The sequence below is a fragment of the Schistocerca piceifrons genome, chromosome 5 (assembly GCF_021461385.2).
Source record: "Schistocerca piceifrons isolate TAMUIC-IGC-003096 chromosome 5, iqSchPice1.1, whole genome shotgun sequence".
Classification (NCBI taxonomy): Eukaryota; Metazoa; Arthropoda; class Insecta; order Orthoptera; family Acrididae; genus Schistocerca; species Schistocerca piceifrons.
The window spans coordinates 449,932,141-450,004,229 of NC_060142.1; positions in this window are offsets into that span (position 1 = coordinate 449,932,141).

A 72,089-nucleotide genomic window follows, 5' to 3' on the forward strand; every position below is an offset into this window, starting at 1 on the left:
TCTCTCTGTCCGTATCGTCTCCTCTCTCTGTCTATCCATGACGTCTCTCTGTCAATCTTTTCCTCCACCTCTGCCCATCCCCTCCTCCTCCCTGTGTGTGTTCGCCTCCTTCTACCCTTCTCACTGCTCAGGTGTGTAGTCCGCATGTATACATCTTCAAACTTATTCTGATGTTATGTGCACAACTCATTTCAAGCAGGGCACACTACATGTCACCCCAACCCCTACCTAACAGACAGAGAACATGGTTATCCAGTTCTGCACAAATTTTAAAATTTCAGTTCTCTAGCTTACATCTAGTTCTCACTCTAGTTCAGAAACCAACTGAAATATTTGTACTGAGCAGACAGACAAACAAGAAAGCGACCAAAAGATAACATGTTAAAATAGCACATGTTGACAGACACGCAGTGTTCAGAAACAAAACTGAGTGACTTGGCGTGAAGTATAGTCAAACATTGCCAACGTCAGTAAGGCAATGAGGTATCCCCAGATCTGACCATTAGCTAATGAGACTCGTTAACGATTACATGTCGTTCCTTTCTCTTCTCCTTGTACACGTCTTTCTCCTCCCTCTTTCGGGCTATCTTCTGATCGGATGGGGATAGTGATGAGGCCCAGAAAGTAAATGTTTTATTATATTAATAGCAATAATTGAAAAGTGTGGCGAATGGTAATGAATAGTGACAGATGCGACACTGATGCCAGGATTTAAAAGTGGGTCTGAATTTAAGCTAGAAGACTGTAAGAAGCGACATTTATTCACACGGATGTTGGCTGTTAATATGTACCTTTTAGCTACGTCTCTACGATTACTTTTAGTGTAATATATTGATGAGCCAAAACATTGTAGCTGATTAACAGAATGTTGGTCCACTTTCGAAACGCAATACAGCAAGGATTTTGAGTGGCATACATTCGGCAGGTTGGTTAGTAGAGGCGTGTGGCACTAGATATACACCCACAGGACACACATTTTTCGTGAATTATGGGCTGGAGGATTGCAGAAGTCAGCTCATATCAGACATGCAAGCCAGAGAACTGATTTCATACAATAATTAATCAGATCTCATCCACCACTACCAATATAGTAGCTCCAGTTCAGGAAACAACATATTAAATTTCAAATTATTTAGACAATTTTTAAGTAAATGTACGCCGTAAAATCCTTGAAAATTCATAGACACTGAGAGAGTGCTGTGTGACCTCCAGGGCAAAGGAAAAAAAAATACCGACCGGAGAGGGGAGAGGGTACACAAGACAGACAGGTGCATGGAAGATTGTGAAAATGTGTAACAGCACGGTAAGGTGCCTGGCTTGGAGATAGAGGAAAGGATATCGAGTGGTGGGATTGAGTTTCCGATTAGTGTACTGGACCCGATGATGATCTAGAAAGAGAATTGTGTAAGGTGGTGTATGTCAGTTGGAGGAGGTAGACAGAGCCGAAAGGTCAAGCCGAGTGCATGTGTCTCGAAAATTTCAGGAGATTTGTATATGTTGTGGGTGGCTCCTATGGAGACAGTCGAGGTACATATAAGAGCACAAACAAGTTGTACTTCCAACAACACGGTGGAAATGTGAATATATCTCTTAATTTATCTCCGGTCAGCTATACTCTTCGAGAGTAACAGAAATTACATTAATTACTTCACAAAGAGAAAAAGTGGGGATGGCTCAACACAGCGTTCACAAGCTAAACACAAAGCAGGAAGCTGAAATGAATATGATACATTCTCTCACACATCGCTTCAGTAAACGCATTCCATACACGTCTGCTCACACACACAAGAATTTGTATGGGCATTACAGTGAAACAGAATATCGATTTACACAAATATCGCTCACTTATCAATTGTGGTACCAAGTAGCAGGGGTAATTAAAATCAAACAGTTTCAAAATATGTGCAAGTGCAATGTAGCAAATGCAAATGGAACTGAAATATGATAATTTTTTCATACTACTAAACAGAACTGAAACCATATTTATTATTGGCCATTGTTGAGTAACTGACTCAGCAATGAGTAAATGAAATGTAACTTGAGCAGTTAAGTACTATAAACCTACAGTTATACCTGAAATGAATCTTTAAGTCGACGGTAGAAGCAGCGCGGGGTAGCCGCGTGGTCTAGGGTCGCCTTGTCACGATCCGCGTGGCTCACCCCGTTGGAGGTTCGAGTCCTCCCTCGGGCATGGGTATGTGTGTGTGTTGTCCTTAGCGAAAGTTAGTTTAAGTTAGTTTACGTAGTGCGTAAGCTTAGAGATGGGTGACCTCAGCAGTTTGGTCCCATAAGATCTTACCACAAATTTCCAAAAAAATTCCACGGTGGAGTGTGTGCTGTTGTGAAACTACCAGACAGATTAAATGTGTGGACTGGCTGGAGACTCAAGCCAGGACCGATGCTTTTTCCGAGCAGTTTCTCACTAAATGATAGACATTTTCCTACATACGGTACCTAGCTGAATTAGCAAACTTGGATGACACTTTGAATGTTTTCCGCATGTAGTCTCAGGAATTATAGTCCATCAACGTAAGCAGGGGAAATTGCTCGATGTTTGGAGCGAGGGAAAGAAGATTAGAGTTTAACAAGGAAACTCCAGATTCTTTATCTTCTGCTTGCGGCGTCGGCACCTGTACCTAAACTATTGCTGTCGATTCTGCTGAGACAAAACTTATCATTGAACTGTTCACAGTAACTTACTCTCCACCCTACTTTCCTATTCTTAACGAATCCCACACCCGTTATACCATTTTCTGCTACTGTGCTACTATTGATATTATCCTATACACATCTAACCAGAAGTCTTTGTCTTCTTTCCGTTTAATTTCACTGACCCCAACTATATCTCTATCGAACCTTAGCATTCCCCTTTTCAGATATCCTAGCTTGCCCTAACACATTCAAACTACTGACATTCCACGCTCCATTTTGTAGCAAATTACCCTTGCATTGGTTATTCACCCTTTCCCTCCTGGTAGCCTTTACTTTGGCAGTGCCGCGCCGGATGTCCGAATGGGGACTATTCCGGAATCTCTTACCAATGGAGAGAACATCCTGATACTTTTTCAGTTACTTGTTGTATGTCCTGTGGTCTCTAATACCTCCCACAAGGTGCGGCAGCAGAGTTCCAGGACACAAAGGAACACAGCAGAGGAAAGAAAATACAGTTCTGACTACAGTAGATGCCGAAAGTGATCACCATTCATCTCTTGACATTTTTCGACCTTGATCTGCTAGTTGCACAAGAAAATTATTTTTGGAAATTTGTGGTAAGTTCTATGGGACCAAACTGCTGAGATCATCGGTCCCTTTGCACAAGGCTGAGCCGAGCTGGACTGCTGGAACTGCTGCAGTCTCATCCGAAATGTTGTACTGCAGTTCTTGAAGACTATGGGGGTTGTCGCTATAACCTTAGACTTGATGGCTCCTCACACAAAGTAACTGCATCAGACAGATCAGGAGATCTGGGTGACCAGCTAGGGCCGCGGCCAGACTGACCTCTGCTGACAAATTTGACAGGCGTGAAGACTGTGAATGTGCTCCATGTTTCTGCCGGACGTATGGGGAGTGCTCCATCCTGTTGGAGGTAAATGTAGCCACAGACGCTTTCAGAATTATTCAATGTATCGCGGCGAAGTCAGCGTCTGATGAAAGAAGATGGGACCAATAATGTGGCGTGCAAGGATTGCACATCAAACCCCAACCTTTTGATAATGCTATAGTGTTTCGTGGATTCTCTGTTGCCCACAACATGTGATTCTGTTGTAATTACGTAGGCTTTCCCGGCGTAATAAGTCTTGAAAGTCTCTTCAGGTTTGCTGCCGGATGGTCGCCATCTTCAGGAAATGCTACTTCCGCTGATGAGTCCCGCTGAGAAATAACGCCAGGCTGCAAATCGACGTCCTATATAGGCCACCGTTCAGTACACGGCGCATGCGCCGCCCATCACGGTTGCTGCCCTCCAGGACAGGGCACCCTTAGTGGAACACTGCTGGCAACGATATATCGCACTCACGGCCGCACCGAAGAACATTCAATTTTGATGCGAGATAATACAGGATTTCACGTCTTACTAACAGGAAACCCATTGTCTCTGTTGATTAAATTATCAGCCAACCTAATTTCGATCGTCTCTTTATAGACACTGTTCCAAAAACCGGAAATGTGGGCAACTACCACAGTTTCATCAAATTTCATACTGTGTCACTCATTTAAGCAGTGTTCTGCTACTGCCGATTTTTCCAACTGTTGTAGCCTCGTATGACGGCGATGTTCCACACACCTGTCATTCACTGTGCGAATCGAACGGCCAATGTAAGCTTTCCCAAATTGACACTGAATTTTGTACACCCCGGGTTTTCTAAGCCCCAAATCATCTTTCACAGAGCCGAGCAGTGCCCTAATCTTAGAAGGTGGACGGAACACACTCTTAATGTTAAAATTCCTTAAAATTCGTCCAATCTTAAACGATAAGCCTCCAGCATAAGGAAGAAAGGCCACCGATCTATGTTCCTCTTCATACACCTCCGGAGATGGTGCAGACTCCATAGCCTGACGAATCTGCTTCTCGGAGTATCCATTTTCCTTAAAAACAGTCATCAAATGCACAAGTTCTTAGGTTAAACTGTCCGCGTCGGAAATGCCATATGCTCTCCGTACCAATGTCCTAAGGACGCCACTGCGTTGATGTGGTGGATGACAACTCTTAGGATGCAGATACCAATCTGTGTGCGTTGGCTTTCGGTGAACACTGTGTCCCAAAGTACCATCTGGTTTTTTATACACCATAACGTCTAAAAATGGAAGCATCCCATCATTTTCAACCTCCATAGTAAATTTGATACAGAGATGAAGACAGTTGAAGTGGTACAAAAATCTATTAAGAGCATCAAGTCCATGCGGCCAGACGAAGAAGGTACCATCCACATACCTCCAGAAGCACGTTGGTTGCAAAGCTGAAGTCCTCAGTGACATATCCTCGAAGTCCCCCATAAATAAATTGGCGACTATGGGTGATAAAGCACTACCCATAGCCACTCCGTCATTCTGTTCAAAAATGTTACCGTTAAATAAAAAATACGTGGACGTCAGCACATGACAACAAAGCTTCAGCAGCTTTTCATCCAGTTTTTTCACTGATCAAACTAAGGGACTCTTCCAGAGGAACTCGTGTAAAAAGGGATACCACATCGAAACTCACTAACAGATCTGAAGGACCCAACTTCAAAGAACCCAATCATCGAATAAAATGAACCGAATTGGGGATATGATGTTCACATTTTCCAACAAATGGACTGAGAACAGTTGATAAATGCTTTGGCAGGTTATAAGTGGTAGCACCCAAATTACTAACAATAGGGCGTAAGGAACCGCTTCGTTATGCAACTTAGGCAGACCATACAACCTAGGTGGAACGGCAACACCAGGATGAAGTTTCTAACTTACATCTTCCGACAACGAACTCTTTTTCAACAGTGAAAGTGTCTTACGCTTGATCCTTTCTGTGGGGTCACTAGACAGTCTTCTGTACGCCGGGTCGTTGAGTGGTAAATCTATGAGATTCTGTTAGCAGACGTTACCACTCAGGCGAAACCAGGCTTCGTCAGGCATCAAGAACAGATCAATGCCCAAGCCATTCATAGTTCTCTCAGTGAACCGCGACTCACAAAACCGGGGGCGATGAGGAGCACACGCTGGTTTTAATGCATTAACGTCACACGGTAGGGATGCATATGCAGGTTCAGTTGAAGTATTAGTCCGCATTACACAAAACGATTAAATTCTCTCAAAATAAGATCAGTTGGTTTACTTTGCGGATGAAATTTTGATATCAAATCGTGTGTGATGTTACAATACAGTAGGAAATCTTTCCATTGGTTGTGTAAAGTTTGAAGCCTTATCTGTTCGGAATGTGACAGGCTTACCTAATGTCAGTATGTAGATCCTAGGAATTCTTCTGGTGATGGCAGGCACTGTTGTCGTCTTTATAACATATTTCGAATAAAGGTCATAAAAGCTTACAATGCACTTAGCTGCACCTTGGGCAGACGGCACTGGACTGTCAATGTTAACAGATACAACTTGCTCATGTTGAGTTCGTAATATAGTATCTAGCTCTGTGTAGAAGTGTTTGTTCATTGGTTTTGTTCTCTGACGAACCAGATTTGGAAAATAACGATAAAGATTTAGCATTATTGGACATTTTGATCCACCGTAGTGTCCCCAAACGTAAGTTGGAAGCCAAGGTAAAGTATTTCTATAAGTGTTACGTACACACACACACACACACATACGCGCGCGCGCGCGCGCGCGCATGCATACACGCACACCACTTATTATTCTGAGGGTTAAGCCTGTCAAACAAACACACGCACATACACACCATAATTATTATTCTGAGTGTTATGACAGTAAAAGAAACGCACACACACACACACACACACACACACATCAGCTATTATTTTGAGTGTTATAACCATAAAAGAAACGCACACACACATACACACATACACACTCTCTCTCTCTCTCACACACACACACATATACACACACACACACACACACACACATACATACATACATACATACGCGCATGCAGGCCACATACACCATTTATTATTCTGAGTGTTAGTCCTGTAAAACAAAACGTTATTCTGAATTTTGTAGTTGTATGAGTTTTGTCGAATGGACTCTGTGTGGTTTACTTTGTGAGATCTAGAATCTACATCTTGCTGTGTGGCCACGCTAGTATTGATATCTAAACAGTATTGCCTGTAAAGTAAGTGATTCATTATGAGAGTTCGGTAATCAGTAACTTGTTCAGATAAGCCGGCAAGATCAGTCAGACCTAGCGGAAGACACAAGGTGTCCACCACTAAAAACTCCCTTACTTGTCTTATTCCAAAATTAAATTCTTAAAGAAGGGCAGTGCATCTTGCGATCCGAGCATGACGTAGCTTGCAGTCTTGGTTACCGAAAAATATATTAACCTTTCTGCCGCAAATGTAGTAGTTACACTTTCTTAATGGCCGTACTACAGCCTGCCGTAATAATATGTAACTTACATTATGCAATGCACTCGCTCAAGGCCGGCAACAAAATACAAAAATTAAAAAAAATTAATTATGAATACTTTGTAGTAAATAGTGTCAGTCAGCTCAGTAAAGGACGAAGAAGGAGGAAAGCTGGGTTAACGACGCAACACAAACATTTTTCGACGTTACGGTACATCGATAGCACACTGATGATATGTTGACCGAGCGAGGGCGAATACGAGTAGTATTCCCCTGAGTGAGGGTTAGAAACTCTACATTTGCAGTCACCGTCCAGCTCTGCTCTGTATTATTCAATAGCACCTTACGGTGGGATTTATTGGGACACGATGGGCGCTCCATAACGAAGATTATAATGATCTGGACGAGGACTGGGATGGGGGTCACAGGCACCGTGCAGGTAAACTCAGGTTTTGATGCCCACTCCCTCATGCATATTAAGCAGACCCAGTAATGATATAATAAGGGAATAATATCGAGGAGCAGTCTGGCGTTATTGGCTATTAATAAGCTTATGTGCCTCAAATTTGTTTCCAGCACTGTAATTGATCCAGCGCCCCGCAGAAGGTAACCTGAAAACGCAGCTACCAATTACAGAAAGGCGCCTGTACTTGCTGATTCGCGTTATGGCAATTGCTTTTAGTAAGGACATTAGTTTCACAAAATGAGAATGGGTCATGTCGACACTATCTCAATTTGTCTGTGGCGTTCGATTAGCATAATTGTGGATGCATAAGTGTGGCTACCTGTTAGAAAAGGGCACTTTCGTTAATGCTTCTTCTTCTTCTCCTCTGTGTGATGCTTAGGTTCTGCCTTTTCCAGTCCGTTCTTAAAAATCCTCTGAAAGTTTGTATGTCCTCTTCCACACTGTCTATCTACTTCTTCGTCATCCTCCACTATATCCTCTTCCAGTTGACCTCCAGTTCTCCTCGTTGTTCTAACATTCACCATAATTACACGTTTTAGTCAAGTTATTATAAGACAATCCAGCTCAACAGTGGTTACAGATCTCCATATATCGTTATTACCTCTTTTGTACAACACCCTTCATTCGGATATTCTGAACTGCTGCTCATCAGAACGCTTTAACGCCCAGGTTTCACATTCGCATGCTACGAATGGCCATATCATGTCTTTGTATATTCGAACTTTAATCTGTCTGTTAATATCCTAGAGGCTATTAACATCCTAAATGATTAGAACTATCACACAGAGAAATATATTTCTAATTCGGAAGTAGACTAGCGATGGTTGCAGACACCCAGGTAAGTGCAGGAAGTATATCTCAAAATAAAAATTTATTTCTGAATCCGTTACCCTCGATCTGCATTCGAATATTAGAGGAAGAGGCAGGACGAGGTAATAGTCCAGTTGGGTAGCAATGGAGCCTATACAAAGAGAAACTTTTCTGATCTACACTACGAAACAGAGATGAATGATCGCTTTTTAGAAATCCTGTACTTATCTTCCATGGTGATGAAGAAGTTTGAAAGCTGGTTCGAAGGTGCCTACAACCTTCTTCTGTAATGGTGCAAAAGCATGGCGCATTGCGACCTCACACTCAAACTCGACGACGCTGTAAACAGCAAGGTGTCGACTTATGAGGAAAAAAAGCCAGAGCTCAGAAGCTCTTGTGATGTGCAATCCTTCCCAACGTCACCGTGGTCATGTAACACGATGGGAACGTCGCTACGCCCCCTCTTGCTCACATTTCACCCGTTCTTTTGACTCCCCTGCGAGCTATGTCAGCCTTGAAATTACACGATTTTCTTATGGACGTCAGAGGAACAGTTTTCAGAGATATCGAGAATCGACACGAGAAGGCTTCAGAAGGCGGAATTACAAACATTTCGCGGCTGAAAACGACAGTTCTCTGTGCGATGAGAGTACAGAACTACGTTCTTGACAGCCTCTGGAGCTACTGACACGCCCGGATTTTGCAGCCGCTCTCTAAAGACGTTGTGGAGCTGCATCCATGCTAAACACGACTGCACCCCTATGGAGTTCATCGCGACCGCTATTTTTGCTTTCGTGTACAGGTCGGAACCATTAGATACCGTTCAAAGACGTTCGATGAATGTTAAGAACTGCATTATGCAACACGCAGGTGTAGCTGTATATTTTATTTGAGACGATCGATTTCAGTCTAGGATCAGACCATCATCGGTTCCAAAGACGATCTCAGCTACGCATTCGACGAAATTAGAACGTGATGCGAAGCAGCAAAGGGTCTTCATGCCTTTTGAGCCCTCGTTTCTCAAGCCCTCCTGTGGCGTGATCATGGGAGGGTGCGACATAGACACATGCATGAATAAAACGGAGAAGGGTGCCTGTAAGACCTCCCTCAGTTCGGCAGTAGCCTCAAAGCCATCCGCCCACACTTATTAAAAATTTAAAGAACGTGGCTTTGTAGAGCAAGCCTGCGAAATAGTTCTAGGTGCCTGCAGGCAAACAACTGTCATCGGTGGACGGGAGTCAAGAGATTGCTGCCTGCAGGCGTCTAGGACTACTTTGTAGATTTTCTCTGTAAATGCACGTTTTTGAAATTCTCAGTGATGTGGGCAGGCGCCATTGACGGTTTATCCGAAAGGGGGGTGGGGGGCTGTCTTGGAGGGGCCATTGTATTCGCGCACGCGTGAATGTCGCACCCCTCCGTCATCACACCACAGCATCGCGTCAAACTGGAGGGCTGAAAAAGCATACGCGCTCTTTGCTGCTTCGGATCACTTCCAAATTTCGTCGATTGGTTTTGATTCCAACCTACAAACGAAAGCAAAATATGTATTCGGGCTTCACTCCAGAAAGGTGCCTTCACATTCAATGACGATGGAGTCCCACATTGTCACTGAGAGGTGTTGAAACCTTCTGTGTGTCAGCAGCATCAAAGGTTGTCAAAATCGTTGCCTGTTGCTCACTGAAATGAGAACTGTAGTTTTAGACGGCGAAAAATGCGGGAATCAACGCCCCAAGAAAGAAGTCGTTTCATTGATGTCGTTTAGGTCACCCTCCGAGGCCTTTTCACGTCGATTGTGAGTGGCAATATATCTGAAATCTTTCCTGTCACAAACCATAAGAAAATATTATGTTTTCAATGCTGGGTGTCGCCGTTCTGACCTCCCATGGAGAAAGCTCAAAAGAAGGTGTAAAATATGAGTGCAGGTGTACGACATTCCCAACATGTGACACATATACGGTGTCGTTGGGCAGAATTATGGAGCAATCTGGTGATAATGTGACATCATTAGGCTACCTTGCAGATCAGATCAGCAGAGCTGTGCCCTTTTTTTCACAGGTGTCGATATCCTTGCTGACTGGAGGGTCCATAAGCACAAGGTTGACGTTTCAAGGAGCCCATCTTTGCACCATTGCAGGAGAAACTTTTAGACACTTCTGAGTCAAATTTCAAATTTATGCGCAATGGGAAACAGTTACTGGGTTTCGAAAAAGTGATCCTTTAATTCTGTTTCTCAGTGTATGTTGTCAAAGAAATCGCATGTTTTTAAACGGGATTAATTGACTGGATAGACATTGTCAGATGCAGTAATCTCGTTGGGCTTACGTTCTATGCCCTTTAACATATTTGAGTATTTTCTTGACTGGTTTTCGTACATGGCATTTGGATGTCAAACACTTCGCACTGTCACCGGGTAATTATTATAATTATAGGGCTATGTGGCGATATTAAAGCGTTCATTGTGATGCCTTTACTCTGATATAAACAGAGAGCAACAAGAATTCAAATGTCGATTCCTGAGCTCCTACTAAGCGACATCATGCTTCTTTGCAGGCGGATTAAGTAACAGTAGGAAATTACTTTGTCAGTACATTGCATCGTAGGTTGGAGTAAACACTTGATTTTTATGTCGTCACCTGCTGAAGGTGATAAGCCAGCTCAGGGAATGGTTAACTGAGGAGTATACGTAGCAGTTGAAGTATTCCTAGAAGGACAACAACATTCGAAATACAATCTTATTCACTGTTGCGGCGACCTTCATGGTGTTACTGCTGCCTACATCTGCTTTACGGTATGTGGCGGAGGGTGTTTTGTGTAACAGTGTCTCTTCCCCTTTTCCTGTTCCTATGGCTGACGGCTTGGGGGAAGAACTGTTGCTATGCTCTGTGTGGGCTCTAATCTTTCTTTTCCCGAGATACTCGTGGGAGGAAACAATATATTGGCTGACTCTTCAAGGAACGTACGTCCTCCGACCTTTAACTGTAAACCATACCAAAACGCAAAACGCCTCTCTTGCAGCGTCCACCACTGGAGACAGATGAGGAATTCCATGATATTTTCGGTCCTACTGAATGAACCTGTGACGAAGCTTACTGCTCAGCTTTCAATCTTCTCTATTTACTTTATTAATCCCATTTGGTTCGGATCTTATGGATATGATGGAGTGCCTAGCAGAATATCAAAGTACTGTGCTGCACACTTTAGCCCTGTATTTAGCCATATTTGTAATTTTTCCTTTAGGAATGGTCAGTTTCCTGAATGATTAAAGTACTCAGTAGTAAAGCCGCTTTATAAAAATGGAGGAAGGGATAATGTAGACAGTTTTAGACCTGTTTCTGTGCCATCAGTGTTTGCTAAAGTTATTGAAAAGGCTGTGTATGTAGGGATAGTTGATCATTTTATATCACACGATTTGCTACCAAATGTACAGTTCGGCTTTAGAAGTCGTTTAACAACAGAAAATGCTATATTCTCTTTCCTCTGTGAGATACTGGATGGTTTAAACAAAAGATTTCGAACCCTCGGCATATTTTTTATGATTTAACAAAGGCGTTTGATTGTGTTGATCACAAACTTTTGAACCAGAAGTTGGACCATTACGGAATACGGGGGCAGCTCAAAATTGGTTCACCTCTTATTTTAGCAACAGCCAGCAGAAGATTATTATTCACACTGATGAGAATGGCTGTGATGTGCGGTCTGAGTATGGTCAAGTGGGGGGGGGGGGGGTGCCCCAGGGATCAGTGTTGGGCCACTCCTGTTCCTTATTTAAATAAATGATATGATCCCTATTATTACGGGTAACTCTAAAATATTTCTGTTTGCTGATGACACTGCCATGGTAATAAACGTAGTTGTGTTCAAAATCGGATCGGTTTCAAATAGTGCAGTTCGCGACGTAAGTTCTTGACTAGTAGAAAATAAACTAACGCTAAATCACAGCAAGACTAAGTATTTCCAGTTTCTAACACAAAATTCAACAAAATCTGACGTTCTAATTTCACAGAATGGGTATATGGTTGGTGAAACTGAGCAGTTCAAATTTCTAGGTGTTCAGATTGATAGTGAACTGTTGTGGAAGTCCCACGTTGAGGATCTTGTTCAAAGACAGGTCCGGCGGAAACAAATCGGTACTTATTTGGCCTTGCAGTGCGTGATGCAGTGCTTCTTGCAGATTCCTTATTACTCCCTGCCCATCCCACGCACTGTCAGCTACTCCTTGAAAAAGGCTGGTGAACACCACCCTGCTATCTAGCACTTCTAGATGCCCCTGTAGGGTTCCCAGGTTACGATTTATTACGTCTTCCGACGCTTTAACATATTTCACTGCCTGCCCTGCTAATGCGCGGAGCAACTGTGTGTTATTCAGGATTTCCCCTTCCAATGTCCCTATCTGAGTTGCATGCCAAGCTTCCGTTGCCGTACTCTCCTCTGCAAGTTGCTCACCGCTTCCACCATGTTGTTCAGTTCTTTTATATCGCTTTCGTCTGCGGCTCCAAAAACTGCCCTTAAAATTTTTTCTCCTGCGTTCAGCCATCCTCTTTTCCGTCTTCCCCGTAGCACCGCTTCCCCCATCCGTCCTACCTGCTTCCGTAACAATCGTGTCAACGGCTGTGCTAAATCTGCAAAACCCTTCACGAACTTTCGTGCAAATTCCGATGAATGACTGCACTTCCTCAACTATTTTCGGTTCCCGAAAACCCTTACAGCCTGTACCAACCTCGGATCTATTCGCACATCGTCCTTACTGATAATATGACCCAAATATTTTACTTATTGTAATGCAAAATGACACTTCTCCAGGCTCAACGTCAAACTAGCTGCTCTTAACCTCATAATGACTCCCCTTAACCGCTGTCTATGTTGCTCCATACTACCTGAAAACACTACAACGTCATCCAAATAGACAAGACACTGCCGCGGTTTCAAACCCCTCATGACACTGTCTAGCAAACTCTGAAACGTTGCCGGAGCGTTTCTCAAACCGAATGGCATTCTAATGTACTAGTAATGTCCTCCAGGAGTAGAGAAAGCAGTTTTTGGACGATCCTCTGGAGCCACCTCTAACTGATGATAGCCACTTACCAAGTTCATCGCAGAAACGTACTGGAACTGTCCTAAGTGATCCAAAGCCCCTGGTATGTTTGGAATGGCGTATGCGTCCGTTACTGTCTTATTATTGAGGTAGCGGTAGTCACAACAGAACCTGTGTTTCTTAGATCCATCCACAGATTGTTTTGGCACAACGACAATGCCCGCTCCCCAGCAACTATTAATATGCTCTATAATACCGTCCGCAAGCTGCTGATCAATAAAATCCTCCACAATCGGCTGCAAATATCTCGGCATTCTGTATGGTTTACAGTAAACAGGTGCTTCGTTCCCTGTTGGTATCCTATGTTGTAATAATGGAGTTGCTGATAACGGTCCTTGTGCAAAAAACAAATCCTTAAATTCCCACAATAATTCTTCCTTATGCTCTCTTTCTCCTCTTTCCTTCCTGTGACACGCCTGAATCACATCCGGGCAACCCTTAAATGGCCATAACCGTCCAATGTGTACTATCGTTGTTCTAGTTGGCAGCTGAAGTTAACATTAATGGGGGATGTGATTTCAACAACTTGGAATGGCGCTTGATACCTCGTGAGGAACTTCTTCGTTTTCCCTTTTTGCGTATAGGGGCTGGACTGCATTACCCATTGCCCCACTCTATACTGCTGTAAACTTCATTTCTGCTTTACTGCGTCTTCCCGCGCTTCCGAAGCCTTTGTATTCAACTTTTGCACCCGTTTCCAAACATCTCGAATTGTCCTTGCGAATTGACGTACAAATTCAGCGGTACTTCCTTTCTGTAGCCTCACCAAATCAAACGGTGACGGCATTTTTCACCCGTACATACCTCATACGGAAACAAACCGGTATTTGTATGCACTTTTGCACTGTATGCGCATACAATAAGCATCAAATAGTCGACACTGATTGTGATGAGAATCCACATAAAAACTCAGTATCTTCCCGATTGTTCTGTGTACCCTTTCTGTCCTTCCGTTCGCCTGAGGATGCAACGTGATCGTCCTCAATTTCTTTACATTCAACAATTTACACAGTTCCTTCATTAAATCTGACATGAAGTTGGTCCCTTAGTCAGTAATTATTGTCTCTGGCACACCAAACTTCAAAATCCAGTTATTTACTAACGCTTGCGCGACCATTGTTGCCTGTTGATTTGGCATAGCCACAATTTTCACATACCTCGAAAAATGGTCTATTATTGTCAGAACGAATCTGTTCCCCGATGGTGTTCACCTGAAAGGTCCTAAGACATCGATCCCCAGCATAGAGAATGGACATGTTGCTTCCGGTAATCGTTGCAGCTGTATCTGTTTCAGACTCAATTCTGCTCTCTGCGCACGTGACATACAATTCTTGACATCCTGATCCACATCTTCTTTCCTATCTCTCCACCAATACCTCTCGGCCACTCTCCTATTCGTCACTCTACACCCTCCATGACCAGATAACATGTGATCATGTGCTTCCTTCAAAACCTCATACCTCAACTTCACTGGCACTACTACCTTTGGCCCTAACTTCGTTTTCCTGCACAGAAGACCGTCGTATATATTAAATTGTGGCTGTGTCCAATAGAATTTACAATCTTTGTCCGTGTCCTGTAATTCTTGCAGTGATGGTAGGTCATAACCTATGACTTCTACTTTTGCCACCTTCCTACATAGTGCTTCCGCATTACTGTGCTTCACCCGTTAATCTAATCTTCGCTATATGTAGCAACTGCTCATCAGACCAACCATTCATCACTGCTGAAGTCTTCAAGTCCTCCACAGACGAACGTACATCCTCAGATCCCTTGCCAGAAAACGGAATAATCAAACTCGCGCAGCTGGATCAATCTCCGGCACCCTAGGCAACAACAATTGATCAGATGCGGTTTCCCGGTCACTTCTAGATGTTAATTCATTTCTTCATATCATTATATTTTCCGTGTCATTATGGAATGTAACGACTGATGTATTTCTCCATAAACTGGAACGCGTGATACAGGATTCAATTTTCACAAGGTCTATTTAAGATGTCTTATTACGAGTGATTTAATAAGTGATGAAAAGGCGTATGTTACCAGTAGTAGATTATCAGCTGAATAATACAGAAGAGAACTACAAATATACACTATGTGACCAAAAGTATCCGGACACCTGGCTGAAATTAGCTTACAAGTTCGTGGCACCCTCCGTCAGTAATGCTGGAATTCAATATGGTGTTGGCCCACCCTTAGCCTTGGTGACAGCTTCCACTCTCGCAGGCATATGTTCAATCAGGTGCTGGAAGGTTTCTTGGGAAATGGCAGCCCATTCTTCACGGAGTGCTGCGCTGAGGAGAGGTGTCGATGTCGGTCGGTATGGCCTGGCACGAAGTCGGCGTTCCAAAATATTCCAAAGATGTTCTATAGGATTCAGGTCTGGACTCTGTGCAGGTCAGTCTATTACATGTATGTTATTCTCGTGTAACCACTCCGCCACAGGCCGTGCATTATGAACAGGTGCTCGATCGTGTTGAAAGATGCAATAGCCATCCCCGAATTGCTCTTCAACATTGGGAAGCAAGGAGGAGCTTAAAACATCAATGTAGGCCTGCGCTGTGATAGTACCTTGCAGAACAACGAGGGGTGCAACCCCCTCCATGATAAACACGACCACACAATAACAACAACGCCTCCGAATTTTACTGTTGACACACGCTGGCAGAAGACATTCACCGGGCATTCGCCATACTCACAAATTGTCATCGGATCGCCACTTGTGTACCGTCATTCGTCACTCTACACAACGTTTTTCCACTGTTCAATCGTCCAATGTTTACGCTCCTTACACCAAGTGAGGCGTCGTTTGGCATTTACCGGCGGATGTGTGTGTTATGAGCATCCGCTTGGCCATGAAATGTTTTCTCACCTCGCGCCTGTCATAGTACTTGCAGTGGATCCTGATGCAGTTTGGATATCCTGTGTGATGGTCTGGACAGATGTCCGCATATTACACATTACGACACTCTTCAATCGTCGGCGGGCTCTGTCAGTCAACAGACGAGGTCAGCCTGTACGCTTTTGTGCTGTATGGTCCCTTCACGTTTCCACTTCACTATCACATTGGAAACAATGGACCAACAGATGTTCAGGAGTGTGCAAATCTCGCGTACAGACGCATGACACAAATGACACCCAATCACCTGATCACGTTCGAAGTCCGTGAGTTCCGCGGAGCGCCCCATTCTGCTCTCTCACGATGTCTAATGACTATTGAGGTCGCTGACATCGAATATATGGCAGTAGGTGGCAGCACAATGCACCTAATACGAAAAAAGTATGTTTCAGAGGGTGTCCAGATACTTTTGATCACATAGTGTACCTAAATTTTGAGAGCAGATGAAAGCGCTGAACTTGGTCACGAGGAATAACACAGCGACAGTGGACATTCTGCAGGAGAGGAGAAGTGTTGGAAAATGCATCTGGTCCTCTTGCCTCTGACTCACTGACGTCAGCGCCTCGTTCACTGACCATAAAGTTCGGGACGTCAGAATAGTCTTGACTCCTGAATTCCAGAACAGAACCTGAGGCTCTCGTTCGCTGTACGTTCAAGGACTAGAATTTTTTCGATGTACGACACTAACAGAGGGATAGAAGACAGTACGTCAGTAAGGCCTGAATCGCCTTGAAACAGAGAAGAAAGCAATCGTACCTGGTGAATTATTTTTCCAACACTAACATTATCATGTTTGTTTCTCTTTCTTTCTTCAACTGTTATAGGCAGCATCTTTTGATTACCTACTTCATGTACGTAACTAGGCAGTTTCTTCTCTTTCCCTCTATCTCAGTTAGTTTTATGCGATGTTGCGGTGCGTCTCTTCAATCTCTTCGAGGGGGAAATCTAAGATCAAAAGTTCTAGAGGACCTATTACAAAATCACATCTTATCATGTCCCGCAGTTTTCACATGGTTCACATGATTAGAAGCACCATGGGACTTAACATCTGAGGTCATCAGCCCCCTAGATTTAGAACTATTTAAACCTTACCAACCTAAGGACATCACACACATCCATGCCCGAGGCAGGATTCGAAACTGCGACCGTAGCAGCAGCGCGGTTCCGGAATGAAGCGCCTAGAACCGCTCGGCAACAGTGACCGACTTCCCGCAGTTTTGTAACAAATATGAATATATGAAAGATTTTGTTGTAAAGAGTTTAGATACCTCTATTTTCAATGCTATATACTTGAATGACGCTTCCTGATTTGCTCTTCCACTTATACGGATTATTTGAATTATTATTATTCTATTATTATATTCTCGGGTTTCATTCTCCTGCCGTGCTTATATAGCTGCGCCGCTGTCAGTGGCATCACTGGTGGCCAGTCCCACGCCATATATGGCAATATTTTGGTTGCGCGATCGCCGCTCCCTCTTCAGTTCCTCGACCACAGGGTCACAGGCCGTACTCTTCTGCAATCCACCATCTTTATTGAGCGTGTTGTCCGATATTTTGATCTCTATTGCAGTGTGTGTTGCGCTATCCCAGAAGCCGTTGGTCCGTTTAATAATTTAAGTTTAGTGGAATAGAATTCGGTGTCCGTTTTCCATCGCACGCTCCGCTACAGCTGGTTTTTTGGGATAGCGTAGGTGGAAGCATGTTTCTTGTTCTGTGAAACGCTGTCCAATAGCACGGACAGTCTGACCGACATGAAACGCCCCACATCCACAAGGTATTGTGTATATTGACGGTGTTCTGAGGTCTACATTCTCTTAAACATGCTGCATTAATTGCCGGATCTTTGCTAGGGGGCTGAAGACTGTACCGATTTTATGTTTCTTCAGGAGCCGGCTAATCGTCCGTGTTATTGAGCCACAAAATGACAAAAACACAGTTTTCTTCTCGTCTTCTTCGGAGGTCTTCTGCTCTCATGGCTTAGAAGAAACTGCTTGCAAAATATGTCTGTTGTTGTAACCGTTTTCCTCGAAAACTTTACGTAAGTGCCTCATTTCCTTCGGCAAGTTTTCGTCGTCTGAGTCGGTTTCAGCTCGATGTACCAAGGTCCTCAGAGGAGACCGTTTCTGTGTTGGGTGACGGTAGATGGATGTGTGCAGTACCAATCCCTGCGGGTGGGACTGAGGTAAACGCTGTGACCATGACATCCACTGGGGTTACGTCGGATAAGAACGTCCAGGAACGGCAAGGAACCGTCGTTCCTAATTCAATCGTTAATTCTATGTGGTCACAGAAGTTGTTGACGTGTTCCATGGACTCTTTGAGCTGTTCATGTCCATGAGGTCATGTGACGAACGTACCATCGACGTGTCCAAGGCGACCTCCTAAAAACGCTCTATAAAGAGGTTTGCTGGACTCCCCATCGCAACGCCTTTCGTCTGGTTGAAATATGCAAGAAATACGTAGAAGTCATCTGCTATTGACGCGGTCGCTTTCGGCTTTAGATTGGGACTAGGTCGACGTAGCAACTATGGCACAACTAACATCACCTAGGCAGAGAGCCACGGAGAGGCAGAAAGGGAAATTCAGTCGGCTCTCAATACGAGATGCAGCAGAACGAAAATCTGCGGAATGCAGCGTGATCAATATGACAGGAAGAAGCTTTGAGGCGGGTGCTATCTCAGCATCTAAGAAGGGACTAATCTCTGCTCCTTCACCCCAATATATCCCTTTCGCTGGCATATTAAATGGTGTTACGCAAGCATTTCGTAAATTTTCCAGTGAAACTACAGAAGAAATTCCCAGAGAAACGAACCGCTATTTTTTTTTTTTATCCAAGCTGCCAGCACCAGACTTAACTAGAACTGAAATCGATGACCTCCAAACTCACCGCAAAGATTCTGTCACCGTCGTACAAAAATGGTTGAATGGCTCTGAGCACTATGGAACTTAACTCTGAGGTCATCAGTCCCCTAGAACTTAGAACTACTTAATCCTAACTAACCTAAGGACATCACACACATCCCTGCCCGAGGCAGGATTCGAACCTGCGACCGTAGTGGTCACGCAGTTCCAGACTGTAGCGCCTAGAACCGCTGGGCCACCCCGGCCGACCTCACCGTCGTTCTGCCAGCTGACAAGAGCAATACTGCCCTCCTCATGGGACGAGCTGATTATGACTCGAAAATACGACGGATGCTGGACGAAGATACATACCAAAAAGTACCTCGGAAACCAACATACAGAATAATTAGGAAGACTTCCGAGCTTATCAAACGGTTGTCTCTGGAAGAGAGTGTTATTAAGAACCTCCTCCCTCAGGCACACAAATCAGAAACGTTCTATGGTCTGCCAAGGCGCACAGGAAGGATACATATTTAAGGCCTGCATGAGCACCATCAGATAGCTAACCTACAGACTTGCAGAGCATTTGGCCAGCCTCCTATCGACACACGCACCACATAAAGAATATTGCGGACTTAATCGATCGAATTAAGTTTGTGCCTTGGTGATGGGGATATTATGATTAGTTTTGATTTGGTTATCCCATAAATGTGTGTGCCCATCACGAACTGTGTAGACTTTCTGTCACAGCTTCATTCCCAGGCTACATATCATGGAACATCTCATACAGAAATCTCCGTGCGCCGTATCTGATATCCAACACATTCCGCCACGATACAACAGCCACCCTCCACCACTCCAAAGCTATAACTGGTTAAGGCTGTGACTCGACTCTCCTTTTACGAACTAGCTTGCCCACACTTTTCTTAATAATAAAATCTCTGGAAACCAGAGATGTGTGTCCCGAATAACACATAATTTTCATTACATTTGCTTTCTAAGATGCATCAAATGATAAGATACCAAAAAAACTTCGATTTACTAGAATTTCATTTAATGTATAGATCTTTCACAGCACAGTGGAGAATTTCGATAACAGGTGAGGAAAGAAAAACAGGATACGTAAAAATTAGCTCTAGATAAAGCAAGAATGATTTTAGTGAATGTAGTGTCATGTTATACATTTACTGTACTTGACCAATGTGAACACTAGTCTTAGATTGATCGTGTATTTCCATAACCCACATGAATTTGTCTCAGACGACAAAGAAGTCGGATAATTAAGTTGTATGTAACGTCTGTTTCCAACGAAGCTTGTTTCTCTTCAGTATCTAAATCGCAGAAACAATAGAATAATTCCAGATACTAATACTGCATGTTTCCTTGCAGCCAATATAATGGAGAAAAGTCATTATAGAAGTAGAACAGAAGACGGCAGTAATTAGTTGTTTCAGTTCAAACTGCCCTCAAATAACTCATTTATCCATTACTGATCGTGAAAGGGATTGTAAATGCACTTCCCAAAACAGTGAATAAATTTCTTCATTCACGTAAAAAAAACTCAGTTCAATAAACGTCATTCTCTGTTTAAAATATCATGTTGATACTTCTGCCTTCTCTGCTTGTAAAAATAAATCATTTGATGGATAATAATTTTCCTTGTCTCAGTAAATCGGTCCACTACGCTCAGGTAACATTTAACTTCACGTAAATGTTTACCACTCACTTCCAGGCAACATAAATTTATAAAACATATCTCTTTCAATCTGAAGTTAATTAGACGACGGTTCAACATTAACTAATTATTAAATGTATCCAGGGAAACAAAAAATTATGCACATTCGTTTTACGAGGCATAACGGAAAGTAAGGCCCGATTAGGCGCAAATGGAAACCTCTGTGAAAATCCGATGGAACTCTGCACAGATGTGTTGGGCAGTGTCTTTAGTGTCCTATTCGATTACTTCACGTCGCACGTTTCAATTCAGAGCGCAAAGTGATCATGTAGAAATGTGTAAAACAACAGTGTCTCTCGCCAAATATGTGGATGTAGTGAGAGATTTCGCTTTAAGCTAAGCTGCACACATAACATAAATGTCATGCGTTTTTTTCTTCAAAATAAATTTCAGCCCCAATCTGCAGGGGCAATGAAGACGCTAATGCAGCGTTTTCGATGGAGAGTGTTTGATCACCCACAATACAGTCCTTAATTGGCTTCCTCTCTGCTCACACGAACCGCTGGCTACGAAGACAGCATTTTGGCACAAACAACGAAAAGCAGATCTGCGTAGAGAACTGGCGGAAAGCACAGGCGGTTGCTTTCTTTGACGAGGGTACTGGAAAGTTGTTACAACGTCACGACAAATATCTAAGTCGACGCGGCGACTATTTAGAGAGGTAGCCGGAAGGTTTGGCCAACTGTTGCGAAAAAAAAATTTGATTTCCACTGTGATTTTTATTATGCTACCTTCGGAACTTACTTTCCGAACAGCTCTCGTAATAACATTTACTCTCATTCTTCGACATTGATATGAGCTTACAAGAAAATACGTGATCACTTCTCTGAGAAGCAATTGCCTTCGAAAAATATCAGCTGCTGACTAGGCAGCATGGCACGGTCTTCAGATGCTTTGCGTATTCTACCACTGATCAGCCGTAAAAACAGTTTCTGCTATTACACAGTAAACATGTATCTATTTCGACACACATTAAAAATTGTAAACTGCGTAATACGTACAACATGTCGACTGCAACAAGTACTGAGCGCCGGAGTTAAATTTTTGACACTATAAGAGGAACTACACTCCTGGAAATTGAAATAAGAACACCGTGAATTCATTGTCCCAGGAAGGGGAAACTTTATTGACACATTCCTGGGGTCAGGTACATCACATGATCACACTGACAGAACCACAGGCACATAGACACAGGCAACAGAGCATGCACAATGTCGGCACTAGTACAGTGTATATCCACCTTTCGCAGCAATGCAGGCTGCTATTCTCCCATGGAGACGATCGTAGAGATGCTGGATGTAGTCCTGTGGAACGGCTTGCCATGCCATTTCCACCTGGCGCCTCAGTTGGACCAGCGTTTGTGCTGGACGTGCAGACCGCGTGAGACGACGCTTCATCCAGTCCCAAACATGCTCAATGGGGGACAGATCCGGAGATCTTGCTGGCCAGGGTAGTTGACTTACACCTTCTAGAGCACGTTGGGTGGCACGGGATACATGCGGACGTGCATTGTCCTGTTGGAACAGCAAGTTCCCTTGCCGGTCTAGGAATGGTAGAACGATGGGTTCGATGACGGTTTGGATGTACCGTGCACTATTCAGTGTCCCCTCGACGATCACCAGTGGTGTACGGCCAGTGTAGGAGATCGCTCCCCACACCATGATGCCGGGTGTTGGCCCTGTGTGCCTCGGTCGTATGCAGTCCTGATTGTGGCGCTCACCTGCACGGCGCCAAACACACATACGACCATCATTGGCACCAAGGCAGAAGCGACTCTCATCGCTGAAGACGACACATCTCCATTCGTCCCTCCATTCACGCCTGTCGCGACACCACTGGAGGCGGGCTGCACGATGTTGGGGCGTGAGCGGAAGACGGCCTAACGGTGTGCGGGACCGTAGCCCAGCTTCATGGAGACGGTTGCGAATGGTCCTCGCCGATACCCCAGGAGCAACAGTGTCCCTAATTTGCTGGGAAGTGGCGGTGCGGTCCCCTACGGCACTGCGTAGGATCCTACGGTCTTGGCGTGCATCCGTGCGTCGCTGCGGTCCGGTCCCAGGTCGACGGGCACGTGCACCTTCCGCCGACCGCTGGCGACAACATCGATGTACTGTGGAGACCTCACGCCCCACGTGTTGAGCAATTCGGCGGTACGTCCACCCGGCCTCCCGCATGCCCACTATACGCCCTCGCTCAAAGTCCGTCAACTGCACATACGGTTCACGTCCACGCTGTCGCGGCATTCTACCAGTGTTAAAGACTGCGATGGAGCTCCGTATGCCACGGCAAACTGGCTGACACTGACGGCGGCGGTGCACAAATGCTGCGCAGCTAGCGCCATTCGACGGCCAACACCGCGGTTCCTGGTGTGTCCGCTGTGCCGTGCGTGTGATCATTGCTTGTACAGCCCTCTCGCAGTGTCCGGAGCAAGTATGGTGGGTCTGACACACCGGTGTCAATGTGTTCTTTTTTCCATTTCCAGGAGTGTATTTTGACAAGTATTTTTATCTCTTCGCATGAGGAAAAAGAGGGGATCCCGGAATAGCAAAAAAACTGTATTACCAATTAATTCGACTGACGAGACGACGAGACCATGCTAATGCATGGATCAACATACCCGTAAAGGAAATTTCAGAACGCTAGGAGATTCATTTCCAGAGTGGCACACTCACTGGAAGACTGCAGGAGACACGCTTTGCGGCTAGTCCAGTAAGGCACTTTGACTTCTTCTCAGAGGTCGCATGGTAATTCGTTTCTCAGCGCAGTGATGGTCAGGTAGACACAGACTGCTGACTTCTTAGTCCAGCTTTGACTGCTGCTACGCATCTCCTCATGTGAATAACACACATAGCTTTTATTCGCCAGTGGGAAGGCTTGGAATTAAATATACACTATGCGATGAAAAGTATTCGGATACCAGACTGAAAATTACTTACAATTTCGTGGAGTACGCCACTAAAATGTTGGAACTCAAGATAGTGATGGCCTACTCTTAGCCTTGGTGACAGCTTCCACTCTCGCAGGCATACGTTCAATCATGTGCTGGAAGGTTTCTTGGCAATGGCAGCCGATTCTTCACGGAGTGCTGCGCTGTCGAGAGGTATTGATGTCGGCAGGTTAGGCCTGGCACGAAGTCGGCGTTCTAAAACATCCCAGAAGTGTTCTGTAGGATTGAGATCAGGATTCTGTGCAAGCCAGTTCATTACAGGGATGTTGTGGTGGTGTAACTACTCCGCCACAGGCCGTGCATTATGAACAAGTGCTCGAACGTGTTGAAAGATGAAATCGCCATCCCCGAATTGCTCTTCAATAGTAGGAAGCAAGAAGGTGCTTAAAACAACAATGCATGCCTGTGCTGTGATAGTGCCACGCAAAGCAGCAATCGGTATTGTAATTGTCAACTGTCGAAGCTGCGTTGGTAAAGTACCAGAACTTCAAGCGCTGATAGAAAGCACCGAAGCTGAAATCGTTATAGGTACAGAAAGCTGGCTTAAGCCAGAGATAAATTCTGCCGAAATTTTTACAAAGGTATAGACGGTGTTTAGAAAGGATAGATTGCATGCAACCGGTGGTGGAGTGTTCGTCGCTGTTAGTGGTAGTTTATCCTGTAGTGAAGTAGAAGTGGATAGTTCCTGTGAATTATTATGGGTGGAGGTTACACTCAACAACCGAGCTAGGTTAATAATTGGCACGTTTTACCGACCTCCCGACTCAGCAGCATTAGTGGCAGAACAACTGAGAGAAAATTTGGAATACATTTCACATAAATTTTCTCAGCATGTTATAGTCTTAGGTGGAGATTTCAATTTACCAGATATAGACTGGGACACTCAGATGTTTAGGACGGGTGGTAGGGACAGAGCATCGAGTGACATTATACTGAGTGCACTATCCGAAAATTACCTCGAGCAATTAAACAGAGAACCGACTCGTGGAGATAACATCTTGGACCTACTGATAACAAACAGACCCGAACCTTTCGACTCTTTAAGTGCAGAACAGGGAATCAGTGATCATAAGGCCGTTGCAGCATCCCTGAATATGGAAGTTAATAGGAATATAAAAAAAAGGAAGGAAGGTTTATCTGTTTAGCAAGAGTAATAGAAGGCAGATTTCAGACTACCTAACAGATCAAAACGAAAATTTCTGTTCCGACACTGACAATGTTGAGTGTTTATGGAAAACGTTCAAGGCAATCGTAAAATGCGTTTTAGACAGGTACGTGCCGAGTAAAACTGTGAGGGACGGGAAAAACCCACCGTGGTACAACAACAAAGCTAGGAAACTACTGCGAAAGCAAAGAGAGCTTCACTCCAAGTTTAAACGCAGGCAAAACCTCTCAGACAAACAGAAGCTAAACGATGTCAAAGTTAGCGTAAGGAGGGCTATGCGTGAAGCGTTCAGTGAATTCGAAAGTAAAATTCTATGTACCGACTTGACAGAAAATCCTAGGAAGTTCTGGTCTTACGTTAAATCAGTAAGTGGCTCGAAACAGCATATCCAGACACTCCGGGATGATGATGGCATTGAAACAGAGGATGACACGCGTAAAACTGAAATACTAAACACCTTTTTCCAAAGCTGTTTCACAGAGGAAGACCGCACTGCAGTTCCTTCTCTAAATCCTCGCACAAACGAAAAAAATGGCTGACATCGAAATAAGTGTCCAAGGAATAGAAAAGCAACTGGAATCACTCAACAGAGGAAAGTCCACTGGACCTGACGGGATACCAATTCGATTCTACACAGAGTACGTGAAAGAACTTGCCCCCCTTCTAACAGCCGTGTACCGCAAGTCTCTAGAGGAACGGAGGGTTCCAAATGATTGGAAAAGAGCACAGGTAGTCCCAGTCTTCAAGAAGGGTCGTCGAGCAGATGCGCAAAACTATAGACCTATATCTATGACGTCGATCTGTTGTAGAATTTTAGAACATGTTTTTTGCTCGAGTATCATGTCGTTTTTGGAAACCCAGAATCTACTATGTAGGAGTCAACATGGATTCCGGAAACAGCGATCGTGTGAGACCCAACTCGCTTTATTTGTTCATGAGACCCAGAAAATATTAGATACAGGCTCCCAGGTAGATGCTATTTTTCTTGACTTCCGGAAGGCGTTCGATACAATTCCGCACTGTCGCCTGATAAACAAAGTAAGAGCCTACGGAATATCAGACCAGCTGTGTGACTGGATTGAAGAGTTTTTAACAAACAGAACACAGCATGTTGTTATCAATGGAGAGACGTCTACAGACGTTAAAGTAACCTCTGGCGTGACACAGGGGAGTGTTATGGGACCATTGCTTTCCACATTATATATAAATGACCTAGTAGATAGTATCGGAAGTTCCATGCGGCTTTTCGCGGATGATGTTGTAGTATACAGAGAAGTTGCAGCATTAGAAAATTGTAGCGAAATGCAGGAGGATCTGCAGCGGATAGGCACTTGGTGCAGGGAGTGGCAACTGTCCCTTAACATAGACAAATGTAATGTATTGCGAATACATAGAAAGAAGGATCCTTTATTGTATGATTATATGATAGCGGAACAAACACTGGTAGCAGTTACTTCTGTAAAATATCTGGAAGTATGCGTGCAGAACGATTTGAAGTGGAATGATCATATAAAATTAATTGTTGGTAAGGCGGGTACCAGGTTGAGATTCATTGGGAGAGTCCTTAGAAAATGTAGTCCATCAACAAAGGAGGTGGCTTACAAAACACTCGTTCGACCTATACTTGAGTATTGCTCATCAGTGTGGGATCCGTACCAGATCGGTTTGGCGGAGGAGATAGAGAAGATCCAAAGAAGAGCGGCGCGTTTCGTCACAGGGTTATTTGGTAACCGGGATAGCGTTACGGAGATGTTTAATAAACTCAAGTGGCAGATTCTGCAAGAGAGGCGCTCTGCATCGCGGTGTAGCTTGCTCGCCAGGTTTCGAGAGGGTGCGTTTCTGGATGAGGTATCGAATATATTTCTTCCCCCTACTTATACCTCCCGAGGAGATCACGAATGTAAAATTAGAGAGATTAGAGCGCGCACGGAGGCTTTCAGACAGTCGTTCTTCCCGCGAACCATACGCGACTGGAACAGGAAAGGGAGGTAATGACAGTGGTACGTAAAGTGCCCTCCGCCATACACCCTTGGGTGGCTTGCGGAGTATAAATGTAAATGTAGATGTAGAAAGCAACAAGCGGTGCATGCCCCCTCCATAAAAAACACGACTACATAATAACGCCACCGTCTCCGAATTTTACTGTTGGCAGTACACACACTGGCAGACGACATCCACCGGGCATTCGCTATAACGACACCCTGCCATCGGATTGCCACATTGTGTACTGTGATTCGTCACTCCACACAACGTTTTTCCAATGTTCAGTCATCCAAAGTTTACGCTTCTTACACCAAGAGAGGCGTCGTTTGGCATTTACCGGCGTGATGTGTGGCTTAAGAGCATCCGCTCGACCATAAATCCAAGTTTACTCACCTCCCGCCTGACTGTCATAGTGCTTGCTGAGGATCCTGATGCAGTATGGAATTCCAGTGTGATGGTCCGTATGGATGTCTGCCTATTACATATTACGACCCTCTTCAAGTGTTGGCGGTCTGTGTCCGTTAGCAGACGAGGTCGGCCTGTACGTGTCCCTTCACGTTCCCACTTCACTATCACATCGGAAACAGTGGACCTAGGAATGTTTAGAAGTGTGTAAATCTCGCGTAAAAACGTATGATACAAATTACACCCGATCACCTTACCACTTTCGAAATCCGTGAGTTCCGTGGAGCTCCCCATTCTGCTCTCCCACGATGTCTAATGACTGCTGAGGTCGCTTATATGGAGTACCTGGCAGTAGGTGGCAGTACATTGCAGCTAATATGAAAAACGTACGTTTCAGAGGGGGTCCGGATACTTTTGGTCACATATTGTAGTCCTACTATTCCTAGACAGTGCCTCTTCCGTCAGTTCATTTTAGTTATTAGAAAATTTCAATGTGAATGGTTGCCACGTATTTCGTAAATTTTTGTTAGTAACTTATGTCATTTTCAGCATGGCTGTCCCTCACTGAAAGGCTAAAAATGGGAATTACGTTGTTTAGTGTTTTATATAACAATTTTCTGCGTATGGGTGTACATCGAGTTACATGCTCTTACTTAATTTTTTTTTTTTTTGCCTTCAATGCTACTTCCTGAGATACATATAAATGATGCATGCCGTGTTTCTGTGCATGGTGGTGATATGCTCCTCGTCTTTTGTTAGTTTTCCGATTTGTAATGATGCAATCTTTATTTTCTGAGCGGAAAGTCTTTGTTTCAATAACATTTTGTTGTGTTCTGTAGGCAGTGCCTCATTGTGGTTCATCTAAAAGAGCAGACAATTTTTATGAATGGCTGCTGTGTATCCCGTATATCTTTTTACTGTTTTGCTATTAAGTTCCTTTATGATGTTTAAGTCAAGGCCATCTAGGAGCTTTCGTTCAAATTTTAGTATTAAATTTGAAACACGTATGTGTTCATTGGCAGCGATGGCGAGGCATGACAGAACCTTTGACCAGAGAGTTATTTATCATTGGCAGTCTGCGCTAGATCCGCGAGTGTTCAGTTGCATGTAGGGAGTCGCGAGGAGCAGTTGCGAGTTGTACTCAGTCGGAGTAGTGTGTGAGGAGTCGGCGGGCGTCGACATGGGTCTCTGGTCAAGGTTCAGGACGAGGTATATTGTTAAATAAGGTAATGAAGCAGCATTGCGCACATCTGATAATGTAACATATGTTAATTGTAATTAATTTGTTCAAGAATTACCCCAATAATAATTTTGTTTTCAAAGCAATCGTTTTTTTTTTTAAAAAAAAGGAATCATTCCAATTGAAACAATTTTTCCTATGCTTTTCCTCCCTGAATCAATTTATCAGATTAATTATTGCACAGGGCCTAAGGTCAGCGATGCTGCCCTTCAATTTATCAGATTAATTATTGCAAAGGGCCTAAGGTCAGCGATGCTGCCCTATTATTGTGGGTTTAATGATTAATCTTCATTTCTTAATGTTTTTTGTGTCGAGTGTACGTTTGGGTCATTATTATTCTATAATTTTTGTGGGGAGCAAACATTTGGCTCGTTTTCATTATCATAGACTTTTCTTTTATTTCTGCGGGGAGGTTACACTTTGGGTCTATGCCCATTAACATTTAATTATTGTCATAAAAATATTTGCGGGGAGGTTACAAATTCTCCTTTGGCGCCTCATATACTGCTGACCTGCTGCCATTTCGTTCTCTTATAGTGAAAACACATTGACAATACTGTAATTTTATTAACCTGTTGCATGTTTATGCTCATTGATACTATGTTTGCAAGTGGAATTGATATATTGCCGTTTCTCTTTCGATTTTCGACGTGTATTAAGTGAAGTGCTGATTTACGTACTTCACACTACAGATCTGAACTAATGGTTTTGAAATGCTTCGTAAACATGGAACTAAAACGATTTAACCATTTACTATCACGACAGTCATACAGGTCACTGAATACCACATGGACTGCATGCCGCCTACACTCAGCTGCCGTCCAGCACTTAGTGTCAGCAGCGGTTAGCTGATGTTGACTTACAGGTAGCTTATTGCCTGTTACTGACGAGTGCTAAAGTTCTCAAGTAAAATATCGGCATCTCGATGCTCTTTTTACCTCAGCATATAACTTTAACATACATAAAAAACCCTTGAGATTTTCATTGCAATAATAGCCATTCTAGTGTTTTATTACTTTAATGTTTTCTTGCTTTAATCATAGCGATGAAGAGAAAATCTTTTTGTACCAACTAATTGTGGTCTAAAAATAAAATAATTTCTAAAAATAAAACAATTGTAATATATTCTATTCTCACTCGTGCACATAATCGTATCACGAAGATGCTATTATTTTGTAATTAATAAATATTATCAACATTAATTAACTTCATACACAGCTCCAGGTGATTTAGCTTACTAGATTAAGGTCTTAAGTAAATCATCGCTACAGTAAGATACAGTAGCTTACCTAGCATGCTTTCATCAGATCCCTGAAAGAACTGCATCAAGATGGTTTCACAGTTCTGCATTTGCTGCAACAGCTAGAGCTTGAACTTCAAATTTCTATTTTTCTTTATTTTAGTGTGTAACTGTTAAAGTACGAGAAGAATTCATTTCCTTCATTGTCCAGCAGCATCAAATGATACATAAATAAGGTATTTCCTTCAGGCTGTTAGCTTCTTCGTTGTTGAAATAATATTGCTGCTCAGGATATTTCTGTAATTAGCAACTCCTGTCCTATTTCTCCCATCTAAAATTGACTCACACATTTCAGGAAGTTGGTATTAATGCAGCTCTATACTGAATATTGAGAGCAATCAGGACGTGAGGGAGATGCAGACCGATCTGCCCCCAGGGACGCGGAGCTGCCGGGGCCGTAAATCCCGCCCCCGCCGGCCGCCCCAATTACCGGCAATACGTCTCGCTCCGCCTCCCGCCCCCAACCGCTAATAGGAAACACGCTAATTAGCGATCGACAGCAGATGCGCTCCGGACGCCTGTCAGCCGTAACACTAGCACGGCGTAGTGCGACGTCTCGCTCTCTGTGCGTGACAGGTGCACGCACAAACCGGCCACTGATAAATCTTGTGCTGACCGTCACAAAAGTACCGCACGGTGTCAGATACTTTGGTGGCCAGTAGAAGTACGAGTGCTGTTCGGAAAGAAAGATCCGATCGGGCATGAAATGGAAATCACTGCGAAAATCAAAAACGTTTTATTTGCGACGGTTAGTTACATCTTCCTGCTACTTCTTTACATGGCCGCCGCTCTCGCTTAGGCATCTGTTGTAGAGTTGTACCAACCTTCCAATAAATTCATCATAGAAGGCATTGTGCCTTCCGACAATTCTCTGCGCTTGTCTACTGCTCGTTGACTGTGCCAGAATGTTGTTTTCGTAGCCAACTGTTCGTGTGAGCGGAAACGAAACTCAGGGGGAGCCAGTTACAGGCTGTATTGTGTGTGATCAAACACTTGCCATTGAAAATGCCGCAGGGACACATTCATTGCCGTGCAGTGTGGGCCGAGAATTGTCATGAAAAATGAAAAGCGTGACAGTTATGTTATGTGGGCTGCATGACATCAGGCATAATCTCCTACCAGGCATTCATACTTGACGGGAGACACTATTTATCTGGGCATCTTTTAGTGCTCATTGTGCGCTCAGAACTGAAAATAGTGAAGTGACGCGATCGACGGGCACATTAGACACACCGCCCATCACATCTGTTCAAAGCTCATAGGATTTTCACTGTGGTTTCCATTTCGAGGCCGATCCTACCTCACTTCCCAAGTAGCCCTCTTAGAAACGGATCAGTTCCTTGAGTGATGATGTCTATTTATTGCTGCTTTTCGAGATGTTTATAAGCTGTACGACGTTCCAGTTTGGTTTGCAGCTCTTCAACACGTATTGACGCTGGTTCCTGTTTCGATTCTTATAAACGATGGTAAATGCGTGCAGGTCTTCGAATGACTCTCTCGAAAATAGCATTACTGCCATCTACCGTTTTCTGTCATTGCCTGATAAAGAAGACCAAGTAGTAAACTAGGATAAAACCGTATAAAATGAATAATTTTATTTTCTCTCAACCAAAATAAGGAAGAAGTTCGCTTTAAAATTTAATTTCCACAGTGAACCATTTGCAAACTGTGAACGAAACCGTGGAATCAAACAGTGAACATGAAACAACATCTAAACATGAAATAACAACTATTATTTATCGATTTTCTCAAAGCTTTGTAATGTAGTTCAACAAACTCTCTACTGGCCACCCTTGAAAACTAACCCAACGATTTGGTGCAGTTGAAAGCCTTTGAAATCGTATGTCGTTCGGGAGTGTGTGCACAGGACTGAAAAAAAAACTAACGGTTGTATAAACCATGCCGAGAGTAACAAGAGAGGTACGAGTATCACCAGTGAATAACAGGCCAAGTACTCAGTTCATTTCAGTGCTCACCGAAGTGTCTAACGTGATTGCCAAGAATGATGAAATCGGTACCCGCTCTGACCATTAACAGTTGCCGATCTATGTGATTAATAACAATTTTTGACTCGAAAATAAACTGTCGGCTTCTTCTATAACATACGAGGGCTGTGCGGAAATTAATGTCCGTTCAGTCGCGAAATGAAAACCACAGTGAAAATCAAAAGTTTTATTGAAAACAGTTAGCCACACCTTCGAGCTACCTCTCTAAATAGTCGCCGCTTCGACTTAAAATTTGTCGTGGCGTTGTACAAACAATGAAAGCAGCCGCCCGATCTTCCCGCCAATTCTCTATGCTGGTCTGCCGTTCGTTGTTTGTGCCAAAATGTTCGTAGCCAGCGTTTCATGTGAGCAGAGATGAACAACCGAGTGAGCCAGTTAAGGGCTGTATTATGGGTGATCAAATACTTACCATCCAAAACGTAGCAGGAGCGTCTTCATTCTCCCTGTAGAACGCGGCTGAAAATTGTCCTGAAGAAGAAAAGCATAAGATTTATCTTATGTGAGTTGCATAGCTTCAGGCAAAACTCTCACGATATCTATAACATGGCTGGAGATACTACTGTTTTAGACATTTCTAAGTGATGACTTTGCGCTCTCAACTGGAAAGAGCGACGTGAAGCGATCTACAGGCACACTAAAGACACTACCCAACACATCTACGCAAAGTTCCATGGGATTTTCGCAATGGTTTCAATTTCGCGCCTATTTGGACCTTACTTTTCTAATACGCCTCGTAATTAGCTTCTCAAAAATAACACGATGAAAGTGTATAGTGATGTCACAACGATGGGAGTGATGCACTCAACTAGAGTTCTCGTAAAACAGGTGGAACAGAGCACCATATTGGTATGGTCCGGAAACCTTCAAATCATACGTGGAGCACAATGAGAATCAACATTCAAGGTTAAACACAGCATGGCGCAGATCCTTTTACTAATATTATGCCGTCATACTGTGACAAAATAAAGCCTCTTTGTAACGAAGGGCTAAATGAGAAATACATGAACTGTAAATTGTAAAAAATACGGCTTTGTACCATAGACGTTAAGTACAACAATAGTGAAGTTCGTTTTAGCCAACATAGACCCAACTCCTAAGTCAGTTCTATTATACATGGCTTTCAGCGATAACTTTACATACACTAACAGCATTCGAATGCCATCGGAGCATTCGCTTCCGTAATTTCCTAAATAAGATAAATGGAGATGGCTGTATCCCTGTACATTCTTCTATAATCCGATGCTTTTTCTCCATCTCTAATGACATCACCGTCAACTGAGTGTTAAACACTGATCTTCCTTTCTTTTTGAGAAAGGAAGAGTTCCTCGAATACTGAAGAATATACATCCCAATGCTACTTCTTACCCTCAGATTTTCACACGATGGTGGGAATCAGGCCAAGAAATTCTGAATCGACACAAGAATTCCCATCAATCGTCGACGTAATTTTTGATTTCCATGCAGGGAAGAAGAAGAATACGTGTTAATGAAGCATATCTGAATCGCCTTGGTATAATATGTATATAGCGCATACAAACTTCGAGATGTAATGGAAGCAGATTATAGAGCCAGTATGAAGCAGACAGTGAGTCAGTTATAAGACCGAAATAATGTGAATCCGCCACATCTAAAATCAAACAGTGTAAATTGAAGATATAGGTCCTGTTTTAGGGCAGCTAAAGAAGACTACTTGATGGGTACCAAATGAATTGCATGGAGACGCTTTTTAAAATTAATCACCCGGTACGTCTGAAATAAAAAATGTAAACTTGGTGTGAAGCACGCAATTTTGACTAAAGGGAATAGGACAAGGACTATTAATTTGAAAAATCATTCAAAAACTTGTTGAGAATTATTAGAACGGAGAAACAAAGAAACGAATGGAACTGGGAACAATGGTAGTGTGAGAAACTTAATTATGACTGTTTGTATAATGAAAAAGGAGAAGGGTGGTATATGGGTGGTAGATGGATCAACGAAGCTTTGTAATACATTCCAAACGATATGGAGAGATTTAAACGACAGACTAATGGAAGGTAGGTAAACGGCTTTAGATAATACGCTACACAACCGTAATTAATGGACGAGCTCGGAGAAAGCCGTTTCTCAGATGTGGGTGATATTTGGCTTATGCTAACGATTTGCCGTGAATGACTGTAAACGGAATATTAAAATAAATGTAATCCTCTATACGTCCGCTACTGATATAAACGGAATTTAATCTGAAGATACATCTACATCTTTACTCTGCAAACAAATATGTAATGAAGAGCAATGGGACTTCCCATCCTACCAGTTATTAAGAATTCTTGTTGTTCCATACCAAGTGTCACACATGTGTATTCGTATGAGTTTACCAATTCGAACTGTGACTCACTGACATATTCTTAGGGTACTATGCTTCCACATTTCTGAACATCTAAACAAGTTGTCAATCTTTGCCCCACTTGGAAATCTTATCAAGATCTGACAGAAATGTGTGCAACTTCTAAATTTCCATTGAGCTCAGAATATATTCTAAAATTCTATAACCAGAACATCAACTATACTGTAGTTTTGTTGATGATTTCTGCCCATTTCTTGTAGACGGTTGTGATCTGTGCGTTCTTCCAGCTACTGGACAAGGATTGTTGTTTGATAGATCTTCGGCAGATCATTGTTACAAGAGGGATAATTCAGCCTCAGGTTCGATATAGAATATGAAATGGACTCCAACGGGCCCTGGAGGTCAAGTTTATGCTATTTCATCTGTGTCTCAACAGACTGACACAAAAGTCTATATCACTCATCTTCTCAGAGTTGCAAGAATTAAATTGGAAGAATACCCTTGGACATTCCTTGCTAAAGGAACATCTTAAAACGGAGTTCAGGATTTATGGTTTGCACTGACAGTCTCAAATTAGGTTCCTGTCTCAACATTAGTCTCTGGACACTTTGCAACCACTGAAATCCTTTATGTACTACCAGAATTTCTTTGGGTTTTGCTAGAAATCTTATGATAATCTTCTGCTACCGCAGTTGTTGAATGATTCATGCTTTGTCCTCTTGACAGCTAAACGTGATCCATTCAGCGTCACTCTCTCTAAAGCCCTACGACTTATTTTGCCCGTACTATGCATTAATATCTGTTTCTTTGGCAATTTCCTTACAATGGCTGTGTACCTTCAAAGGTCTTTCTCATAGTGAAACGTCTCATTAGGTACAAGTCTATCAAGGGCATAACGTTGTAGGATAAAAGAGATCTGAAGTTGTCCGTGTATTACTGGCAGCTCCGTTCACTTATCGATTACTTCTCGGTTCAACAGTGAACTTCAGTTAGATTAAATCTTAGTAACTACAGGCTGATACAATGTCTGCGTTTACTGCACTTTTATACGAACCTTAGGACAAACCGCGTAGGCTTAAAAATAATCTAAAACAGGTGTTCTTCTTGACAGGTTTTTCTATGCCTATTAAATCCTTCTAACATCTTCTTGCTCGAGGAGAATCACGCTTATGTGGTCAGTAATGAATCAGTATGCCACCGAAAGACAGAGGTTCAAGTGGTTCAAATGACTCTGAGCACTATGGGACTTACCTTCTAAGGTCATCAATCTCCTAGAACTTAGAACTACTTGAACCTAACTAACCTAAGGACATCACACACATCAATGCCCGAGGCAGGATTCGAACCTTCGACCGTAGCGGTCGCGTGGTTCCTGTAGCGCCTAGAACCGCTCGGCCACCTCGGCCGGCAAAGACAGATGATTACCGAGGATGATTTAATACATTAATTAACAGATCACTCCCTTGGCATTGTCAGAACGCTAGATCGTAAGCTTACCACTCATTCGCCTTTGTCAACACGGCTGACGAGGTCGGAAGTGATGTCAACCGCAAATAAAATTTAATTTTAAGAACCACTGCTGCAAACAATTTCATTCCTGGATCATAAACTGATGTACTGACAACGACTCGTGATAACTGGCCCTCAATCGAACGACTTTTCTAACATTAACCGGCAGTCAGTAGTGATTAGGGCAGCTTACACAGCAGTACCTTACTGCCAGTTGTTACACAGGGTAGTAGAACTTTCGTAGAACTGTCATAACTGTCTCGTAACGGAATGACATGACGGTCAGTCTTCATTAGCGGCCGCTGTGGTGGCGTTACATCTCGATAAAAACCCGCTCTCCAGCCAGTTCATGGCGGAGCGTGTTCAGCAAATTGGCCTACCTGCGAGGTGTTCCAGACCTCATCAGGCGATCCCTGGCAGTGGCGGTAAGCAGCTCGTTATCATGACAGCTTGACTGCCCACTCTTGGCCATGGAATTTTAGAGTCGCATTAGAAATCTCTGAAGGGGAAAAAAGCGTAAGACCCTAGCAATAAGAGCGTAGTAGCAGCCTTCTATGCGGATAGGAGTGCTGAATAGTTTTGTTTTTCTGCTGCGGATTTCATGGGTAGAAGGAAAGGAAGCGGCTTAAGTATAATAAAATGCAAATAAATTTTTTGAAACATTATTCCAGGAAAAACAGCAACCTTACAATATTATAACTTATTTCAGTAGACACAGATGCGATCGCATTTGAGTTGCTTTCTTTTATTTTTATTTTTAGATAATCAGTTTCGATAATCTAAGAGATCATCTTCAGATCTTACATTTTTTTGATGGGCGGAGGAACCATTGGCGTGGAGTAGGTCCGTTTGTGGAAAGTTCCCCGTGCTCCCACAGGTGGGCCTTGAATGGAGGCTGTTTTATTTGCCATGACAATTTTCGGGTAGTTTTAGCAATAAATGTGAATGAAATTGTGAATTTGATAAATGCAAACCTTCACACTGTCTATATAACCATTTTTTTTTTTGTAAGTCTGTTCCTGAGACCACAGATCTCGATCAGAGAGGTTAGTTTTACTATGTCAGAGTAGCAGGCAGAGTGTGTTAGACAGGCTAGCGATGTACTTGGAAGAAAGGGATGGAAGCTAACCTACCGTATAGTGGAGACAGCATTATTTAGAAAGAATTCTGTAATAATATTTTTGATGAAAAATACTAAGTGCGAATATATTAATGGAAGAATTATGTGAGCCAACGTGTAAGGTAATCCAGTTTTTTTATATTTGTAATTGTGTAGTTTGTTATTGTTAGAGCATCGCATATGATTGAAGTTTGGTGTAGAAGTTTTATAATGAAATATATGGTTTTGTCTTACGTTTGAAACGAGTTTCAATGAAAGTAATTGTACACGAGAAAGTTACTAAGAAATATTTTGCAAATTTGTCTAGTTGTGAGAACTTAATGAAAGGGTGGTATTGTTGTTATGGCTTAATAAAGCATAGTTTAACTTGGAGTCTTTGATCTCATTTATCAGTTGTTAAGTTTAGTTCCTCATTTTACATTTTTTAGATTTTTGAATGTGTTTGTAAAATTTCACTGCACATCGCGAGTTGTGTGCTGCAGAAGCATTTTTCTTGAATTGCACATCGCAAATACGATAAATGAGACTTGATTTCTGACAGTTTCATCGTCATCTTAATGGCGACACGGGCGTTCCGCTCACACAGGTAGGCTAGCAAACTTAATTTTCATTAAAATTCATGTTCACTGTAAGGTACAGTGATTGTCGGAATAAATTAATGTCGTGTGTCTTCTATGATAATACCATATCAGTTCAGAGGTTTCATATCAGCAGAAGATTTAAGAAAAGTGCTATCTTGTAAGTTTTCAAACAGTTTATCAGAAAGTGAGATGCGTCACATTTTGTGTTCATTTGCTGTGTTATTACATTAACAGTTCTGGTAGTCACTGTTTGCAAGACTATAGACAAAGATTGGTAATATTCAATCCAACATTTTAATCTCTTTCACAGTCAAATAGCATTCATAAATTTCATTGAAAATGTCTTGCCCTCTCGCAGGCAGATTGTTCGATATACTGGCTAGCCTAAATTTCTCATCGTGTAGCGTGAGTTCAGCATATTTCCGTTCAAAATTTAATTTTAACACAGTTCTGTTGCAGTGCACCGACCAACCAGACTGTTAAAAACACGAGTTAAGTAGATGTTTTACAATCTGCATCAAGCCAATGGTTGCTACGGTCATAAGGAATATAAGATTTGAAGATTATCTCTCAGAAGATCGAAACCGGTCATCTAAGAATAAAAACAAACAACTTACATCCGAACACAACTTTGTGTACTGAAATAAGCAGTGATGATATCTACTGACATATAAAGCTGTGTTCTTTGAAAATTTACTAGCTCACATGCATTTGATTTCGGTGTATCCATTACGTAGCCGGTTTTTGATGAGCTGGTATCACCATCGTGTGTCTAATACATGCTTCGCGTCTATATTTGCCCTGTTCGTGTGATTTGGACTACTGGCACCCAGTACAAGGAGCCGGAAGATGAGATTTAAGTACCGGTAAATTGACATTATGTGAGTTAATAAACTCTCAAAGAACGATCAGGTGGTGGGAAACGAACTAAATAACCACAGCTTATTTCTTGAGTTATAAAGGTTTGCAGTTATTGTAATGTTAGATGAACTCTGAACAGGCTTGTGCATAGATTAGTTAAGGTTTGACAGACAGTAAATAAAAAAAACTAAACTATCGAACCAGTAGTATACCAGTGAAGTGCTCAAATGATAAGCGCTCGAAAACTAATATAAAACATGTTATGAGTTTATAAAATGATTTTAATACTTGTGAATTACAGAAACATTGTGACGTTTACTAGTCGTTCCCTTCAAACATTTTTAGGGAAACCTCTGGAAAGACGTAAATAATGTTTCATTCACCAATTCAGATAGATCATCCCAAAGGCAAGGAAGTCCGCTCACCCAAAACTATCACGCTTTTTCAATATGTGAGACACTAATGTAGTAACATGTTAACGTCACACATATTCGTGGTCCCTTTCAGTAAAAATAAATAAATAAATAAATAAGAAATAGAAAAAGGAAACTAACTTCGTTATTTCTCAATGGCTGGAAAAAGCAACTGCAGGTTAGTAGGTTTCACAGGTTACGAAATTTTATCCCTCATTCCGTTGCAGTTTCCCCTCCCATTAATCCTTCGCCTTAGCGGACAGGCACCATGAACTGTGCTACGGTGGGTACTGTGAAAGGTTGCTTGTCTTCTCAATCCTCTGTTTCATTGCCCCTAATCACTCACACAACTTGGTACTCAACAGAATACCACTTCCTTTGCTCAATGTTGTAGGCGATGGAGTGTATCGTGCATGGGTTGCCAAAATTTCTCTGCCGTGAACATGGACTGGGCGTCTTATAGAGCATTTAGCACACATGAGCAATTGCGGAGTTTCATACCTTGTGTGTCCTCTCCTTTGTAGTCCTCGAAGTAGCTTGTACTTCAACATCACAAATGATGAATATCAGCAAGCGCAGCTGGACCAAGTGATCGTGGAAAAACATTGAATAGCCAAGGTTGTGCCCCTTTTAGATTCATCAGTGTAAATTGCGGTGCTCTCACCGGATAATATAAAAATTATCTTTAACCATGCAATTTGCAGTAATGTACGTCTTCTGCCGCACGAAATCGGTAACAGGTCTGGGTCACTTGTGAAACACAAGAAGTATAAAAAAAGGAAGACAAGTGGAATGTTTTATGTCTGGCAGGAATTCTTGGTAGCGAAACAGGAATTTGCTTCTATGTTTCTATAGACTTGTCGGAGTAAGCACTATAGTGAAGAGCTAATACTTCTTCTATCAGTATCATAGAACCTGCTTCGACGTATGCACAGTTTTGAGTGATTGTTGACAATTTAATAAGAAACATCGCCGTACAAGAGAAAAGATTGACGAGCAGCTTGCAGTTTTTCTCGTAGCTTGGCACTACATCAGTGCTACGAATATGGGACTCCTTACTCTCGCGTTTTACCGTCAAGGGAGCGAGTTGACCGCCCCTGCCTCCTTAATCATTGAAGAAAATGTTTCTGCTGTACAATAACTACTGGAGGGACCAAGTTGCGTGTCACACCAACAGTAGTTTAACTACTGTGATGCGTGAAAAATCAAACTTGGGAACATTGTGCAATAACACTTTAAGAAGAGGTGTCAACACTTTCTTTGATAGTAGATCGGATGGGCACGGTGAGTAGTTATGGAATGTAATTCAAAAAGTTTAAAGTTCTCCGTCTTGGAACTTGAACATCTTGTTATATGAAACAGAATCTGATTTTACTCGTATCACTGTGACGTCGTAACTCAAGAGCAAAACAACCAAAGAAACAAGACGTGTCTTTCGTTCTGGTACGGAACATCCACTGATTTGAAACTTTGTGGCAGATTACAACTGCGTGTTGGACCGGGACTCAACCCTGAACCTTGCCGTTCGTGAGCAGAATTTCTCGCTCCTTTTGATCTTAAAGTCTCTTAGAAAAGGTTCAGGATCCGCCCTCAGGATCGATTCTGCCAGCATCCGTACCCCACTTTACAAACCTCACAGAAATCCTTACGCATACGTTTCTTTGTCTAGTACTTGGGAGAAAGCATATTGGAGCGACATGAAAAGGTTCCGAATTCGAAACTCACTCTGTTACACAGTTTCAGTATGCCAAGAGGTTTCGAAACAGTGTACGTTCCACGGCAGAGCGAAAGATTCAATGTGTAAACAACCCACAGACCGCCTCTAATTCATTTCCCTGCGATACGCTTTCTGTGGAGATATGCAGGAGAGTTTCTGAGGGTTTTGGAAAGTAAAGGGAGATAATCACTGCATGGAAGCTGTGAGGGAGGGTCGCGTGTCGCGCCAGTACAGCATACTCACTGACAGCATTGTCTGTGAAGGGCAAGGTTCCGGCTTCGACTCTTGCGCCAGCATGTAATTTTAATATGCTAGGATACTTTATGAACAGGATATTTCAAAATGAGGACGCACGTGGAGCAAACCTAAAAGCCATTCAGAAAGCTAACGATGGCTGCTTTCTTCTCCCGAACTGGAGTGTTGGAAAATTGGATTCTCATTAGAAACAAAGTGAATAGGTACGCGAAATAGTCTCTGGCTCAAATCAAAGTTGGATACAAACAACCGACATATATGACAAACACTTCTGATTACTGAGCTGTAGCGAGGCCTTCATGGTACTTAAATGTCAACCTCGGTCTTCTCTAGCTAACATGGTCTTCTAAAAAGAAATGCCATATTGAAAATCTTGCTACGTGTTTCTAGAAAGATCCTCAGAATCTTACGGAGACACAACACCCAGTATACTTGACTCCCCCTGACGAAGAAAGTTCGCTTTGTGGTATTAAAAGCTATTTACGTCTCAGCTGTGTATGTATTTGGGAAGACAGGACACTAAGAAATTTTTCAAAAAATACGTAAATAAAACCATCATCGGCACACTTGATTGAAGCTTCTAACTGAATCATGAGCAGTGTCGTGCCCATTATTATGAAATGAGGTACTAACAGGCCAGTAAGTTGTCTCTGGCTCCTATATCCAGGTACAGCACACTTGAGTAAAATGGTTCAAATGGCTCTGAGCACTATGGGACTTAACATCTGAGGTCATCAGTCCCCTAGAACTTAGAACTACTTAAACCTAACTAACCTAAGCACATCACACACATCTATGCCCGAGTCAGGATTCGAACCAGCGACCGTAGCGGTCACGCGGCAGTTGAGCATTCCGTCCAACGAGGGTCCAGAAAACCAGAACAACGATGCTAGAATTCATTTAAATTAGGCTTGGGTTCCGGCGCTAACGGATTTTATCAGAGACGAAAGCAGTGACTGATCGTACTTCTCATGAAACAGGGGCACGGACTCCACAAAATACAAACGAATATAACAGCATACAACCGGCGCCGTGAGTAGAACTGGAACGGTAGAAACTCCATCTTGAATTCTGATTGCAGTCTAGCTACGCTGTTCGACTAATACCGTAGCTCGGGACACCAGACAATGACGACCAACTCACTCTTCAAAATATACTACAAAGCTTCACCCAGGGTGGTCCTCGACTATTTTCCACAAATCACGACGTCAATGCTCAGGTGTCTGAAACCATTCATTTTTACTCCATATTCAAACAGAACAAATATTTCGCGTTTCGTATGGTGCTGGTGGTTTATGCATTGTTGTAAGCGTTAGTCACTTTCTCCCTATATAATGCTGTGGACGCACCAATCGGACTGAATAAGAGTATTAGCGCCGTGTCATTTTCATTCTTCAAGGTTTTGTTTGCAGAAGTCACCCTGGTCACTTTGCTCATTGGATCTCAGCTTCCATTTACGAAGCACATACTTCCTCCGGAGGACTTGAAGAACAACAAACAGCATTCGGAGACTAATCCATTAGAGTTGGACATCTGTGGAATGGGATTTACCTCACTCTGCGGGGCTACCCGCTGCTTGTTTGTGGAACGATATGTCATGTGCGCCATTCGTCTGCGAACAGTGTAAACTCCGTTCTGTGTGCTTTCGTAACTTCGGTGTTTGTGTGTTGTGCTGCTAGGACGGAAATGGAGAGCCAGGCTGGCTGATAGACCAGGCCAACAGTCGTTAATTCAAAACTAAGATTCGAATAACATCTGGCTAACATTCCTAACTTGCAAGATGTAAAGTCATGTTAGAGTTTGTGCGAGACATTAGACGCGCATATTCCAGAGAAATTGTATACTAGTGCTTCGACACTCTTTGAGTTGCTATTATTATTTTCGTATCCGGGACAGTTCTATACAGTTATTTACAAATTCAAAACCTGTCTACAATAAATACACATATGTTTCTACCCGACAAATTTCGCGGCCCAGAATTCGGTAGTCTTGACTGCTGCAACATTTGCTGAAACCAGGTCCTCCAGAGAGCAGGCTTCAGAGAATTTCGGGCAGATCCGTGAGGTGTTAAGCAACTTGAAGTTCTCCACATCTAAAGTTGCTTCTAAATTAATGTAGCCGCACCGCTTCAAGTTTTGTTTGCATCACATCCCTCCAGTGCGCAGTCTGTTTAAAGTTTTGCAGGTCTGGTAGGGCAGTTGGGAACCAGCAGCAGGCTCTTCCTTTAGGTTTTGGTTGTCACTTCCAGCTGCCCTGTTTCGCCACAGTTCAATTCGGCGAGAGGAAGGTGATGATGTTATGGCCTGAGTTGTTTGAAGGAAGCTCTTCCTTGACTTCAGCCTAGCACATGATGCTTTGCTTCCAAACATGGGATGCTTGGCATCATTTGTCCATTTTTTTCTCCTCAACCTCTGCCTCTGTTCTTCGTCATCTGCGGGTGCTATGCATATAAGATGGTAGAATTTGTTAACTGGAAGTGGTAGTAGGCAAACAGTTATAATGCGGCCTGTCTCATTAAGAGCAATGTTAACGTGACTGGTGTGAGTGGAGTTCTGCCAGACTGTTGCCTTGTTTAGCACATTCTGCTGCAGAGAAACATAGAGCTAGAGCAGTTAGATGACATAACAGCTTTATCTAGAGAACTTTACGTTCACAAAGAGCAACTGGACATACTTTAAACATAGAGGGTATAAAAACAAGCACTCAGCGTACATATTTTATTTTTTAATGATGTAAATGTTACGTTAACCTGAAATGTTGCTGTGGAACACTATATATTTAAATTCAGAAAACTCGAAACTTAATATGTACAGTTAAGGAGCGAATAACTACAGTAATAATTTCAGTAATAGACTCCCGAATATATGCAAAAGTCTAGCTAAAACATATCTGGTTAGAAACAAAAATAAAATTCATTTGTAAAGACGAACAATAGAATTCTTACTTATAGGATGAACTCCACTGAACTTGCAACGAGGAAGAATGATTCTAAATATTAAAATTATAGACCTTGTATTGTGAAAGTTAGATTAATGTTGCGGGAAAGTAGATTAACATATGCTACCGTACTAAGAAACAGGAAATTTGTGAAAATAAAGTTGTGCTTGATACCCTCAATAACTGAAGCACAGCTGGGACGCAAGTTCTGCAGGACTCTTTGGCTTACTCACGTCAGTTGCGTAATGGTGAAAACGTAAACTAGCTCCTGTTCTTGTGGTCTTCAAAACGACCGCTTCAATTGGAAACGTACAGACGCAATACGCAAGAGTATGCCGCTGAAAGTTGCAACTGACTTCACAGCTTCCCAGGAGCTCAGTTGCTTCCAGACATGAAAGTACCGAACAACTTAATAAATAACACCTGGTGTGCTTCTCATGACTCCATTGTTCACGCTATTCTGTTGCCTCGCAGAATTAGGAGAGTTTCCAACGTCAAGCGTCCGATGAGAGTCGACCGACTTGCCAATCGCAAAAGGAAGTTTCAATGAGCAAACATTAAGGAATTGCAATGGTGCACCTGAACGGCTAATATTAACAGCTGCAGCTCCGACACAGAGCTGACGTCTCAGTAGCAGACATAGTTTGCGTTTATACTTTGTGAGGCAAACAGCCAAAGCGTACGGTTAGTCTACACATCTGTCTTTAACAGCACTACACACAAATACATAACGACCTACCTGAAAGAAAAAGCCTTTGATCTGGATACTTAAAAAATCCTTCTAAGTGAAATGGAAACGGCAGTCTTCGCATGAGACAAAACAGATTCAACACTTTTAGACTTTAATAAGCTATTAATTCACTATCGTTTATATGTGTGTTAAGAAAAGCGCATTGACGTGCAGCGTCTTCCTACATTTGCCTTTTGATTGACAGCCAACTTTTTATGCTGGAATAAGAGTCAATCAAAAGCACAGAAGTAATTTCACACGGACACCACAGAACCGTGATAATTTCTTAAGTGTTCGCAATAGCGACGTTAGCCTTAGCCCTTGTAAAACACGTCAAAGATTTAAATCGTTAAGATATATACAAGTGAAGATACATACATCATTAAATATGTATATATATACATGCAAGTGAAGATATATACACTAATTTTGCTGAAACCTTGACATTTCATTATGATAGTAGGAAATTCGGCACTAAAAGACGAGTGTTGCAAATGGATCTTACATTACCAAAATTCTCACAAAGAGTTTTAGAGGAAGTTCTCAAGTGTGTAAACCACAAAGTAATGGAATGTTTGTTACTGAACATACGTGAACCACCTTCGCCGTTGACAAACTATCTTTCTGTGGCTGACATTAGACATAAATGGTATAGTACTCAGTTATTTAAATCCTTTGACGTTATTTTGGCTATAACGCAAGTTACTTATAGTTGAGCAGAACATATAGCTATGCGACTGGATGGTGGATGGCATAAGAAAGTTCTCTGCTGCATTCAAGATTTTTAGTGAAGATTACGCTCTTCAAAATACACAGAGTTGTCAAAACAGTCTAAAAAGCTTCTAATTATGTTGCAGGGTGGTTTGTACTGGGAAATACTTCTCAATTGGAAATTCGATACGTTGCGCTCTTCCGATTCAATTAGAACTGAAGTTATCCAACCTGCCACATGCAATTAGTGTCAGCTGTTCTCATTGTGTTGATGAATGCGCACGAAACTGCTTAGTTGTTGGTTGGGGTTCAATCATAACTACCGTCCCATGTTTAATTTTTGTCTCGCTCTTGTACGGTTTTATGAAACGAAACGAAGAACTTGTTTTTCGGCGCCGTCTCTGGCAGGCTGCTTGAATTTGCGTGCGAAATGACTTGATTGGCTAACTTCAATGCTAATTAAATCGGAAACGGCTTTATGTATCGCATTGTTTTCTGAACAGTTATCTCCCACAGATCATTGAAGCACACTCACAAGCTCTTCAGAGTGTTTCTGGTCACTTTGTACAGAGTTTTGTTTAAAATACTGTTTGCCCAATGGCTTTAAAGAGTATAAAAAGCCGAAATTAGCAACAAATCATGGCAATACGATTTGTGAAATGTGTCAGTGTGGAAATACTTGAAAGTTACAGTACATTGTTAGTCTCGAATGTCACCCGTCCTCGATACAAATCGACACAGCTACGATGCTGTCTATAAAAATAATAACATCGTAGTACTGCTTCATCCAGTTATTATGAGGTGTAGTCATATGATGAATTGTCACAGAGTCGTATGATCTGCGTACTGTGAGACTAGGGCAACCACAAGAAATATACGCCATTCCCAGCAAGTAGCTACTCGTTGCTGAACTACGAAAAGTCAGCACCACATGGTCCTAGTACCTCTCTGATGAAGAATGGACAGAAACGCGTACGAAGGAAGTCAGCTGGTCGTTTTAAGGGAGCTGATAGCCTGAAGAATGGTGGCAAACCATTGTGGATAAAGGCGTTCCCTCTCGAATTTCAGGAATTGTGGAACTGTGGGGAATAACAGCAGAAAGAATATCCTCTCAAGGAAGCTAGTGAACCATAGGTGATTTGTGTCTGTGTGAAGGAGACATAAGTGTGGAGCTGTGAGGAGTGATGAGACGGTTAATAAACTGATAAGTCGCTAAACAGCGAACGACCAGTCTACGACATACGGAAGCGCGTTACACTTTGAAAGGAAACGGTACCGTTACGTGTGAAGAGAGAAATCCGGTCAGTTGTAGTTGTTATTATATTAAACTGTGTCAGCAAGAAAGCAGCACGTTATCGTTAAATCCATATCATCGGCCTCCACATCCACCCTCATACATTGTTGGTTATCAGTCAAGGAATCCATCGATCTATGCTTTGGAGCAGCAGATTGTCCACTGCTGCACGGAATAGACACTTGATGGTGAAATAACACTGCTCTCCAAATCTCGCAATAGCTGCAGGGGTAAGTAGACCCAGTCTACTGACTGCTAGTAGACGGGGTCTTTCTAAACATTTGAGCAGTAGCTACATCAAAGGAGGACATTCCTGTAGGAAATTGGATGCAGTTAAATTTCGTACTGGGATACGCTTTCCCTGAAGACCATTTTTAAAGTTATTAAAAAAATGCGTTTTTGTACGTTTTTCTTCAATAATTAGGAAACAGCGGCCTCAATCGAAAACGTATCCAAGTACAAAATTCAGGAACATTAAATATCCTTCAGAAAGTTCCTGTTCATTTTTTTATGTAGGACTAGTAGTTTGCGTGAAGCGAGTGAGAGAATATGACAATCCTACAGATGCTATTTGAAGGGGTTGCGGGTTGCATAAAACTCATCTGTGGACGCAGCTGAATCATCCTGTATACAATCATCACGAAGTTTCCTTCCCGTCCACTATGCGCTTCGATGGTTGCCCATCATCATCAGATGGGAAGCGTTTTTTACATAACTATTCTTAGCAGCAAACATTGAAGATTTCTTGCAGTTATATGTCAGCTGATGGAGAGGTTATTTTGCCTTTTTCACCTCCCATTGTGATGTAAGAATTCGCCAACGCTTTCCACAGCGAACAACTGTGTAAAAGGCGCTTCAAGTCTGATGATGAAGGTTAACCATCGAAACGCCTAGTGGATAAAGTACGATCATTAAATGACATGGAACTTCATATTTTTTAAAAATTTTAATTAAAAGCCAAAGTGCTCCAATGCAATTGCTGCAAGTGAAAGAATCAGACATCAAAGAACCTTGTAATGAAGAAGGTGAAGGGCAGGTTCTCCAGGTCACGCCATAAACTGGCAGGATGACGCCAGGGAACGGACGGCTGCCCCGCCCACGCGGCTCGCCACACATCGTTAGCAGCCGACATGAGACTGCGCTGCAGCAGCGCGCCTCCCTGCCCGCACGCTCCCGGCTGAGTCGTGTTACGGCCGAGGCGCGCACAGTAGCGGCAGCGGCTGCCACTACCGCGTGTCTGGCCTGTTCTCCTCTCTCTCCCGCTCCGCGGCACGATAAGCTAGACAGGTGAGAAACGTATGTACTCGCTGGTACTTGTTTGTAAAGGTTAGCTCATTATGCCGTCTCTAATGAAGCTTACATCCGGTAGAAGATAACGGTACTCGCTCTGGACGCACGTGTCGGCTGCTCCTCGTCTCTGACACAAAGGGACATAAACAAGACGAGCGGTGCCTCGTGCGTCTTCCATACTCTAGCGGACGTTATCCTCCTGTTTACAGTTTGCTACTGACAGGCTTACAAATCAGCGCGGGACTTCAGCTTGTATGAAGTGTCAACGCTCCTACCCGCATTAGAATACCTGTCTTCGTCCCACGTTTCCCCACCACTGTTTCTCAGTTATTGGTGTGCTTTTGGCTGTCCAACAGATTGTTGATTCATCTTTTCTGCACGATATTGCGATGACAGACCTATTCTTCTCCAGACGCATAATAACGTAACTCGCTGCACCGGAAGAAGACGTCTTGATCCGTCGTCTAAATGGTTCAAATGGCTCTACGTACTACGGGACTTAACATCTGAGGTCATCAGTCCCCTAGACTTAGAACTACTTAAACCCAACTATTCTAAGGACATCACACACATCCATGCCCGAGGCAGGATTCGAACCTGCGACCGTAGCAGCAGCGCGGTTCCGGACTGACGCCCCTATAACCGCTCGGCCACCGCGGCCGGCGTCGCCGAAATATCGAGTAGGACAATGGATGCGAAAACTCAGCTGAATTGCTGAAAGCACGCCATTAAGCCAGCACGCAAAGGAAACCTGAGGGTTTACGTTCTTTTTCAGAATGACATGTGTAAAGATAAGTGATCCTTAATTATTTTTTTTTAAAGGAACAGTCTTTCTACTAGTCTGATGCTTTAATCTTTTGTTATTATTTTCGTGCCTACGTAATTAAAATATGCAACGACTTCCATAATCTGTTTTGCATAGTCTAATATTTGTCACACCCTACTGTTTTTCCCCTCTGCTACTCTTTCCAGGACCAAATTAAACTATTTCTCATTTTCTAATAAGGGTCTTACATATAACATTTCCGTCACCCATTCCATTTAGTACTTCTTCATTTCGTTCTTTATCTACCCCTGATGTTTAACATTCTTCAAACATTCCCGATTCCTCACTACCGAATAGGTAACTGCGTTTAGTATCATTGAAGCCGTATTAAGATTACTAATAAATATCGCCATGAGAACAACAATGTGAATTAATAGAAAGGGGGGGGGGGGGGAGTGACTTTGGTCAACTGCTGTTACAAATATGAAAAATGGGAAGCATGTAATTTTTCTAATTAGCTTTAAACTAAAAAAGAGGCGTGCTTTCGGGTCTAATGGTAAAGCACGGACCTGATTCGAGAAATAGCGAAGTCAATTAGAGGCATGCAAGTACCGGTTCGGTGCCCAACTCAACGACTTGCACTTGTCCACTGACCTAGACGAAATCGCTATTAACTAAAAAAACTCTCAGATGAAGTAGAACAAAGCCACAGAAGTCGAAGTGGAAGAGTTTTAAAGCAAATGCGTCTCCCGAAGTCGATATACACGGAGATCCAGCTTTTCAGGAGAATGATGAGGGTAAGAATGGTGTGTGATATTTGTGAGAACGACTGAAGCCTCTCCTTATTAGGGGAACTGTGGTGAATTTCAGCCAGAAAAATCACGTTTTGATCACTTTACTTCCGAATGTGCATTCATTAGCTTAAGCTCTGCATCTTCCCTTTAAATAAAAAGAACAAGGAAATTTGAAGAACAAAAAGTAGAAAAACAAGAATAAGACGAAGACATATAACAAGGAGAAGAAGGAAGGAAATGGAATTAGATAACAAGGAGAGTAACAAAGAAAATGAAAACAGAGAATAAGGAAAAGAGGAATGTGAATTAGATAAGATAAGAAGCGGAAAAGTATTATGGAAAAGGGGAAGGGCAAGGAGAGGTGAATAAAGAGAATAGGAAGACGAAATGGGCACTGAAATGTGGGCTCTGGGTGAAGAAAGAACGGAGAACACAGAGAAGAAAAAGTTAGGAGGAGGCAAACAACGGAACAACCTCTCTTACTTACAGTAGACATATTTCCTTATTAGAACTTCTTTTAGCCCATAGGATCTCTCTCTACCTAAGGCAAGAAAAAACTGCGTGACTGCTATCTGATGTTTCGATATGCATTCTGCCAAATAAGAAAACTGTTGTAAGAAAGTGAAAGTAATTCAAATAAAAAAAATTGAAATGCAGCAATAATTTTCAATTCCTTACAAACAGATTTCGAGCTATCTTCGTATTAATTTCTTGATAACAAACAGCAAGAGAAGATAATATGGCTAATACAGGCAGAACTGTCACATCATACACAATTTACGATAATTACTAATATTTAAAACAAGGTTCACAATGTCGTATATGGGCAATACCTTACAGATTCATGCAAAGCATGTAAAGTACCGTAAATAAACAAATAGAAGAAACATATGGAAACACGATATCACTCCATTATGTAAATACGATAAAACCAAAAAAATACAATATTCATATGAATGTGTATACAAATTTTGCCTTCGCTCATGGAGATAACATCGTCTTACATACAACATAATAATCCCTGTGGATCAGTCTATACCAGCTTTAGATCTTGCAGCGTCCATAAGAGTACTTTAATGCGATTAAGTTACTGTGGATGGGGGTGCTATTTTGTACATACTTTCATTCGGATTACCGGTCTAGGTGTTTTCCAGCGAAATTGTTATGATTAAATTACAGCAGCCGGCCGGAGTGGCCGAGCGGTTCTAGGCGCTACAGTCTGGGGCCGCGCGACCGCTACGGTCGCAGGTTCGAATCCTGCCTCGGGCATGGATGTGTGTGTTGTCCTTAGGTTAGTTAGGCTTAAGTAGTTCTAAGTTCTATGGGACTGATGACCTCAGAAGTTAAGTCCCATAGTGCTCAGAGCCATTTTTTTTTTAAATTACAGCAACACCGTTTTTTAGTGTTGTAAAATCTTTGTTGTGAAACCATACAAGGTGTTCGAGTATTCCCGTTACGAACTTCTAGAACTAGTAGAGCGCAGTGAGAAGATAATGTTTTGAACGGGAATCCAGGTACGGGAACGCTCCGTTCCCGTTCTACGACGGTTTCAGTTCAGATGTGTAACTGGCCCTGCATAGTTGAACTTCCTACAAAAGGTGTTGGATCCGTTCTTGGAAGCTGTTTCACTGAATGTTCGTCCGGAAATGCGGTTTCAGCATGATGGGACTCCACGTCACTTCACACTTGCGGTTTTGATTCATCTCAGCAGACGATATTGTGAAAGATACATAGGTCGAAGTGGTCCAACCGCGTGGCTACCGCGATCGCCGGATTTAACTCCTATGGACTACGTCTTGCGGGGTCGTAAGCCTTACGAATTAGGGACATACAAGTACTGAAGTGTCTTCCGATTTGTTACCTAATAACTGTACTGCGTCATGCCCAGTTCTATTCCATAAGCAGGAATGGATGTGTTAAACAGCTGAACTGAAACCATCGTACAAAAGAAACGGTACGTTTCCGGATTCTGCATTTTTAATATCTCTACATGTGTTCCATTTACTTTTTCTACAGTCCCGAGTCATTTGTGCCATGATGGTTTAAAAAGCCGAAACCTCGTTAGTCAACACGTAGATATTATTCTTCTTATGAGATTCGAAGGACATAAAAGTGGAACAACACTTGAGATGGAGATGAGACAGCTTTGAAAACTATAAGCCATGTTATTCGACGTGTACAATGAGCACGCAGTGAAGAAAACGAAGGGAGAAGAAATAATAACTTGTGAGATCTGCTGATGGAATCGCATATCTGCTAGAGACGGCAATGGATTTGGAAGAGCAGTTGAATGGAACGGATAGTCTCTTGAAAAGCGATTATAATAGACTTAAAAGTGGAGTAATGGAACGTAGGTGATGTTGAGGGGTTTAGAGTAGTTGATTTAGACTAGCATGCGGGACACTGAAGGAAGTACCAGAATCCGGATGTACTTTGACCGATTTTCAGATTCAACTGTGATCAGCATGACTGTTTTTTAATTTCTGTAATATTCTGTTAGTGAACATATGGGCTTGTGTGAAAGGGTTACGTACTAATTAGTACAATAAATCTTCCAAAATGCAGAGGAATGATTGAAGAAAATGGAGGCGGTGAAAGTTAGCATGGGTTTGGGAGTACATTGATCGGCCTTTACTTCGATCACCAATGTCAGCTACCATTCCAATTGTGGTCACTATTTCAAAAACGCACTGAAACTTCGAGCGTATTGAAATAAATATATTGATCTAAAGTTTACTTAAGTGCTTTATTAATCCTCATAAAATGAAAAACCTAGTGTGGTACATAAATTAAACAATGTAATCTATCATCAAAATTACAAATGTAATATTAGGTACTAAGATGGAGCATTACACACGTAACTTCAAATTTAGCTGAGCCTAATACCTCCAGTTTCATCCATTTTAGAACTAAATCCACGTTTCAAATTGTGGACTCCAATTACAGTTAAGGTTACCTGTTCTTCATTTATCGAGACAATATGTGACACTTGTGGCCAAATAAATTTCATTCTTTTTTCCGGAGATATTTGTCGTTATATGTTGTACCTGATTTACTGCCTGAACGACAACAGCATGCAATTAGAGCAATATGAGACTGGCATTTATTTTTCTTAGTTGTAGGCACATTAACAATTACGAATGAACCTTCGTCTAAGCACCGATGGTTAATGTAAGTATTCCTTAGAACTACCCTGTCATTGGCATTAGCACTATTTAAGAAACTGTGTGTCTGTAATCCTGGGGTAACAAAGGCGAGTGGTCAAAGTAACCACGAAACAGAGAGACCACGCACACTACCCTAGAAATCTTAATATAGTGGCAGATATATACACGTGAACAAAAACAATTATTAATCGAGTACCATACATGATATCGTTGAAAATACTGATCGCTTTGCAGTTGAATGATATCGGTGGACTTTTGGACAATCTGATTTTAACGAACTTTCTCGTATACAAGTTCAAGTCGCAACATTTTCTCCATGTGTTGCGCGAGAAAATCGTCACCATATGGCGCCACTTAGCGTATGTAGACGGAATTTTGCCATAAAGCGGTATGTACTAAACACCCAATTTAGAGCCTGCAGAGCTCTTAAACTTTAGGCGAATGAGTGGTCAAAGTAACCACGGCGGTCAAAGTATACCGGCTTACGTTACATGAATATTTTTGTTGGTATAGTAATATAATTCAGAATGGCTGAGACGATGCAACGTGCAGATTGGCAATGCGTTTCTGAAAAAGTGAAATTTGCTAACACAGAATATAAATCTGAATGATAGGCAGTCTTTGCTGGAGTAATTTGTGGACTGGAGCCTTGTACAGAAGTGCAAGGTGGAAGATAAAAAGTTCATTCATGAAGTGAATAACCTATATTCGAACGATCACATAGATAATGTTGTGGGTAGAGCAAACCAAGGACTGCGATTCATTGGCAGAACACTTAAAAGGTGCAATACGTCTGCTAAAGAGATTACTTACACCACGCTCGTCCGCCCTATTCTGGAGTATTGCTGTGCGGTGTGGGATCCGCATCAAGTGAGACTGACGGACGACATCGAAGAAGTTCAAAGAAGGGCAGCTCGTTTTGTATTATCGTGAAAGGGCGAAGATAGTGCCGTAGACACGATACGTGAATTGGAGTGGCAATCATTAAAACACAGGCGCATTTCGTTGCGACGGGATCTTCTCATGAAATCTCAATCACCAGTTTTCTCCTCTGATCGCGAAAACATTCTGTTGGCACTCACCTACATAGAGAGAAATGATCATCACGATAAAATGAGAGAAATCAGAGCTCGCACAGAAAAATTTAATTGCTCGTTTTCCCGCGCGCCGTTAGAGAGCGGAACGGTAGAGAGACAGTTTGAGGTGGTTCATTGAACCATCTGCCAGGCAATCTAGTGTGAATAATAGAGTCATCACGTAGATGTAGATGTAGTTTTTAAGATTTTGATATATGATACAAAAGAAGAATGCCGAAGATTAGATGGGTTGGATGGATAATTAATGGGGAGATACGGAATCGAATTTGTAAAAAAAGAAATTTACCGCAGAACTAAACTAAAAGAAAGGAATAATGGAGGAATGTGTGGCGTAAAAAATATAGAGGGAGTCAAGGCTTGAATACAGTAAGCAAACATAAATTGATGTAGATTGCAATGGTTATAAAGCAACTAAGAGGTTAGCGGAGGACAGACCAGAGTGGAGCGCTCCGGCATTGTAGCTTTTGGATTGTAAACCACAATTAGAATATGAATTTTTCCTTTGCTTTGGTGCGTAAGTTCGTAGATTTTTCCATAAGTTTAACAAATACAACAGATACACCTAACAGAGACTTTAGTCATCGATAATACATTCTCCTTCACTGTTAACAACAGTCTGTCGATTCCGTGGTTTTGAGGCGAATAACGGGCCGAGACATGTTCAGTGTACAATTTCATCTTGTAAGGAAGTTCTTTGGAGGTTGCTCGATAGAAAGAGGAAAAGTTGAAAATTTGAGGACGCAGCATCAGGTGAATTAGATGGGTGCCGAATGACTTCCCAACCCAAATCCTGTCTAGTGTCTTTTTGTCAGTCTGGAAGAATGAGAGCATGCTTTGTGGTGCAGTAGCATCACTTCACGCAGTCTTCCTCGTCGTTATTTTTGGGTTGCGTCTGCAATACTTCTCATTGTCGCTGTTCCACCAAATGCGTCACCCACATCCATGTCCGAGGCAGGATTGGAACCTGCGACCGTAGACTGTAGAGCCTAGAACCGCTCGGCCACCCCGGCCTGCTTGGCTTAGGGCATGCAGCACTCATACACATGATTTTCAAACCTTTCCCATGGCACGCAAACCTTGGCCGAAGGCAGAATGAACACAGTTAATCACATTTACCAGTTTTCGAGTATAATGACGTATATTATTGGGGAGTAGTGGGTTTAAACGATCTTCATCACACCCTGAACCTCTTTCTGAACGTGGAGAGTCACTGATGTCAAAATAATCCTCCTTAAAACGAGAAAACCAGTTCCTTGCCGTGCTCTGTCCAACGGCGTTATCCTCATACGATGCGCAAATGTTTCTGCCACCCATCTTCTGAACTCAAACAGAAGAATACATCAGAAATGTACCGATTTCTCCACTTGTCTGCCGGCTGGAGTGACCGAGCGGTTCTAGGTGCTACAGTTTGGAACCGCGCGACCGCTACAGTCGCAGGTTCGAATCCTGCCTTGGGCATGGATGTGTGTGATGTCCTTAGGTTAGTTAGGTTTAAGTAGTTCTAAGTTCTAGGGGACTGATGACCTCAGAAGTTAAGCCCCATAGTGCTCAGAGCCATTTGAACCATTTTGGATCCACTTGGCTCCCCACTTTCTAGCATCCATTGTTATACTCACTATCTCCAAATGACAAAACTCAAATACGAACAGAGAACTACAAATGAGACATGACGGTCGATAAATAAATCCATAGAAGCCAGAATACTAATATGCAAACCAGAAACACTACGAATTTATGCACCAACTTAAGGAGGTTGTATTAGAGGAAACATTTACAAATAAATGATTAATAAAAGTAGGTACTGTACTGTATTCCATCTTCATTTCTTTGTGTCGAGTTTATAACTCAGAATAAGAGCTTGCTGTTACACTAAGGACACATCCGTGTGAGTGAGCAAAACGGGTAGTCTCTTTGGAGTCAGTGAATAATTGTGGCCAACAGTCCATTAATCACGTAACTGTAATTCAGATCGGAGAAACGCTCCCAATCGTTCACACCGCCATCGGCCCGTACCGCTCTGCGATAAATTCTGTACCGGCGTGGCAGCTGTTCATCGGGGCGCTCGTATAGCAACAGTAAATTACACTTGCGGGCCAGGTACAGGCGACGTCACAGCAACGAATATTTTATTGCGTCACGGCTAACCGGGCAGTCCAGTGCAGCTCAGCCGGCGGCCATACCGCATACTCGATGCGCGCGTAACATGTCAGGAAATTACGTGACCGCTTTGGAAACGACCGCGCTGACGAGCTCCCAGAAACACGGGATCGCCGAGGCAAAATTCTGCGCACCGATAACTTCACTTGCTCGGAACTTCTCGGTTCAGTACGGGCAGAAATTTAATTATGAAACTGGCCCTACGTAAGCCTTTCAGTTTAGCAGCTAGCTGCCAGTTGGTGCTGTGGGTTTCAAATTTAATGACTGAATTTGCTACTTCGTTGCCATCGAAAGCTTTTACCTTATTCTGCAGACTGTTAAGTGCGTTCGCCACCAAGTTATCGCTTCACAGTAGGCGGTGTCTGCATATCTGCTGAGACTGGTACAGGGGGTTTTAGGCAGCAGAGGCACATAACAATCGGTGACAGGGTAAGCGTGTTAAAGGTTAAAAAGGGCAAAACAGAACTTGAACATACGACGCCAAGGTGTTAAGTTTTCAGAAAGCAACGGAAGCTATTTTTAGATAATAAATGTAATAATTTTCTGATGCTATCATTTTTGGGTCGGGTTGGGTTGTTTGGGGATAGAGACCACACAGCGAGGTCATCGGTCTCATCGGATTGGGGAAGGAAGTCAGCCGTGCCCTTTCAAAAACACCATCCCGGAATTTGCCTGGAGTGATTTAGGGAAATCACGGAAAACCTAAATCAGGATGGCCGGACGTGGGATTGAGCCGTCGTCCTTCCGAATGCGAGTCCAGTGTCTTAGCCACTGCGCCACCTCACTCGGTCTATCATTTTTATCACACCGTCCAGCACCTATTACAGTCAACAGATTTCGCACCTAAAGTATGATTACGCATGGTCTGCAGAGTACCATTCTTTGCGGCTGTCACATCTTCTGTGTACTGCGCACCCCGTTCTCAGCAGGTGGATGTCAGAATGTGTCAAAACTGGAGCGTAGTCGGGAACGCTTCTCTTTACTCACAAAATTTATTTTCTATTAACAGCTGCGATTTACATAATCATATACGATTTATTTCTGGATCTCCCAACAACATCATCTAACCCCTCTACAAACACCATGGAGTCATCGATGCCACTGTTTCTCGCGCGGAACGTTTATACCTTCGAGCACCTTACATGTGTTGGAAGTTTGTTGATAACATAAACCAAGGAAATATTTTTGAATATTTTTGTCAAGTAACAGTATACTTCTGTTTTTAGGCTCTGAAACCATATTTGGACTCGGCATTCTTCAAACTCTCTACGGTTTTGTAACAGTGTGACAAACTGGAAGGATACACTACTGACCATTAAAATTGCTATACCACGAAGATGATATGCTACAGACGCGAAATGTAACCGTCAGGAAGAAGATGCTGTGATATGCAAATGATTAGCTTTTCAGAGCATTCACACAAGGTTGGCGCCGGTGGCGACACCTACAACGTGCTGACATAAGGAAAGTTTCCAACCGTTTTCTCATGCACAAACAGCAGTTGACCGGCGTTGCCTGGTGAAACGTTGTCGTGATGACTCGTGTAAGGAAGATAAATGCGTACCATCACTTTTCCAACTTTGATAAAGGTCGGACAGTAGCCTATCGCGATTGCGGTTTATCGTATCGCGACATTGCTGCTCGCGTTGGTCGAGATCCGATGGCTGTTGGCATAATAAGAAATCGGTGGGTTCAGGAGGGTAATACGGAACGCCGTGCTGTATCCCAACGGCCCCGTATCACTAGCAGTCGATATGACAGGCATCTTATCCGCATGGCTGTAACGGATCGTGCAGCAACGTCTCGATCCCTGAGTCAACAGATGGGGACGTTTGCAAGACAACAACCATCTGCTCGAACAGTTCGACGACGTTTGCAGCAGCATGGACTATCAGCTCGGAGAGCATGGATGCGGTTACCCTTGACGCTGCATCGCAGACAGGAGCGCCTGCGATGGTGTGCTCAACGACGAACCTGGGTGCACGAATGACTAAAACGTCATTTTTTCGAATGAATTCAGGTTCTGTTTGCAGCGTCATGACGTTCGCATCCGTGTTTGGCGACGTCGCGGTGAACGCACATAGGAAGCATGTATTCATCATCGCCATAGTGGCGTATCCCCCGGCGTGATGGTAAGGGGTGCCATTGATTACACGTCTCGGTCACCTTTTGTTCGTTGACGGCGCTTTGAACAGTGGACGTTACATTTCAGATGTGTGACGACCATTGGCTCTAACCTTCATTCGATCCATGCGAAACCCTACATTTCAGTAGGATAATGCACGACCGCATGTTGTAGGTCCTTTACGGACCTTTCTGGATACACAAATATTCGACTGCTGCCCTGGCCAGCACATTCTCCAGATCTCTCACCAGTTGAAACCGTATGGTCAGTGGTGGCCGAGCAACTGGCTCCTCACAGTACGGCAGTGACTACTCTTGATGAACTGTGGTATCGTGTTGAAGCTGCATGGGCAGCTGTACCTGTGCACGCCGTCCAAGCTCTGTCTGACTCAATGCTCAAACGTAACAAGGCCGTTATTATGGCCAGAGGTGGTTGTTCTGAGTACTGATTTCTCAGAATCTATGCACCCAAATTGCGTGAAAATGTAATCAGATGTCAGTTCCAGTATATTTGTCCAATGAATATCCGTTTATCATCTGCATTTCTTCTTCGTGTAGCAATTTTAATGGCCGGTAGTGTATATGTAAGAGAAATGAAAATTAATTTATTAACTCGGTAAGAACAGAGGTTTACAGAAGTATAAACGGAAGAAATTCGGGCCCATGTCTTATCTGCTGCATCATCGAGGACCATTTGGAACCGTTTTCTTGCAGCGGGACTAAGCTCACCGCCGGCTGGGATAGCCGAGCGGTTCTAGGCGCTACAGTCTGGAACCGCGCGACCGCTACGGTCGCAGGTTTGAATGCTGCCTCGGGCATGGATGTGTGTGATGTCCATAGGTTAGTTAGGTTTAAGTAGTTCTAAGTTCTAGGGGACTGATTACCTCAGAAGTTAAGTCCCATAGTGCTCAGAGTCATTTTGAACTAAGCTCACATGTGAGTCTGGCCAGGCAGCTGCCGACATCTCGACACTGCCAAGCACGGCTACGCGGGTGTCGTGAAAGAGCCGACTGGAGAGTCTTGGAATGGCGCTCCTTTCTCTTTACTGAAAAGAGCGGTTCCTGTCTGTATGCGAGTGATGGGCGTGAAGGTGTACTGCATAGGCCTATTCTGGAGTGTATTTTCCCATGAGACGCATGTACCTCTCCGTGATTTGTGGTGAGGTGAGCCGCCAGGTACGACCCAAAGTTACATTTGGTGCTCGTGGCGGGTGAAGTTACCAGTGGCTGCTATATTGTAAATATTATTATTCCCCTGCCAATGTCATTTCTTCGGTAGGAAGAAATATACGTCCATGTACGGGCTACTGCAATGCAATATGCCCTTCCTTGTGTACAACTACTTTCCTGTCGAAGATGATCACCCAGATGTCTCGCCAATTAAACGCATAGGGGACATGGTAAATTGGTAATTTAATCGCTGTCCAGAGCCAGGAAGAACCACTGCCTAATTACAGCAAAAAGTGCAACATGCCTGCTACAATCAGTTGCAGGGTGCCATTCGGCATCTTTATGATCATTTGCATGCGAGAATACATGCCTGAGCTGACTCCAGAGGGAGATGCGGTGTGTACTGATATGACATTTTGGGTCCCTATACTGTGACATATGTCTTTCGTTTGGTCTGAATTTGTTATCATGTACTCCTACAATCATGACCCACCTGTCACATCACTTTCCTATACAATGATTATGTCCATGAGGATGTTGCATTTTTTCTGCCAGTGTATAATAACATCACTCGGCATAGAAGGACTGCTGTGTCGTCCGAATAAGACACAGCCAGGGCAAAAGGACCGCAGGCGCAAAGAGGCGAGTTGCACCAGCGGTATGGATGGCGCTGAGTATGAAGATACCGATTTCATACAGAATCAGTAAATCTAACAAAATAAAGTCTACTTAAAGGAAACAAATTATGAGAAAAGTCACCGACTGCTGGCCTAGAGCAATCCGCCAATGACCGGACGACAACTGACAGAAGCTTGCCCGGAAGATAGAAGAGCAGTTCTCTCCAACTTCATTATAGTTCATCGTCAAATGCTGCCCTAGACAGGGAACGTATTTTAGTGAATTCTTAGAAGGGAACAGACAGCAGTTATAAATTGCATTTGCTATATTCTGTGAAGTTTACGATTATTTGCACTTAGCCATTGCGGGCCTTTTTTGTGTTATTTTACAGTGTTGCAGACTTCATACTTCAACAAGTCACAAAGATAAGTAAAGCTTTTAACTCATTTATGTGACCTTGTTACTAATTTGTTGGAGTGCTGTAGAACCTACGCTCTCCTATCCTGTTACCTGACCCTGGGGCATAGCTGTGTAATAATGGCAGGGAGAAATTGTCTTAGCGGTGTACTGCACCCGAAACTGTTTCACGAACTCGGCCTACCATAATAACACTGGCAACTCGGCCTCCACAGCGGTAGCGACGAGGCCTGTACAAAACTGGCGACGAGAGTACGCAAATGAGACTTCACTATCATCCGCGAGTGAAATAACAGACTACCAACAAACAGAAACAGCTGACGAAAACAACATCACCGGAGAAAGCTTTGCAGATGTTACTAGAAAAGTGTCGTGAGCATCCGTAGTGAGATGTATTGTTCTAAATAACGACTTCATTCAGAGACTCGGACACAACGACAGTAGAACGCTTGTGTCAGCATGTCACTTGGTGGAATGTTGCAGTGCACGGCGTCACTGCCTCCCCTTGCTGCTTCTTGGGTGTGAACACGTCAGTCTGCCTCATTTCCTGTATACCTGTCTGTAGGTGACGCTGGCTGCGGACTCACGTACTACGGAAGAGTGCAGTGGCAGAGGCGTCGCCGTAAAAGGACCAGATGTGGGGCTGCGAGCCGCGCCAGAGGTGAGCTGCGCGCGCCCCCGCCTAACGGCCTGCAGCGGCCGAGTCGGTAATGGCGGCGCTATCACCGCGTCGCTAATTTATATCCAGGGCCGGCTGCCGCACCGCAGCCCGGAGAATTAATTGCGGCCATAAGGCGCCGACAGCGGACACTGGCCGTGCGAGCCGGCCCGGCCGCTGCGACGCCAGGCCGCTGGGTGGCCCACGGCTGCCGATGGTTGCCACGCGTCTGACGCCACGACGCGTTGCATATGTCGTAACACCACCACAGGGTCAATTGTTGTCCCTCTCCACCCCCAGCCGCCCTTTTAAGGATTGTTTTGACGGCTGATTGTATGCTGCTCGACAGGGAACCCAGGGGGCTGCCAGCAAACTCTGCGCAGAAGCAGACGCTTTTCTGCAGCTGTGTGCATGACGTCTGAGAGGAACACTTCGCGAATAAATTTACATGTTGGCGGCTGTATGATTTCGTGAGTGTTATCGTTTCTGCTCATTCCGCACAGGCTGCTCAAGGTCACGTCGCTTATATCACCACTCTACACGCTCTGCACCAGTTCCTTGTAAGCACACTGCACAGTTGACAGCTATTGCCACTCAAGTAAGGTACCAACAATAATAAGCATTTTCGGCCTTTAGTATTAATTTATTGCATTTAATGTACTTAGTTTCACACGTTGCAGTATGTTTATACATGACTCTAGACACTGTCTTCGCTACCTTCGTCGTCATCGTCGTCACTGGAACTGTCTTCAATGTCTTCGCGTAGATTTATTACGACGATCTGAATGCGTTCGTCTCGAAGTTCTTCCTCCACGGAGTCTTCTTGCTGCAGACCACTGAGACCAATACCATTTGAGTGGACAAGTATACGGAGTAAACTGGCTGTGGCTGCATAAGAAAAATCACGTGATTATGTCTCAGTGCATTAGGAGAAACCACGAGAAACATTTCCCGTATATGAAATGGCAACCAATTTCTCCCAACTCGCGTCGCTATCATTTTCTTGATGGACCACACAAACCATTCCTTTGAAAAAGGAATTTTCGTGTCTTCTTCGAGAGTTCAACAGCTCTTCGGTCAGTTTGTAGAGCAGAAACATTTCACAGGATTTTGTCTTCCTCTCGTAAGACTTTCTCGTTTCTACAAATTTGAGATGTAATTATGAAAAATCCGCCTCGATTGCGCAAACTACCTGGTGTTTACCTAGGTTTCAGCGTGAGTAACCACGCCTTCTTCAGAACAAATATCAAACAGCTTGCCTAAATAGGCATAGTCAAAGGCTAAAATCAACACCTACAGCGGCAAGACCCCAAATTTTTTTTACAAATACACGGTACATATGTAACCCAACTGTTCGGTGGAGAGCCTGTGACCTTCGTAAGGTGGCTGGGGCGAGGCAGCACACACAGGGTTGAGATAAGTAATATTATTGACTTGGTACATACGTACCGTGTATTTGTAAAAACTTTTATGGGGTCTTGCCGCTGTTGTTGATTTTAGCCTTTGACTATGCCTATTTAGGCAAGCTGTTTTATATTCGTTCTGAAGAAGGCGTGGTTACCCACGCTCAAACTTAGGTAAACACTAGGTAGTTTGTGCAATCGAGGCTGATTTTTCATAATTATTTCGATACTTACGATTGCTGACGCGCTGCAATGCTGAAAGTTCTTAAATTTGAGAAGCTTTCATTTCCCAGTTCTTCTGAAAGGGTGTACCTACCTGTCGTTCTCAAAAATTTTCTCTCCTTCATATCTCTTTCCTCCCTTCAACTCAGGACACAATATTAACAACCATTTCGTGGTTTGTTGGCAAGCGAGCTGTTTATACTGCCGTACAGCTTGTCATATTAATCCCTCAAAAATTCATTGTGAACATAGGAGGCAAATAATTCTAAACAGTTAAATTTACTAACCTGAAGACATATTTTATTGTGTGTGTCCACTGCTTCAGTCACTATGCTGTCTCGCCTGGTGAACTGAGTTCTGGTACAAAGTGACTTGTATTGTTAGACGTAAATTTTCGCTACCGATTCTTTCATCACCTGTTATACTAACCTTGGCCAGAGTGATCGATACGGCGCATATATCTGAACAATCAGAGCTAATCGAAGATGAATACCTCGGTTTTCTTCTCTCGTTAACACTTGGATATTTCTCATATCTGCCCGAAGATGTTTGCTTTTAAGGCATCTTTGCAACGAACTTCGTTTGCAGAACAAACTTGAACAGAAGGGGACTTAAAAACATAATATTTAATAACATACATCTTTCATGGTAATTTCAAAGCTACTGTCTCTATCCAGGGCAACAGTTTTAATAAGCTCAGTAGAATGGTTCTAATCAAAAGTGTTAAAAGAAATGTGATTGTGTAGAACGTAACTGTGTAACACAGATTTGGGTTAATAATCAACAAAAATATATAACTTTTTTCCCTCTGAAATATGATTAGGATCACTGCACAGACGATATCAATGTTCTACACAAACATGAGATCCTTAAAAATTTAATTATACCTCATTTACGAGTAATTTATTTTTATGTATTTTGATTTCAGTTCTATATTGTAAGTGAACAACAGCGCCCTTCCACTAACGTGTTACATGGTTTACAAGTGTTTTACTGTGTAAAAAATGGGTCAACAAAGTAAACGTATATGGCCAACTAGTGAATTTTCAACTCTGACAGATTATAAAATGACAGGTAAAAATACGTAGAGATTATGATTTGCGTGTTATTCTACTGTAATGTTACGAAGGATCCGGGTGTATGTCCGAAACAGTGTTTCTGACGGAGATGAAAAAGTGTTTACGGTAATGGAGCCATAAAACAACATCAGAACGTATATGATAACCATCGGGGAACAGGTAATACGAGGGAAAAACAACGTAACACATTGCGATAAGGTCCGGATAGAGCACAGTAAGTTACAGCTAATGCGATGTATAATTCTCTGGAAAAATTTCGGCTTAAGAAGTAGGACTTGGATTTAACTCCGGCAGAGATAGATGAATAGAGGTGCGTCCATACGATGCCTTTTTTTGTTCAACTTTGTTTATGCGTAATATGTGTCACAGCGTCCTGCTTCCGGAGTTTGGTAGGAACCTCCTCCACTGTGTAGCAGAAGACAGGCTGCTAGTGCCCGTCCAGGTCTCCTTATTAAATGTTATAGTCATGCTTCAAAGCGATTTATGTGAAATACTGTCTGCTGGCTTCAAAGAATGCATGCTGAAATTTATAGACAATTACAATCAGAACTCGACTTATAAATATTATTACAACAAAAATTTACGATACTTTATTCTGAGTGCCTATTATTGTTTCTCAGTAGGAAAACAGTGACGAAGGAGCCTACAAATATCTATGAAAAGTGCATATGAAAGCTGTGGACAAATATTTGTGTTTGGGCTACTAAACAGAAGAAAAAGGAGCCTGACGTGTGAACAACGGAAAAAGATGACAGAGGTTGAATACATTTGCAGACTAATAGAACTTAACATGGACAATGAGGTTACGAAAAAATACAAATCTGAAAAACAAAACCTCCGTTGTAATGAACTCTGTGGTCTACAGCATCCACCAATTTATTGAGTCCGACGATGTTAATCTATAACCTGTTTTAGTGAAGTCTGTAACACTTATATGGGTTAGTAGCAGGTTTATGTTAGGTAACTGTGAATCTACGATTATGGAGTGTGTGTTCTTTGTTAGTCAAAGTCATTGATTTGTGACAGGAAATTTAAAGTATTGTGATGTATATAGGGACAAAGAAAAACAGTTAAAATAATGAAATTTTGCAGTATATGTATGTTTATCAAGAAAACATTGTATATTGGAAGCTGGTTCATGCTTAGGGCACTTGTATTATCAAATGCGAAAGACGTAGGGAAGTCCCTCCGCAACGGAAGTGGTTCGGTACGATGTAAAATATAATTTTGGAGGTCGAATTGGGCAGCTCCTTTGTGTGAACGGTATGCAGTCAGTGGCTAGTCGTTGCACGGAACACATCGACAGGGCTAAGGGAGGCCACTGGAAACCGCTTTGCAAGGGATTTTGTCTCGGTTGTGGATTTGGCTGTTACATGGTACTCTCGGCAATAAGGAATGGCTGCAACCCATAAAAAATCTGTCGCCAAGAAGAAATTGTATAGAGTATTCAATCATCAGGAGCCGTGAGTACAGTTAGAGGCCATGTCGCTTGCCACCACTACTTCGCCACTGCTCCACCAACTTCATGCATACAGATATGTATCAGAGCATGGACCAGTTAATGTGTGTGAGTGATTTGAATAATAATCGAAGTGCTATAAACCTGTGTTTAGAACTCTAACTTTTATCCTGATCATGGACCTACGCAGGATCACATCCTAAGTGTTCAGAAAACCGAGTATCCCATTTCAAATGAACTAGTGATATATTTATGTTTGATAAATGTCCAAGGATTAGCATGAGTTGAAGTTAGTTAGAATGTTGCTAATGTGATCTCAGTTTATTGCAAAGTATTGTTTTCCAAAATTTCATTGACAGTCTTTGTAAATATATCCTGCTTCACACGTGATGAAAAAAGGCAAATACGTTATACTAATTTGAAACATAATTTAGCTTTGATTACTATCATGAAGGAGCTCTTGAAGTTAATTGAGCATCAGTGTTGAATAATTTGCCTTGAAAAGAGTAAAACCGTAAACTACTCCAAGTTAAGCTTAGAATTGAATTTTGCTACTGTAATGATCATAGAGTTTGACTAGTGATACAATATCAGTTTATGGGTCCCCACCATATCCTTCTCGTATCAGAAAGGGAATTGGAATTTTATCGCTACTAAGGACATCTGATACATTTCTAAAAATGGGAGTATAAACAATGTAATTGTGGTATTTTTTATTTTTATATGTGGTATTTATATGCCAGTTAAGTCAGAAGACCCTCCATGTCAAACTTTAGTTCGGTGCTTCCTGCAGTAACATCTCAGTACTGAGTCATGTAATGATGGTGATTGTAACTTATTATTATGAGTTGGGCACAATAATTTTGCTTTCTATGATTACTGGATTGTGCATTGTTGGTAACTACTGCTACCCACAGCTTAGATTGCACTGAATCCGTTTGTATCCAGTGTGCTATTCAAAGGGAATGTTAATGAAAGTCACTTCAACAACAAATTTTAAATTTTCTTAAACATATATTTTAAAGTTAATGTGTTTAATTGGGCTGGCCACCGTTCGATTTTTCATTCGTATATGAATTTTACTACTTTCATTAAACCCCAAAGTTTGATGCCTGTTAAGTTTTTCTGTTAAATGCACCATATACGAAATTACTGTCCGATACCTTTATCTGTAAGACATACACACACGGTCAAAATCAGAAATCCTCTCAGAGGGTAACTTTAGTTTGTGTCACGACAGGCTGGTCTTATACGTAGCTTTTCCTATGACAGGACTTGAGGTTAGCCTCTTAGGAAAGAGTAGTGTATAACGAAGCTAGTTTTATAAGTTGATGTAGTGAAAGCCACATAAGCTTCACTCAACGACTAAGAACATTTTGCAGTTTTAACAATAACCACTAAAAATCTTTGTTTTGAAATGCGAAACAAGAACTTCAAATATGAGTCACTGGATGATATGTAAAATGTTATTACCAGTCTTATCACTGAAGAAATAGCATTATGCATAATAGTATCTTGACTAGATAGACAAATTCTCAATTTGTCAAGCAGACAATCAGAAAGTCGCTGTCACGTTTTTCTGAAATTTGCAACAAAAACATCACTGTCACCTTGTATTTCTTGCGTATAGTAGCTCCATTGTTTAGATACTGCTTTACTCATAGTCACCATCATATTATCTGCTGACAAGAGAGAGCATATGTATGCACTTCTGCTCCTGCATGAGTAGGGATATAAAGAGAGAGCTGTAACAATTTGCGTTGTTGCCAAATTTATTCAAGTAGGTGGATCTCGCAAGTGGCCCCCACCTCCTCACTGTGGGAAGTAGATGTGTCAATGTTGCACAGTTGATGTCACCACCCTCACTCCTCCCTCTGCTCCATTTCCTCTCTCTCCAACTTCCCCCTCCCTCCCCCACTTCACCTCTCCTCCTCAAGCTTATGAGTTAGTGGGAAGATGACTCAGCCTGTGATGAGCTGCTGGAGAGGAAGAATGTAAGGTAGTTATTCATTTATTTATTTATTTGTGGTAATGTTCAGTTGATGAGATGCTGATGTAGCAAAGAGAGGAGTTTAATGAGTATATTGCCTGTAAGCATACAGTTGAGGATTATGTCCATAGCCTCCTACATGCAGAATGGAAGAAGATGATAATCGATGAGTGTGGGCTGAATACTTTTCAGCAAATAATGGTGAAGTAGCAGGATGGGCTGAAGATTCATTTCATAGCTCAAAGAGACTATTGTGTTTCTGTGGCTGTTCATGTTTTGAAATGGCTGCTCAATATACAGTGGTCTAGACAATTTTGTCCTATTCCACTATCCCAGAGAGAATGTACCAGAGGTGTTCACCTTGATGCATGAGCCTCAACTGAGCTGTTTCACAAAACTGCCACAGATTGTGCTTGAAACAGAATTTTTCCCCACCACTTCCCATGGGAACCAATACGATTGCAGCATTTTTGCTCTCCCCCACCTGAAAATTAGCAGGGGCCAATAGGAACGCAGCAATGCTACATACGATCACATGATCATGACGTAGGTTTATACAAGGCAGATGAATCTCAGTCAGAGTCACTGATCTTGTCGTGGTCTGGAAGATGACCAAGAAGAAGAAGAGTAGGATAACTTCTACACAATAATATATGGGCGATAACTGTAGGTCTATCCAACTGTGGCAAGACAAATGATCTCAAGTCACTGCTAACACATCTAGCTGGAGTCTGCTTTGAGCATGTATGTATATTTTCAAAAACGCTATTTCAGCCCAGCATCAGTGATCAACGAATTTCCTGTTTTGTTATAGACTGAAAATGCATCAAGAAGGGCAGTGTACAGAATTGTAATGGGATGAACTGCGTTATGCAGAACCCTACATAAATCAGCAGATGACCTCTGAGTACTGTCCATCTTGTTCACCTCCAGACATTTATTGTGCTGCAAACGTAGTGCAAGGTGTCAGTGGTGTAAAATACAACATTTAACATACACAATATTCAGTCAAAGCAGTGAAACCCCACACCAGAGGAAGTAAAGCCAAATGCTGATGTGGAAAACCAGGATCATATTGTACAAAATTTATATGGCTGTTGGCGTATTTTATTTGAGCAAAACATATTCCATAGTCCCAAAAGAGTTGTCAATGGATAATTTAAACTAATCCTAGTCTTCAAACAAGACAATTTGAATTTAAAACACATTCACCGGGCTCATATACCAACTGACATCTCATTCAATGAATTTGTGGAGATGTGTGGAGATTGCTGGAATCACACACAGTACACGTTTCTTGTTATTCAAAAAACAAGATAACTGAATGACTGTAGGTATAGACGCAACTTTCAGCAGTTTCTATGTATATGGCTATGAACGTTAGTACACGTCACGCCGTTTACAAGTTCGCAAGCATCGAAGGCACATCATCAGAGAGGATGGATATACGTAGACAAAGAATTCGTCTCTACATAGAAGGAAAATTTCAGTCTCTCGACCGTAAAGTTAAGGACCTAGAGACGTATATCCAAACCTTTCTTAGACTGGTCAACGAATTATATGCTCGGGTTGCCCCACTTGAAAAAGAACACAAAAGACTTACATATAAACGTTAACAGAATTGTACAACACGTGTATAAGGTACAGCCTGTCGAGACATCCACTTAGTATATAATAAGATGTCGACTAAGGACAAGGCCACCGTGGCATGGACGACTGGTCAAGAGAGGTTATGAAGCTAACATTAAGACATCTGCATCAAGAAACCTTTAACCAGTTACTGAATCTCTCGATGAACTTTCAGCAAAATTACACCATAATGAAGACATTGCTGATTTCATTGAACATCACAGTGGTGTTAGATGTCAGTGACGAAAATCCATAAATTTTGGACACACAGCTTATAAGTCACAAAAAAAACAAAAGAAAACATTATATGTAGGTGATAGAGAATTCTAAAGAACAACTGGTCTAATGAAACTCATTTTCCTAAACCCCCCTCCCCCCCAACTCTAAATTATTCACCCAAATTTCTGGAGCTGTACTGTGAAATACTGCAATTGGTTGGTGTACATAGGAAAGTGGGAAACCAGCACAGTACAAAATAAAGAACCATTATAAAACCTATATTAGATGCTCAATACAGTGTCGGTGACCGTATTGATCCAGCATAGAAAAGTGAGCGATCCGTACCTACAGTGTATATACTATAAAGATACCAATGAGCTAACAGACTGACTACGACTGCTCATATCATCAGCTGCTAGTGGTAATAATGTTCATTCGAATTAGAATGTTTGTGTAATATCAAAGCTTTGAGAGAGAGAGATAGTTACGCAAATAGGTATGGAGACGGTAGTTGGAGAACCGCACAAATGTGCACGCAAAACATGTTATGATTAAAGACATTACCCATTAGAAAGGGGGAAATATGTCACAGAGATGTTTGAGTGTTCGTTGCAGACAAGGACGAATCTGTGTCAGGACAACCTCCAAAGTTTAGAGTGAAGAGTTTTACAAAAGGTGTTTCAAGACAATGAGGCAGCGGTCTGGAGTAGATCACTACTCAACATTTACCCACCTGAAAGCGAGTATCGTGGGGCGTCTAAACAGAATAAAAGCTCAGATGTCAATGTATTTTAAACTTTTCAGTTCGTACAGACGGGTAGTTATTCTCCCAGAAAGAATTCCACAGTAAACCGAACCAAACAAAACACAATAAAAATGAGACGAATGGATACTCATGATAATAAACTTATGGATATGGTACACTATTATATGGAAATAACAGAAATTTAATGTGGGTGATTTTGTGTGTATCTCAAAACACAAGTAATCACTTGAGAGGTTATTCCTCTCAAACTGGTCGAATGAGATATTTACAGTTTCCAGAGTGCAGAGAACAAATCCGTGAACCTACATCTTAAAGGATAGCAGTGACACAGATATTTCAGGATGCTTTTACGGAGAGGAGTTGCAGAACGGTTCAGAACCACAAGTGTTTCTCATAGAGCATGTCATAAGGCGTCGAGGGAATATAATTTTAGTTAAATGGCTTGGTTTTCCTGTAGTTCAAAATAGCCGAATTAACGCTGACGATCTGCTATATAATGGAGTGCACAGAGCACAGCAACGTAATGCACGATACGGGATGTATTATAGTGATATAATCGACAAACTTCTATTAGAATTGCACATTCTGAAGTATAACCGTGGGGCTTGTGATGTCCACAGTGATAGTTCACGTACAAAAGACGCATGTTCATCAGTTTTCATTGTTACCACGACATTAATACTCATTCGCAGGGCATCTGTGCATCATGTTCCTCACGTTTACGAAGAAGCATGTAGAAGGAGGTGCATTAAGCACCCACTCATCAGTAAAGATTCAGGTGCAGTGTGTTCAATGACTTTAAAAGAACAATCGTCAGTATTAGGTGCGAGTTATTCCCCCCCCCCCCTCCCTCGGTTAATTTTTCAATGCTTTAACCAATGAGGTTCAATAGGACGCCCTACTGCGTTTCACAAAAGGACAGATTTTGAAGGCTCCCAATAAATATAACAGATATGACCCATCAGTGGATATAATTCCTGTCAGTAGAGTCCTTGTCGAGTGTAACACTGCAGCAAACTCCCATTTCAACAATAGATTGATTTCTAAAATTTAAGGATTTTTCCCATCAGTTGGAACTTGGTATAAGATTGTTAGACTCCTATCAACGCTATATACCTCCCAAAAACAGTTCAGACATTGGACTATCTGGAATTGTGTTGCGGACCAGGATAATCAACTAGTTGCCTTCACGGAAAGGAACTCGTTGTGCATTTAAAGTGGAACCAGCAGTGACCTCGAAAGTGCAGCGACCGTCAGCCAGTCAGGACCAGAAACAGCGGCGACCTACAATCAGCTAGGACCTTTCGAAGGCAGAAGGGACGACGATGACCTTCAACTTGCTGGAACTCCAAGTGGTGGTAACCTGCAACCAATCAGAACTTGCAGCAGCCTCCAGCTTCCCAACGTCTGCTTATTTTCAACTAAGACAGGATAGGCATAACGTCTACGATATTAAGCCACTACATACAAATCACAGAGTGGCACTTGGCAACAGAAGAGCAAGGTGATTACACATGCGTGCTACGAGTTTCTTAAATCAGTAGGGGTACTTTGACGACATGTGGTGATTTGTTATGAATGCTAAAAAGGAACTTATTCTGGTACAGAGCGCAACAGATAACAACTCACAATTTCAAGGGACTCAAGAGGAGAATGAAATCACCACGAATAAAATAATATGGAAATACCACATATAACTCTATTAGATGGCAGCGTTTGAAGCCTTTTAAGAGTTCTGAATGCCAGTGTATTTCTACCATTAATTTTCTGTTCTGGGAGATTTTAGAGTACCCAGAGCTACCGACTTCAAGGAGACAAGTGTGGGCTATTAAAACGTCTGTTCAGCTGTCCAAGCCCAGATTCATCATAATTGCTTTTCAGACCAATAGAAAAGGGAATATAACAAATGACTACACGACATTTGACAGTTGCAACTTAAATAAGGCCAGAGTCAACGTGAAATCGTAATTTCAATTGTATGATAATTTATATCTGCAGTGGGACGAAAATGTATACAATCAAGCATTTGTCATGTATATGAGATACACTGCTTCTTATTATAAAGAAGAGGCCTGTCTACCAAGTGCACAGAAATTAAAGGAGCTCGCAGCAATCACCGTAATAGACTGCCGAAACACAATGAGATAATTAAATCTGGTCCTGTATTTTTTCGAACTGATTTTGAATCTTCGGAAAATTTTTCAGAACACGCTGCAGCGTATTCTATAGTTCTGCACAATTGCATGATTAATTATTGCCTGCTCAGTGGTGTTGTGCAATGAGCTGTGTAAGTGAACACGTAATCATATCCAGAGCATTTCACATTGACATCTCAAGGTGTGAACATCATTGTAAAAGCTCAAGGTTTTATGAGGAGGAGCGTAGACAGTTAATATTTAAAGATTTCGCATTCACAGCATACACAGAAGATGCTGGGATAACAGACGTTCTGAGCACGCATTGCATCATCGAGGACTTTCAAGGATGTGAAGTGTGCTAAAACATAGAGGAATGCAAAATGGTTAACATGTTTTTACTATGGAACTCACTGGGATGATCCTGGTGTACCCTATAACGATGTGGAGACGCCACTTCGATTATTCGGTCACATTGGTACCATCATCTATGTCGAAGGCGATGAGAAGATCACATGGATGTATTGAATCGTCAAGTTCGCTGCTATTCAAGGCATGGAATTCTACTTGC